Below are 60,948 nucleotides of genomic sequence, written 5' to 3' on the forward strand. Positions count from 1 at the left end.
ATTCCATCGCAGCTAAAGAGTAATGACTTCATTAATTTCTTTACTGATAAAATTAAAATAATCCAATATAAAATTGGAATTATGCAATCATCTGTCATAGCACCTCAGAAAACAGTGTCTCATAATTGTCCTAATGTGCAACTTCAATCCTTCACTGTCACAGGTCATGAAGAGCTAACAAAACTTAATGAAACATCAAAAGCCACAACATGTTTCTTAGATCCAATACCAACCCAACTCTTAAAAGATGTATTCCCTGTAATCTCAGAACCTCATCTTAATATTATTAACTCCTCGCTATCCTTAGGACATGTCCCAAGAAACTTTAAATGGCAGTTATCAAACCGCTTATTAAGAAGCCACAACTTGATCCTAGAGAACTGGCTAATTATAGAAAATTTCAAATCTCCCGTTTATGTCAAAAATACTAGAAAAGGTTGTATCCTTCCAAATATGTTAATTTCTACAAAGAAATAGTAGATATCACAGTACAGAGACTGAATTTATCAGACTTACAAATGACTTGCTCTTATCATCTGATCGCGGCTGAATTTCACTTCTAGTGCTTTTAGATCTTAGTACTGCATTTGACACAATAGTTCACAACAGTCTCTTGAATAGGCTAGAGAATTATGTTGGCATTTGTTGGCATTAAGTTGCATTATCATGGTTTAGGTCCTATTTAGTAGACCGCTACCACTTTGTCTATGTATATAAGGAACTGTCAAACCAAACAAAAGTTAAATATGGAGTGCCACAGGGATCAGTTTTAGGGCCTCTACTTTTCTCTTTTTAAATGCTTCCCGTGGGAGATATTATCAGGAATCGTGGAAAGTTTCCACTGTTATGCCGACAATGCCCAACTTTATATTTCTACAAAACCTAATGAGATTTCATAATCCTCCAAATTAGCACAGTGTAAAAATGAAATAAAAGATTGGATGGCCAGAAATTCAACTAAATTCTGACAAAACAGAGGTACTAATTATTGGACCAAAAACCTCAAAAAATAAGCAATAAATAAAATATTATTTGATGGATGTACTGTTACATCATCTTCAACAGCAAAGATTATATTTGTCCGAAAAACGAATTCATGTGTTCATGACCTCAAGACTAGATTATTATAATGCATTACTGGGAGGATGTCCAGAAAGATCAATAAATTTACTTCAATTGCTTCAAAATGCAGCAGCCAGAGTGCTGACGAGAACCAAGAAATATGATCATATTAGCCCTATTTTAACATCGTTACATTGGCTAGCTGTTAAATATCGTATTTATTTTAAAATTCTATTAACTACGTACAAAGCTTTGAATGGTCAAGATCTGCAATACTTAAGTGAACTTCTACCACACTATAGTCCATCACGTTCATTACGATCACAAAATTCTGGCCTGTTAATTGTTCAAAGAATATCAAAATCAACAAAAGGAGGTAGACCCTTTTCATATCTGGCTCCTAAACTATGGAATAGTCTCCCTAACACTGTTCGAGGTGCAGATACACTCACTCAGTTTAAGTTTTGACTAAAGACTCATCTATTTAGACAGGTATACACCTAATTTATCCTTCAACTCACAATTATGCTGCTTTAGTTAGGTCTGCCAGAACCATAAACAGTGATCATGCTGGGGAGCAGGTGGTTCATGGGGTTTTACCCGGCGAAGCCGTGTCCGCTGAGGTCCCCAAATCGCCTCCATCGCCAGCTGGGTCGACCTCATCCCGTGGGAGGAAGGCGTGACACATAGGGCGGCTGGAGTGGCGTTTCCTTTCAGAAAGGAAAGCTGCGACCACAATGTTGCCATGGTAAAGTTCTCGCAAGGAGAACAAGTACCATCCACAAACGCTGCCTCGGTGTGATCGCGACCCAGACACATGAGGCAGCACCTATGACTGTCAGAGGCGGAGAGATATCTGCCTCATCCAGGAAATGCACACAGGCACATCAAAAATATGTGTCTTTAAAAAGACGTTCAACACAAATGTGTTAAACTTTTAGAGAAAATTATACTCTTTTAGAGGATTTTATGCTCTTTTAGAAGTACTGTCAAAGTGTCCAGGGGCGTAGTCTGCATGGCTGTGCAGAGAAGAGAAAGCCGCTGGTAATGCGCTGTAAGGTCCAACAGCAAAAGCTCTGTAGAGGTTTGAGTGGAACAGTCATGAACACTAGCTTGCTAGACACACAACCGCTTGGCTCTGAAGAAAAAATCAGACTAAACAGATGCACGATTCCCTCTTTTTATACCTGTATGTCCGGGGGAGGGACATGCAAATTCTGTTCGCCAATTCTCATTGGCCTTTTCTCAAAGCACAGAGGCAACTGAGGCTCTCAAGAGAGACCCCCCTAGTTTCACTTCACCGACACAACATCGAGTGAGTGGCAGAAGGGGAACCCTTCATCAGCCAACTAACAAGGACAATTGCATCTATGTGAATATCTGCAGTTAATCTATCAAAGACATTCGTCATTAATCTTACAGGTCATACAAAATCTTTGTTTAAACTCTGACCCTTAACACTTACTTAGTTTGATCATTTTAAACCATGACTTGCACTATACATAAGTAATATTGGCATTATCTTCATGATGTTAGCAAGAGGGGAACTGGCCCCCACAGTGAGTCTGGTTTCTACCAAAGTTATTTTTCTCCAGTTTTGTGTTCCTTGCCACAGTCGCCTTCGGCTTGCTCACTGGGGTTATAAATACAATTATTATTTATTTACTTATTTTTAAACACAATTCACAATCATATTTTATCAAACTACACAATGATGACTCTAAGACATTATAGATATTACAGTTTTATCTTATGTTAATACCTGATCTTCTGTAAAGCTGCTTTGAAACGATATGTGTTGTGAAAGGCACTATACAAATAAAAATTACTTGACTTGACTAGAAAAACACTTAGAGAAGACAAACAGACAGTCAGGGGTGGCACAATGTGACAGGAATAGAGTAAATCTGAACTCATCAGACCACATTACCTTTTCCTTTGCTCCACAGTCCAATCTTTATGCACCCTAGTAAACTGAAGTGATTTTTTTCTTGATTAGCCTCACTAACAAGTGGCTTTCTTGTGGCCACACAGCCATTTATTCACAGTCCTGTAAGTGGTTGTTGCATTGTACATCTGGAAATGCTCTTACTTTCACTATTAAACATAGCCGTGACTTCAAGCATTTTAGTGATCTCCAATCAAGATCATTCAATATTTTTTCCAACCACATTTCTTCCGCAAAGCTGACAGTTCACCACTATCCTTCCAGGTTTTAATAATGTGTTGGACAGTTCTTAATCCAATTCCAGTAATTTCAGCAATCTCCTTAGTTGTTTTCTTTGCTTAATGCTGGCCAATAATTTGCCCCTTCTGAAACGCAGTAACATCTTTTCCACGACCACGGGATACATCTTCCAGAGTTAAAAGAATTGTTGCCAGCTGAAACATGTTAATCATGCAATAATAATCCAATCATAAGTATCTGCTTATTTAAATCCAAACTGCAAACTTTTTTGGCCAGGCAGTGTATATTATGAGCATAAAAATGTGTGAAAATCTGAATTAAAAAATGTACATGAATTTCTTAGTATTTTGCATGTTCCCCTTTTGTTTGAATGACAGCATACACTTGAGCTGGCATATACTCCACACGTTTGTGCAAAACCTTCTCATCTCCAGAAAGAAAATGAAAAAGTGGAAGAGGGATTTAGTGTTAGAGGTAGGGAAAGAGCAAGAGATAGAGAAAGATAGAGAGAGACTATTGCAGAGGCAGAGAGAGGAAGTTTATGTTTGTTTGGTTGTTGCTGTGCAGGTACTTATCAGATGCTGAGAGATTATTCTTATGTTGTTGGGTGTTGAGTGGGAATGAAAGCTACTTGTATGCAGTTGATTACACAAACTGGAGGGTAAGAAACGATAGGTCAAGAGAGGTCAGGGGATGTTGCTCTCTGTAACATGAGTAAGGATGGGGGTTCTTCTTCTATTACAGATTAGCTTTAGTCCTAGAAATTAATACATGTATCTGTGCTTCAAGATTTCACCTCATACCATCTCTGTGACTTACAATAGATTTCAAATATAACTTTAATTTAGATCTACTACATTAAGGTAACAAAAAAGGTTTTGTTCAATGTTGCCATAATCATTCCTATGCCCTTGTCATTCATACATATACAATACATATTGTTAGTCATATGCAGTTTGGGTGAAGAAAAGAAATAGAGACTTAGAGTAACTAAATTTTTTCCTGAATCTTCTCATGAACTTACACCTTTACAGTGTTCTAGCGCTGTTTAAGAGCCCTTTCTGAAATGATATCATTGTAATATTATTTAAATAATAATGTAATATTGCTATTTATACAACATGGTTTCAACATGACCTTATTAAATTAACTTAAAGGTAGTCTACTGGGCTATATGTGTTATTTAGGTTGTTCTAATTGCTTGCTTGTTTGTTTTGAGGGCACTGCTTGATTATGACTCTTATTTTTAATTTCTTAATTTTTTCTTCTCTGCTGCAAAATTATTTACTCATTTCATGAAGGTAGTCAGTGGTAGTCACTCTGTAGTGGTCAGGGAAGTAACCGAGTCAAACCTCTATGATTTTTCTCGACTATCTATATGACTCCTTAAGCTCTACTTCCCTTTATTCGTGGCTATAGGGTGGTGCATTTCACACAGTAACACACACACACACAGATGCACACTCTTGACACATTCTGTTTGTATGAGGAGATAGATAAACAACCAAAGTAGCCTGCAGGAAAAGTGTGCACAATTCCAAGGCACTGTCAGAATAATGATGTCCGCATTATGATGATTCCAGTAACATTATTATTTGTAGTATAGCCTGACATGGTTACAAACACATTTCAGTCTTATGACCCCTAATAATCAGAGGAAAAGTGAGGAAATTAAGGGTGCTGATAACAGAGGCTTATTTTCAGTATATGTAATGATCTTCCCAAAGGGCCCTTTTGAGAGTAATAACACATGCCTGGACCGAATTCATAAAACAATAGTCCAGAGCCAAGCAAAGGTGATGCCAGCACTCCAACTGAATTACTCATTATAAGACATCCTTACAGGTTATACGTAATAATTCAGGGAAGAAATCTTTATTCATCCAAGATACAACTCTCTAAAGGAAACTGTCTTTTCTTTTATGAATACACATTCATCTTTGTTAAAAATCTGCCGCTTATGGGTGGCTGTACCCCTTCAACATGCACTTATAAAGATGTCTTTCAAAAACAAAGAGCAGAAAAACATGTGGCCATGACAACGAGGATGTGAGCCGGTTGCTTGTGAAATGCAAAAAAGTACAAATGGCAATGGCAGGGACATATGAACCGCAGAAGGTAATGACTGTTTATGCTCTACAGGAATCTAAGAGAACAGAACGCTCCAGTCCAGACCTATATTTGAAGGCCTAAGCCTATATCAAACATATTCACATATTTTACTTTCATCAAAGTGTTGCTAGAAAAGTGACTGGAGTTTACTTTCAGATTTGCTTTGGTTTCAGAGGCTGTGGAACTTCTACAGGAGCAACAACTTCTGAAAAACAACTGCATGTTTGTGTATGCTCAGCACATGTTGTCATATAAACAAGAAGTGTGCATCGTTCATGCACATGCATATCATGATGAAATTGCTACATAATTATACTTGTTTATGTCCGAGTGAATGTGTTTAATCAGTATTATCAGGGAGAGAGAGTGAGAGAGAGAAGAATAAAGAAAACAGAAAGGAGAGGGTGAAATATGGCTGGAGGGCACAGAGAATTCTCCAACACTGCCACCAGGCTTGGCAATCTATGAAAGGCAATTGTGCAGCAGATGATTCAAAGTCTGATAGCTGTTTATTATCTGGACAGCTGGAAAAAGTCTTTGGGGGAAAAAAATATGTATTTGCTTATATTTGGAGCAAGCAGTTCAAAAGACTTGCAGTAATGTTCTAGCACGATTATGCCCAGGAGTAAGGTATTTAACCCCAGAGTACTCTTTTATGACTATCACTGCAAGTAGTTTACTGTAAGTCGCTCTGTAAAAAAAGAATCTGCCAACTGTCTAATGATAAAGAATGCTGGTAGATTATTCAATTATAGTTGAAATGCTTTGTTTTTTGTTACATTAATCACAATTCTCTAAAATCCTATTTCTGTAACGGCACTCGACCTCAGGCAGATATCTCCCATGTTGGCTTGGCTTTAACTGTCGAGCACTGATGCTTTTATTGTTCCTATTTATTAGTTTTTATAACTCGTCTTTTACACTTAAAACGCAGGGTCAGCCTAAATGGAGACTATTAAATGTCTATCAGCACTATTTACTGATTCTCCAAACATAGCTAAGCACTGGCTCTTACGGAAATCTTACATTTTGATGACACTGACTTTGACCATGTAATAAAATTCTTTAGAAGTTGTCTGTATTCTTGTTATTATGATGTATCACATGCATTGGAATACAAATGCATATTAATATGGTTTTTAGCACCCACATTGCCCCTTTAAAAACATTTTTAGTGTGTAAGAAAGAAAACCTTGTCTTTTAAATGTATTTAAGGACAATGAGGAGTATTGGAGACCAGGGCTAGTTGTCACATGTTTTACTGCAGTGAATATTTTTCAAGGTAGGTTTTTATTTTGAAAGTCAATTTCTGTACCTTGATTCTCCTATGGGATTCATAAATGAGCCCTACTTTTGATAATTCTGGTCGGAAAGAGTAAATGTGATTTTTTTGTTAGTTTTTTTGACGATGATAATGATACAATTTCTTATTCCCTGAAGTAATAACAATAACATTATAGAATTATTTTAGGATTGTATGCTATTATTATCTTATTTACACCTAAATGTATTAATTTGACCATTCGTTTGCATATGTAAATAAGCAAAATTATGAAACTTTAGTATAGTAAAAACCTACATGTCTATTAATTGAAACATGAAGAAAATATGAGAATGTGACATATAATGGAGGCAGATAGGAGGCTCCCATCTGGTTAACAAAATACAATTAACATAACTTGAAAATCATGTTGTCACAATAATAGCCAGTAGATGGCTGCATGGTCTCCTGAACAGTAAAGAGATTCATCATGGTGCTGCCACAGAATTAACTGTGAGCAAGGCTCTACAAGACCAAATTTATAACTTGGAGCTGTGGGAAAATGTCGTTGTTTCCATAAAATAAAGATGCAGTGTTTTTTCTGGAAGGTGAGGCACCTGTAAACTTTTCCACAGTGGAAAAAGTATACTTTCGTATATTGGGGTAACTCAAAATTAGTTATTTGATCTTTTTCTGTGTATGTTCAGTTCTGACCATGAAGACAAAAGGTGTCACCCTTTTTTGTTTTACGACCACTTAGACTTTTTAAATCATGCCCAAATTGTTTTGTATGTTCTGATGGCAAGTGGATGAAAAGTCACCAGGTCATGTAATGCTCAGATAAAGGAAAAAATTGTTAAATCAGTAAAAGTAATTTGGGTCAAAAATTGTCTTGAGGGTATATGAGGGTTACAGACCTTAAAGTTAAATAATTCTAATGTGATGCTTTTGTAAAATTGGACATTTTACTCAAAAAGATATAGCCTTTCCCGCTGTGAAAACGTCCTCCCCTATATAGTTGTATCGCTTAGAAAGTGCATATACATTTCCTAAAGAATTATTTTAAATCCCTTCTACTTCTCCTTGGTACTATTTAGACATGCTTCACGCTAACTGCATATTCATTATTCATGATTCTCTCTTAGCTTATGCATTCTCTGGTTCCCCTGTCAAATATAGATGATTAGCATAGATATAGTCTGCAGTGTGCATTACTCTAATATCTTATGATGTGTAGATATTATCCATGTGATGGGTCTCATCTGCAGAACACACATGGTGCAAGGCGTGATCTTTACGAAGTCTCATATCATTATTTAATGTGTCTCCACAGCATAAACTAATTATACTGAATTCAGCCACTGACTCCTACACCCTTATATGCTAATTTGCCCTGGTCACAACATCATCATGGCTCTTTTTTGCATTTTTATCTTTCTGTATAAATTTTTTGTGAATGTTCTGACATCGGCAGTGCACTCTCCGATGCAGCAATCAAGAACTCATCCTGCTTGTGAGCCCCGAAAGAGACGTTAAGCTGGCTTTGAGATTAGCTGGTCTCATCTCGGAACTCAACGGGGGCAAATGAGTGTGCTGGGGAATGGGAGGTCTGTGGGGATTTACCCAGCAACACTGCGTCCATTGAATCGCCTCCAGAGCCAGCCGGGCCGGCCTCATATCCATAGGTAGAAGGTGCAATGCAGGGGGCGGCTGGAGTGGCTTTCCACCGAAAGAAAGAAAGCCGCGACTACAACATTGCCATGATAATATTCTCGCGATGAGAACATGAACCATCCTCAAATGCTGCCTCAGTGTGATTGCTGCCCAGACACATAAGCAGGGCCTTTATAAGGGCCTTATAAAGATGCGTCTTTAAAAAGACGTTCACGTCAATGTGTTTGCACTTAAAGAGGAAATATACTCTTTTAGCAGAAATATACTCTCTTAGCAGCGCTGTCGAAGCGCCCAGTGGTGTAATCTGCGATTCAACATGGTTTGAATCTAGGATTTTCAACCTTTGCAATCCTGGAATTCTTCACCATCATAAATTAAACAGCCCAGGCATCATCATTGGTCAGAAAGGCCCCGCAGCCTGACCTCCTGATCTTCCACACAAAGTTAAAGCAGAGTTCTCCTTGAAATGTTTCCAAAAGATCATCAGATTTGCTCGACTCGAATACTAAGACATTTCATTTTAATCCAGGAACATTTAACACAAAGACACGATACTTGTACTGATTTAGCCCTCTAAAATGTACAGAATGCATTTAAATCCACAATTTAAATTGACCTGGTCTTGCTAGGTAATTCTGAAACTGTGGTAACTTGTATAACTGACAAATTAATGATTATAGCCTGATGTACCTCTTTAAAATGTGTGTAAAATTTCTTCACGTTGTATAACCCATTAATTTACCAGTATTAATTTGTAACCAGGGATTAAAATTTTTTGTTACCTACATGTATAATATCCATGAAAAAATGTCACGTTTAGTATGTAAGTGTTCGCTGGCATATACAGAGAAAGCTGATGACAACGAATATCATGTCTCTTGTACCATTCTCAAGATATTAAATGTAATGATTAAATATTCACTATTTTTAAGCCATTAAAAATGAATCATAATTAACTTATTAAAGCGAATTCCTGACAGTAGAAATTGTGAGCGGATACAATGAAACATTACATTACAATTTAAATGGTAGAGAATCTATTAACCCTCTGGGGTCTGAGGGTATTTTGGGCCCTGGAGAAGTTTTGACATGCATTGACGTGCTTTTTTCAGTTGCTTAAAAACACATTAATGGCTAAAGTCTGATAACACTTTATTCAGCACAAACTGGGCTAAAATAATATTTGAGTAACATGTATGTACAGGTTTGTATTTCTGAGAAAATAACGTTTATGCATGGTTTTTGAAAAAACAAAGATTTTACTGAAATAAGGCCATATAACACATACTAAACATTTTTCCACAAGCCTTTTGAGAACTGGATCTTATAGCCTAGAGTTTTTGCTACAAAATGATGTGAAAACCATCCTGATCACTCATTCATACAAAACAATATAGTAATTTAACTTCTGTAAGACACTTGTAGTGTTGAAAGGTAATATGCGAGGAGGCGTGAATGATCATGAATATGTATTGTAATTCACACATGAGAGACAAAGACCCCTCCCCTGGGCCTATCAATGAATGAGAATGAATGTGAGGAGAATCAAGTTTCAAGTTAAAGAAGTAATCTGACTATGTTTTCTTTACATAAAGACATTACTTAATTTTAAACCTACACTACTGTTAAAAGAAGTCTCTTCTGCTGCTCACCAAGACTGTATTTATTTAATCGAAAATACAGTAAAAACATTGTGTGAACTCTTTTTACACTTTATAAGAACAGTTTTCTATTTAAATATATTGTAAAATGCAATTTGTGATCAAAGCTGAATTTTCAGCATCATTACTTCTGTCTTCAGTGTCACACAATCCTTCAGAAATCATTATAATATGTAGATTTTTTTAATATGGGCATATTTAAAGTGCATTTTACTAATTTAACCCTAACAAATATTTGCAAGCACAAGCTTTGTTGATGATAATGAGGCAATATAAACACTAGATAAAATATAATCTAAACATTCATATTATTTTTATATCATATTACATATCATATTTATATCATACAGCATACAATTTAAATACCTGCTTTAGCCAAAACAGCATTTAAATGTAACTAAAACTTGCTTATTAGGACATTATTCAATTGTCAGTACTCTGCATCCTGGCTGGCAAGTCTGGAAACAGTCCCACTAGTAAAATATGTACATGTTTATATAAAATAGAATGTCAGCTAATGAAAACGAAATTACTTACTCAATTCATTTTTGTGACGTGTTTCTGAAATATGCTCATGAACACAGAGACTGCTGAAAACATTTTTATTTTCTTTATTTTACAAAAGCACAAGATTTTGTTGTTATTGTAATTGTACACAAATAAAAGTAGACCCTTTATAGTCTCTAAAAATGTCTTACTCTTATCTGTATACCCAAAAATGACGGAGTATTTTAAGTTGTTTCTGCTGTAATGACGAAAATATCCAGCAGGATGCGCCGGCGCATAGGGTTAAGACAAATAATCTAGTTATTTGTCATTTATCAAATTTATAATGGTTGTCGAACGTGACTAATTCCATAATATATTTCATTACCTAATAATGTAGAATAAGGACAGTTTAATTTAGTTCATAGCTCACATATTTTGAGACCCTAAATCCCCTTTTAAATATAGCATACCAAATATCCTTACATATAATGGTGTGAGAATGAGGGCAATTTAAAGTTCCCTCCTAAATGTCACATACCAAATATACTTACAATACGCTTCTTCGAGGTGAATGGAACAGCTGTAGGATTCAGCTCGCTGATACACAACCACTCGGCTCTGAAGAAAAAATCTGAATGAGAGTGGGCATTCCTTCTTTTATACTCGTATGTCTGGGGAAGTGGCATGCAAATTCCACTCGCCAATTCCCATTGACCTTTTCTCAAAGATTTGAAGGTGTTTTGGGGCTCATCCCTATTATCAATGCATTGACACAATGTTGAGTAAGTGACAGAAGTGGAACATATATTTTAGTTTTCCTATTATTTCAGTTATTTATTAGGGCCGGATTATAACTCCTTAGTGCCCTTGGGCATGAACACATATTATAGAGTACACACATACTGTACATAGTGCCCTCCACCCAAAACCATTACTAGGTTTTCTTCGTGCTGGGGGCACTTGACAGCTCAGGAAACTGAATCCTCCATTCATCCACATTTAAATATCAGAACATATTATATCTCATTGGAGACATTTTTACACTAGATAGTGATTTTAAACAAAACCGATTACAGCAATGATCCATACCTGTGAAATCCACCCCAGCAGTATCTATAAATGCATTTTTTAAATCTTTATTCAGTAATAATAAACGACTGTGATTGGCCAATCCTGGCCAGCACTGAGAAAAATAACAGTAACATGTTGCACAGTCAATTCTGGACAATAATTTACACCTGATTGATGATACTGGAAAACTTTAATAACCATTTAAATAAATCTGGTCCTAAGACAATTTAAAAAAATAGAGATGCATGATTCCCCAATGGACGTGCTGCCCCTGGGCATGTGCCAAATTTCCCATATGGTTAATCAGGCCCTGTTATATATTTTCCATTTTAGTTTTCATAATCAATATTACTACTGGCTAAAACTCAACTACAATGACATTAGCTACATATTGTAAATAGTTTAATAAACAAACTGGTGGAGCAACTTCATTTCGCATTAGCGACATGTCTGAGCTCTCTACTGTGTGCACATATACGAGCCTCAATGATTGACAATAGGCAAGAGAGTAAATCAATACAACCTCCCTCATGTCCTCATTACAGCACTGCTCTGTGTTACTCAAGGCGACAGGCTCCTGAAATTTTAAATAGCCATGAACAAGGAGCAAAGCTGGAGTGCTGCCAAATGGAGAGGATGTGTCGATGGTGAAACAACCTACTCAAACACACACACACACCTTCTCATGCTCCATTCAATGGCAAATGTATGTGAGATTGCTGGAGGAGAGCAGGAGGAACATTCATGTTAACAGTTGCGGCAGCATTTGGAATGGTTTTCTGATGTGGGGACCGAAATGAGGATCTAATGGCACTAATATTCATAATTGATTAGCGAGATGTATGTAAATGTGGATGAAAATCACCAGTTTTGTGTGAGTTAGGCTGACGCAATTCATTCCAAGACCTGTACATGCACTCAGAGCTCTCAACTTACGTTCCTTCTGTTGTTCTTGTAAATGATCTCCTTTCCAAGTGACAGCATCCCCATTTGGTAGCTTTTCTGAAAGCCACTCTTATAAATCTTCAATCCCCTCTCTTTAAGTTTCTCCCCCTTCCTCAACCATGTTATCCTCCCACCCCTGAAGATTGTGTTGCTCAGAGGTTGCTCTTCCTTAGACTTTTCAGTTTTTAAAAATCATCTCAGTTTGTAAGGTTCATGGTCAGGATGAGAGACCAGCTAATCTCCATCCGAATCCCTTAAATTCATACCTCAGGTCTTTAGTGACCCGAGATCTCATTCCACCCCCTTTACTCATCCATGTTTTGGAATTGTGCCCCATTTTCAGAAGCCATCACTCCAACACCTTATCCTTGAGTAATCATGCTAAATTGCTAATTTGTTACTAGAAAATCACTTGACATTATATCAAACACAGTTAAAAGTTATTTGGATCGTTAAATTAAGCTTAGCATTTTCTTTGTGTTTGTTTTTGAGTTGCCACAGTATGCAATAGACTGGCATGTCTTAAAGTCAATATTTGGTCAAAAATGAGTTCTAGAGTTTCTCTAGAAACTCATCAGTCAATCATTGTTTTGTGGAATTAAGTTTATGCAATGCATAAAAAGCCAAAAAGACTGAAGATTCCCTACCAAGGTGTACACTACAGTCTTCAAAGACAAAGGACAACTGGATCTAACAAGGACAGAAAAAGATGTGGAAGGTCAGATGTACAACTAAACAAGATGATAAGTACATCAGAGTCTCTAGTTTGAGAAATAGATGCCTCACATGTCCTCAGCTGACAACTTCATTGAATTCTCATGTACAACAGTAAAGAGAAGGCTCAGGGGTGCAGGCCTTATGGGAAGAATTGCAAAGAAAAAGCCACTTCTGTAACAAAAAACTAAAAGAAAAGTTTTGAGTGGGAAAAAAACACAGACATTGGACAACAGATAAAGAAAAGAGTGTTATGGATCTTAACCCCATTGAGCTTTTGTGGGATCAGCTAGACTGTAAGGTGAGTGAGAAGTGCCCGACAAAGACAGCCACATCTATGGCAAGTGTTACAGGAAGTGTGGGGTGAAATGTAACCTGAGTATCTGGACAAACTTACAAACAGCTAGAATGTCAAGGATCTACAAAGCTGTCATTGCTGCATGTGGAGGATATTTTTGATGAAAACTCTTTGAAGAAGTTTAAGAAGTGCTGAACATTTTTTTTTTTTCAAATTGTAATAGTACATTTTCTCATTATTTCCTGAATATATATTGTGATCAGTTGAATGCCACTTTGGTGAATAAAAGTACTAATTCTTTCCATAAGACCAAAATCTGTACATTATTCCAAACTTTTGGCCACCATTGTATATTTTTTCTAATTGCTTGATTACCAAAAGTAGATAGGGTTGTTAGCGATCTGAGATATAATAAGATCGCAATATATATGTACGCTTCCATAAACAATATTTTAGCATCTCTACAGAATATATGTTTTGACAACTATATAAAATAATGACTACTATATCATGTTAATTTTCTGTGATGGTGAATTATCAGTATCCTATATGTGTGTAAACATATTATACTTGCTATTTGTAACTCTAGGTGACCCTATTGTTTGAGTGATTGACATGATTTACATTTGACATCGATATTTGATAAAGAAGCAATGTGGAAGTAAGCTATAGTCAATTTAGACTCAGCAAGTGCCAGAGAAACATGCACGTGTAGCTAATGTGTTACATATTGCTCAATCATTTTTTTTTAAGTTAGTTTTGTCTCATAAAATTTCAGCACTTTAAGCTGGTTTAAAAAAAAAACATTTCACAGGGAGCCCAGATAGCTTTGACTTTTTTAATAAGAATTTTATAGGAGTTCTTACTCAAAACTCTGACTTTGATTGCAGATTTTGGTATCTTGGCAAATCTTAAATCTTGAGGAGACACGAGAGAATGCATGTTTTTCAGGAGAAAAATCAGAAGACGTATTCTTCACTAGCTCTCCAATTAATCTCATTGTCTAAGAGAATAAATTGAGATATCAATATCAAAGTATTAAGAGATTTATTTTCCACTCCCCCAAATCCCTCATTTCTAGCTAAAATTGACACTTGCCTCCTCTTTCACTGTCTCCCTCTTAATTTTTTCCTCACCTCCCAGCTCTTCTTTTCCTCAGGTGCAGATTGATGTTATCATTTCATTTCCTGTCTGCTTTCCCTTGAGGACAGCTCACTGAGAATCTGCTGGAAAATACCAGGAAAGGGCCGGTGCTCAATTATTCTTAGTAAACAGGGATGAGGAAACAGGATAACAAGTCAATGATAAAGATATGGCCTGGTCCAATAAACAAGGCTGGGACTAAGCTCTGTGCTCAAGAGTTTTGCCAAAGGCCATGAGTAAAACAGGCCAAAGTTATCAGTTTGCTGTCTTGGTGGATATGTCTCTGGCTAGTGTACTTGAGGCCTGGGTTTACTGTAGGCAAGACGAGGTCTGGCTGCACATAAAGAGCTAACGCCTGGGGATTGTCGTGAATTTCGATGCCAATATATTGTAATCATAGATTTTACTCTCCATTTGTTTAGCATGGGTTAAAGTTTCACACATAAAAGGGAAATTATTTTTAATAAGGTATATTTTTCTTCACATTATAGGTGCTATTTGATTTTTGATATAAGTAATCCATTTGTACTGTAGGTTGATTCCCTGAAAAATTGTAACACTGTGGCTCTATAGTGCTTTATATGCTTTAGAATTCTGACCAGGGGTGTGAATCCTGTACTTCTATGTAACTCACAGCTTAACCTCCTTAGTACGATACATCATTGGAAAAACAAATAGCTAGTGATGACTGTTTCCTGAAATTGTAGTAACTATATCACAATTTTATTGTTCAAACTACATTGGTTCAACAATATAAAGCTGTCATTAATGATGTTATGCAGGGGATGGAGTAATACCTTCTTGGATATCAAATCATAATAGCTCATTTACTTATACACCAGAAAGCTGTTTGTAACATTCTTTAAAGGTTCAGGTATGGAAGGAGGAGACGAGGAGCAGTGACACGCTTCAGTTGGGCATGTGTTCTCTGCCTTCAGTTTATTTGAGTGCAGCCTTCTCAGGGCTTTCTTATTTGTCAGTTTGTAAAGGGATTAATGGAAAGGAGGATGCGAGAACCGGCTTGACAATATAAATTATATTTAATATAATACTGAACCAAAAAGTCAAACACACAAAGGTGTCAGCCAGCTGTCCGTAAATCTCTCTCTCTCTCTTGCACTGCAGCTTCCAGTCGGCCCTTTCCTTCTCGAGGGCTAATTAGCCTGATTGGGGCCGGGTGTGCGGAATCACGACCCGGCCCCGCCCTCTGCCCTCTGCCCTGTCACATTCCTCCCTAGTTCTCTCTGGCCGGGGAGCCCCCGGCATGACGTACACCCCCCCCCCCCATTACTGGGGAGGGGTGTGCCTTCCACACTGTCTGCCTGCTGGTCATCCCCGTCTACCATGATGAGGGAGAGGACAAGGGGAGGGAAACAAAAAAAAAAGTGTGGCACCTACACGCCATAATGACGATCGTGCCAAATTAACAAAACATTTTAAAAAGAGAGGGACAGGCCAACACGGAGCAGCAGTGGAAAAGAGAGAGAGGAGAGAGAGAAAAAAACACTTACTCGCCGGTTCTCTGATATGCCGTAGCTTGGTCCTCGGCCACTCCTCCACCCACTAATGGACAACAGCTGCACCTCCGCAGACAGATCGGAGGCAGACCTCCGGCCCCTGGTGGACGGAACGCCCCACCACATTTTTGGTGGACGGTAGGGGTCTCCCTCTCTCCTGGCAGAGGTAACCGCTCCAGGCGGTTGGTTGAGAGCCCTTCCTCCCATTGCGGTCGGCGGCCACTCCTCCATCTTCTGGTGGATGGCCGTGGCTGCTCCGTTTGTGTTCATTCACTCTGCCCAGTTACTATCACTGCAGTCTTGAGGTCTTCCATCGCATGCATCCCATAAGGCTTCACTGAGATAATGTGCAGAACAATAAATCTCCTGTGGTTGGTCAGAATGCATAAAATACTAATCAATTTGGCATTCCAGTGCTGGTAGGGTTTGGCTGTGGGAGCAGACTGCACACAGGCAACAGGTGTTATCTGACACCTGTTTTATGTTTATGATGACGTTCCTCAGCAGGGGGGGAGGTGGGAAATAACTGTATTCTTCCCCTATCCCTTCCATTCCCTCTCTTTCTCACTTTTATCATTTCCCAGAGGGTGTCAGATGAAAGGAAGTGAGATGTGGTATCTTAACAGCTCTGTCGCCAAATCCACCTTTTTTTTCAACCATCTATTCATGCTAACATCTTTGCTTGAATATCTCAATTTGAGCATTTGTTTCTTTAGGGGTGAATTCCCATAGAATAATATGCTTGTGACAGGGTGGAGGGCGGGGCCCAGGCCCACCGTCAGGGGGGTCATAGGGTACAGATGGCCCAAGGCCCAGGGGGGCCCATGCAAAGGTCTATAGTTGACCCTTAATAGGATCAAGTACAACAATTTACGTAATGACTTATATCACCAAAAATAGAATGTATATGTATTTACATGATAATTTCTTTTTATCATTAAAACACATTTCAACTTGTCATCTGATTCTGATACCCCATCCCCCCACTGTTATTGTGAAAATGGTTCGGTTGAAACACCTGGCCAATCAGATGTGTGGACAAACACGATTTGCATTGTGCAAAGCGGGGACTGACTAGAGAGTCTAAGTGCCTCATCAAACACTAAAATCAGGGGCACAAAAAAGAAAAGCGAGCAAACAGAGAGCAAAAGTGAATGAAACAAGCAGAGAGGCGATGGCCAAATTACTTGCCAAGCATGAAGCACTAGGTATGACAGGCGAAGCTGAACGTGGCAAAAGCGAGGAGCTAGTGTAGACTAGCAAATAAACCTGCAGCTAGCTAGCTTATCCTTTCAATAATGTTAGCATGTTCACTTAACTAGATAAGATATCAATATAATAGATAGATATAAATGCCCTTATAAGTAGGGATGGGTACCAAACCCAGAATTAAATTGGCCCCAGTGCTAAATTATTAAAGACTGTAGTATTGATAAGCTCCGACACTACGGTTGTTTTTAACGTTTTGGTGTAATTTATAATCACACTGCTGCAGCCTATCTACTCTGTTTCGGAGCTGCGTGACAGACACACACACGCACATAAACACACTAGGGGTGACCACATCCCAACAAACTAAATGTGGGAGAAAGAGTGGCCATGTTAATGTGGGACACGTTACCAATGCTGAGAAGTCTATCTAAATTAAAAAATAAACATCGCAATTTTCCCCGGCACTATTCAGGCAGCAAAGACGGTGACGGGTCCACCTGCACTTGACGCACATGTGCGCAGTTTGATTGACATCAAACACAGCCCTTTGATGACAGCGTTCCCTGCTTTCTTCACAGCCATTGGATACAATTATTTTATTGACATTTTAGATTTGTTTCCAGTGAGATATTGAGTTTATATAGTGACTTTGCTGTTGTAAAACATTACTGTTGCTACTCTAGAAACAACATTCTTTTAAAAAAAAAAATTCATTTATTTATATTTGTATCAATTATTTAATAATTGATAAAAAACAAACTGATAAAGAGTATCGATCAGAGTAATAGTATTGATAAAATCCTAACGATACCCATCCCTACTTAAAAGGCAATTATTTTGCAGCCTGCTGGAATTACTAAAATTAGTACTATTACTTAAAACTAGAAGTATTACTTGCAATTAGCTAATTTTTAGGCCTGAAGTCAGCAAGAAAATAATCAGACTCTTCCTATGATATCACCCTCTATCAGAAACTGAGGGAGAGACGAGCATCCCTAAACAGTGAGTGAGTAACACAAGGATGTGTGGGTGGTGGTGGACAGTGCTGGAGTGGGTGTGGATGAGGGCAGTGCCACGGTAAGTAGGGGTTGCTGTTTTTTTTTTTTTTTTTTTAAATAAATAAAACAAAATGATGAAGAGTAAGAAAACACTCTTTATTACAATATTCGTTTTTCATATTCAGGTTGGCAATGAGCATGTACAAGCAGCGTACAAGCACTCCACACAGTCAAAATCTGAAAGTTTGTTTCCTTCCCCTTGTCCCCTCCCAGATTCAGGAAGGCGGGGATGACCTTCTGGCAGATGGGTGTACATCATGCCGGGGGCTCCCCGGCCTGAGAGAACGAGGGAGGAACATGTGACAGGGCGGGGATGGGTCATGATTTTACCATCAGGGATAAAGGCCGACTGCGGATGGTGGTGTGATAGAGAGAGAGATCGTTTACGGGCAGCTGTCTGTCATGTGTGTGGTTTATAGGAGTGGTGGTGTAGTGGTCTATACCACAGTACTGGTAAACTGGTTATCAGAAGGTTGTTGGTTCAAGCCCCAGAGCCACCACCATTGTGTCCTTGAGCAAGTCACTTAACTCCAGGTTGCTCCGGGGGTATTGTCCCTGTAAGAAGGGCTCTGTAAGTCGCTTTGGATTAAAGCATCTGCCAAATCCATAAATGTAAATGTTTATGTCTTACATTATTTTATAAAATATCTTGCTTCCTCCTGTACATTGAACTCCTTTACAATGCTATAATGTGTTTTTTTGCACATGCTGTTTGCATTGATTCCACCTGATTCACTAAAGAATTGTGAAAATCAGGTAACTCTGCAAATGCACCCTAAAATTAAGTGCTGAATGGAATTTGGAAATGGAATCTGTGAGCTAGATTGTGGAGGATGCATCAATGCCTCTGTGTAAAGAAGTCTTTGGCTTCACCATAACAATAATTATTATAAACAAGACAAAAATACAGTTTATATAAGCAAATTGTCTTTTGATAACTTTTAACAACACCTACAAGATGGTGAATTTATGAAATTGTAGGAATTGGCTTGTACGAAAATGTAGGCTACGTCTTTTTTCCCATAACAATAATCAACAAACAGAAATTAAATCCGATATAATACAGCCATTAAATTTTAGCTAGCCTCCTATTCAGCACTTTATTTTAAGAAAGGAAACATCTGAAAATAAATTTGGTTACTCATTTCATATATTTATTAATGCAATAATGACATATTAATGTATATGAATAACCTGTTACACACTTACCTTATCTTATTCCAAAACCCTGAAGTTTTTCTAAAAAATTATTGTTAGGGTTTAGATTTTAAGGTTACATTTTGGTTTGTTTTAGGAGTTAACATTTTTTTTTGTTTGTTAGTTTGTAAATGTCTTATTGGGAAAAAAAGGCGTAATATTTCGGCTTTTTTGGAATATTATTATGACTTGGCCAGGTTGAGACCAGGTTGATTATAAGCATACTTAACATAGAAATGTGCTGTTTCCTGTGTAAAGAATGACAATCACTTAATTTAAATACAGAATAAATACATGTGGCTTGTGTAATTTAAATACAGAATAAATACATGTGGCTTGTGTAATTTAAATACAGAATAAATACATGTGGCTTGTGTAATTTAAATACAGAATAAATACATGTGGCTTGTGTAATTTAAATACAGAATAAATACATGTGGCTTGTGTAATTTAAATACAGAATAAATACATGTGGCTTGTTTAATTTAAATAAAAGCAGGTTTTTGCACTGAAAAGTGATGCAAAAGAGTGGCACAACTGTTTAGTGAATCTGCCTCTTTATCTTTGTCATTTCTATTCAAGCAGTTGGTGAAAACAGCTTGTTACTCTTACACAGGGGGCTTTATGCATACAGCAGTGTTGCAGGGATAGTTGTGGTGCAGAACTAGTTGTCTGACTGTGCTGTAACTACAGTGAGGTAAAAGATGCATTCAGGTGTCTGTAGACCATTCTAGCTCTTTCCTTCAGTGCATTCTCTTGCTGGAAGAGACTTAAGCTGCGTTCACACTCTCGGCGAATGTGAGCTGGCAGCTTCTGGCAACATGAGCGACGGCCGTTGGCGACCGGATGTGGGCACGTCCAGCGACAAGACAAAGTTGAGAAATGTTTAACTTTGTGCAAATGTAGAGTGACTTTTGGGAGCGACAGCCAATACGAGAGAAGATGGTAGAGCTCACATGATCCTAATATTTTTATAATAACATAAATTGTAAAGAAACAGTGCTGTTTATACTCTCAATACACATCACTAGCAACCTAATCACCAGCCACTGGCGACATGCAGCGACAAAGTAGCTGTCAGTGTGAACGCAGCTTTAGGGGGAGATGGGGAGGGTGGGCTGAAAAATAGGGATAATTGCCCTCATGCTGTGTGGGTTCTGAATTGCAGCCATTGCTCTATGCACAATGTCTTTCTTAAAGTGGCACTCAGTGTTGACCTGTCAGTCTGCAGAACTCTTACAATGCCTTTGACTATAGAAGTTAGTATTAGTGCATATGTGTGTACTTGTGTGCATGTGTCAAATACGAGTGAGCAATAACCATGTTGACGTGTTGTGTAAGTTGTAGGATTTACAGTTTCTTCATGAAGAGTCCCCTCTTTAACCCTACCTCTCCTAAAGATGTGATATGAGTATGTCTACTAATATGACAAATGTGAGAGAAGTTTAACTTTATGTAAATGAGCAGTGGCCTGATGTAGTGACTGCCAATAGGAACGAAGACATTGGAACACTGGTTACCCGTGAGAGACTGTAGTTACATGTGGGCAATATTGAGGAAAAATGAATATTACTCTGAACGTTTTCACTGTTCTATGTAATTTACCCACAATCAGCTATATAATTATTATAAAAAATTATGGTGAAAATCGTGACAGAAATTGTCGGCCTTCATGCATTTTGATTCATGCATTGATAATCTTCATAATAGGATGCATCATGCACAGCTGCAATTTATATTTCACATAATGAATCTAATTCAACCCTAATATACAGTAATACTATATATATAATTCAATAAATAGGCCTACATATAATGTACAATTATAATAGAATATATAGAAATTATAAATATAATTTATTTAAAATGTATTTTAATTTATTTAAAAGTAATGTGTCCCTTATTAAAAAAAGTTTAACTCCTAAAAATATGAATTGTAATTTTACAATATATTTGGGAAATCATCACCACTCACATTAAAACGAAGACTCCAGTCATATCATTAACCTTATAAAAGCTGTTTTATTCTACATGGAGAGGGTCCGCACCCTCATGACCAGCTGAATACTACTCGCTTAATCTCAGTAACCGTTCTGTTATTTGACACCTTCACTCACTGATTCAAGTAATCATGACTGGCTGTGAATGCTGCATTTCTACAAAGCCATCTGAAACTGAAAACTGCTGCATCCCAGCCACTAGGTGTCAGTGTAAGTCCAAGAAGACACAAAGACAAAAGTTACTGAGTACACCATTAAATGTAAATTCTGATATTTTAATTACATTATTGTGGAAGACGGGTTAAGCATTGATTAGGCAAAAGCTGACTTAAGAAGTCAAAATATAGTTTATTTTGTTTACAAACCATAAACCTATCACTGACCTATAATCCACAATTATCTATCAATAATCTGTCTGATTTAGACTATAAAGCTGTTTTCAAAGGACGAGTTTTTAATTTCTGTCTGCGCTATTTTTGTTTGTCTATTTACACATGCGTCAGATGGACACTTTTGGAGCATTTTGCTGTGGTTGTGTCGCGATTTAATTGTTTTCAGTGTCTCGTGCATAAACGCTGGATCTTCCAGATGCAGTGTCAAGATAAATGTAGCATGAAACTTTGAAAATGTTTCCAGATCCATCCAGCTGCTCTGTCCGGCTGTATTTGACCACAAGAATGCGTACTGCTATGGTAAGACTTATTTTGCGCCTCTGCTTTCGGTAAGTGTTGTTTATTGCGTGTACAGCTGAAGCTGTGCTGACTGCTTCCTGTTGACTGAGAGTTAAAAAAATATAAAGGTGGTATTTCAAGCTTGAATTGCTCCTCGTACAGCTTGAAAGCATTATTAATTGTGGAAATTTATGAACACACTATTTTTTATATTATTAATCAAATTGAATTAACACACTAAACTGACAACCCTCATTTAAACATTTTCACCTCAATTTAGTGCATCCTCAATAGAAACAGATCTACTGATCTGGTTGGGGTTAAGGGGGAAAGGCGCTGAACATGCCATTGCACTACAGTACATCTTTGTGTGGCTGTACAGTTCTCTGCCATCTGATCAGACCTACAAACAGCTGACTACTGACATTTACACAGACCCATGTTCCTTTCGACAACCAAACGTGTTCAGCAGTGACTATCATTATACTGCCAGGCCGCCGCTTACATTAGTCATTTTCAAGTAGCCCCGATTAATGTTTACTTGAGTGAAAATGCTTTTCTTAAAACTCGGAACTCGATTTATGCCATTCAAAACATGATTCTACATTGCTTCCAGCAATCACAAAAAAACTTGTGGTCATTAAAAATACACTGCCTTCATAGAATGCAATGGAAAAAGTCTCCCAAAACTATATTTTACTGTTAATATTTGAATTTAAGTAGTCATATAAAAACAATGTAAGATTTTTACACATGGGTCATGATTACATCTTATCTGAATTTGTCAATGGATACATGGAGGTGGAATTATAGAATTGCATAAATTGTGTTTTGTGTTTTGCTGCATTCATTTTAGTTTGTTGCTTGCCCACCGGCATTGCCAAATTTGCTCCCACCAGTAAGTGTGCGTGTGTACACAGCCCAGATTGAGTGCATGGTATACACATCTTTACACCGAGTTTACATAAATACCAACGTCCATCCATCCATCCATCCATCGTCAACCGCTTATCCTGTGTACAGGGTCGCGTAAATACCAATGTGTGCGTGAAAAATATCATATACACATTTCGATATCCTTTTTGTGTGTAAGCATTGTTTATACATTAGGCTCCAGATCTGTGTGCTTTCAGTGTTTATCTGCTGTGACTCACCTCACACAGCAGTTAATCAGACAGGCAGATCCGGTAAACTCTTACTCATATGTATATTTGGACTCAGATGTAGTTTAAATACAGTTGATTTGGATGAGAGCAATTGCATGAGGACAGGATTCTCCCTTTCTGTGACCTAACAATTAGACTCTGTAAACACTCTTTTTTTTTTCAGTAACATCAGCTCAACTGAGCTAATCAAGTGCTGGAATGTTACGTGTACATGTAGCTTGTTTAATCAGCATACATCATTTTAAAGATTCCACAGAATAAGATTCCCTACTGTTGTTTTTTATCCAGTTTTCAAAATATTATTCACTTAGATCTCTGTATTTCTTCACAGCGAGTCAAGTACTGCAAGACTGATTAGAACAGCGACTAGATCATGTTCATTTGATGAAATAAAAGAATATATTAAATTCCTGAATCATATCAGAATGTGTGAACTTCTATCACTCTTACTTTCTATTACTTCCTACGCTTTTAAAAATATGCTAGTGTTTTCTGATACATCTTTAAATGACAGTATCCCCTTACTTTGCTGACACCCTGTTTGACGCACCATGCAGAGGGTAGAGTGCTTTTGGTGAAATGGCTTTAAATGCCATATATTAAGCTGTCAGCACAGCGTTCCTCTATCACAGGGTGTTGGAAAATAAATTCTTTTCATTTTCTGATGTCACTGCACAAATCGGAATCTGAGTCAGATTGAAATATCAAAAAAATAATTGATTCACCCCTTCGCTCACGAAAAAGAAATATCTTAGGAAAATTATGTGAATGTGGCGGCATTTTTCGCAGAATGATATTATGTGGTTCCTTACACGTACCACAGCAGTTCCAAGGAGAATTTAGTGGTGCTAAAAGTGATTTGACATTTTCTCCCAAACATAATTTTTTTTTAAGGTTAATGCTCCAATGCAATTTTTAAAACAAAAAACTGACCTCCCTACCCTAAACCTAAACCTAACTGATATTGTCATAAAAAGCAAATATGAAATTAAAAACGCAATTTGCTGAAGCAACCACGTAATTTTGTGGTTCTATGACTTTGGGCTCACGTGTCGACTCACGTGCTCTTCAGGACTCATGCCCCTGTCCTTTGCATCATAAGCTCAACACACTCAACAAACAAGATTGTAAATGTAGTTGGTTATGTAATGTGTACATGTGTTTTGATGTCATAAGATAGCATTGCGCTTGGAACAGGCAAAACTTAGGTTTTTGAATGTGCTGTTTTACTCGTGATTTGTGTGAAAGTGAATACAATTTGTTGTTGTTGTTGTTGTAGCACCTCTAGTGTTTATTTCCAGATTGATCTCACAGTAAAATCGAAAACCTAGGTTGACTTTTCTTTAACTGAAATCGGTCTGTGCTTACCAAAATGCAAAACACTGCCCCCAGTGGCCAACGTGGTAACTGTTTTTGGGCATATGGGCATGTGTGAGCTCCATTTTCATGGTCAAATGTCCACGGAGGTGCAAAAAAAGCGAGTTGTAAAGCGAGTTATTTTCAGCTGTATAGGATGTACAATAATACATTGAAGAGGAATGCACATTTGCACATCTTATAAAATGTACTCCTCAACCCAAACCCCAAACTTAATCCTAAGCATAAGTGAAGTAAAAATGGAATGTTGGGGCGAAATGCAACCCACGAATCATGCTCATCACTGATTATATGAATAGAGTTTCTTCCTGGTATCAAAGTGGGATCTGAACCTGGGTCTCCCACACTGCTGGTGTCTGACACAGGGGAAGGTAAACAATGGATCCAATGCAAAAATGTCTGATAGGAGATGTAGGTTGTTGGTAAGCTGGCATAATGTAGCCTATACTAGGGTACCAGAACTCTCAGAATACAAAATGCCCACTTTTCGTGTGATCATGTTATTCACATACGTACAACAAGCCAGATACATTAATGTGGTTGTATGAGACCAGATTGCAAAATAAGCTCTCAAGAATGAATGAATGCATCTAGTCTCATGACAACCACACCGTGTGCATGGCAATTGTTTGATATTGTCATTAGTGTAATCAGTGTTGATGAAGTGGAATTTAAAAAACATTGCTCCTGTATGTGAAGTGGCTGTTAAGCTAAATCCATTCGATTAGATAGTTGCTTATCATTAGAAAGTGCCACTGGTAAATTGGATCCACTGGAGCCAATTAACCGCTCCAAGACACTGAAAGCTGCACATCCTCATGTATTTATTGATCAAACACAATTGGTTTAAAGTGGGGTCATGAGCATTGTGTGGCACACTGCTCAAAAACCCTTTTCAACAATGCATGTACTAAATATGCTATTACAAATAATTAAAACATGAATCTTTCATAAAAAAATTTTTAAAAAGAGACTAAGTCTGTTTGACCATGTCTGCACATAGTATGAAGATGCAACTGCAGCGTATTATTCAGGATAGATATTTGCCATTTTAGCAGATGCTTTTTATCTAAAGTGGCTTACAGTGCACTAATTGTGTACACAATGCCCATGGGATAATCTGGGGTGAAGTGCTTTGCTCAAGGGCATCATAATGATTGAGCACGACTGTAAATTCAGAGCCTCGTCCATTCTTGCTACATCACTGTTACCTGGGATTGTACCTTTGTGTTAGTTGTTAAAATACTATGGCTACTACTACTACTAAAGAATGCATCCCGGGGGACAACCCTATCTTCACACACGAAGAGGGGGGGGGGTCCCTCCATGGTTATGGTGGGTTAAAAAAAGAAAAAAAAGTGGTAGATTTTACAAGCAGTTGTTTGATTTAGAATGCCATTGATATGCCAAAAAGTGTCATTAGTAACATATAGGGTTTTTTCTCTCCATACTCTTGTCAGTGATGTGTGCTCAATTGGGGCAATTGTACTGTAGGAATAATTCACTTCTAAATAATAATTAAATCAATTCTGTTATCATCATCCTCATTTTGTTCCAAACCTCAATTATTTTCTTTGAAATCAAAAGGAGATTGTGAATGTTCACTATTCACTTTTATTGTATGGAAAAGATACAATGAAAGTGAATGGTGACTTAAGCTAACATTCTGCCTAACATCTACTTTCGTATTCAATGGAAGTAATCAAGTCATACGGATTTTGAACCACAAGAAAGTGAATAAATGATGACCGAATTGTAATTTTTGGGTGAACAATCAATCATGTATTATTATACATTATATATTCTTCCATCACTAAAAAAAAAAAAAAAAAAAAAACATTAAAAGCATAGTGAAAATGAGAAAATGAATATCCTGTGATTTTGTATTTTTTTACTCACCTTAATGATGTTCCAAACCTGTATTACTATCTTTCTTCTTAGTTTGAGTCACCATTCACTTCCATTGCAACTTTTTTCCCATACAATAATAAGTAATGATGACAGACTAATATTGTGTGTAATATCTCCTTTTGTGTTGCATATAGGTTTGGAACATCATGAGGGTGAATACATTTTTGGGGTGAACTATGCTTTTAAAGTTAATTCTTAACCAATATGGGTGACATTTATTTAGCCATTTTATATTTTAAAAACAACAGCAAATGACAAATTATCAGACAGTGTCCCATTTTACCTGCATTCACCCCTACATGTCCAATGACAAAATGCAAAAAATAGACTGTAATGGCAGGAAGAAGCAGGTTTGCATCACTTATGTCTGTTTGCAGAGCTTCCAGATTAGACTTAGTGTCAAGTCTAGTTCATAATGATTGCAGGCATGAAACAAAATTTGACATGAGGTTCGTAATCTTCACCTAAAATAATCTTGAAGTGCTCTTATTTATTTAGAGGGGGAACATCAAGCGCATTTCAGTTTATTTTCTCCATTAATAACTTGAAACCTACCTTTGAATAATTCAACTCGATTTCTGTGCAACAATAAGAGAGAAAATGTTATTTTTATTTAAAAAAATCAACACCCCTGCAGCTTACCACTCTCGCACAAAGACGCAAACCATCAATCCAACCCAAGTGTTTTTACACTGGTCACCTATTGAGGAGAAACAGTGCCCCCCGGTGTTTCACAACCAATTTTACAAAACAAGGAACTAGGCCATAGCAGAGGCGTTTCCAGCATTGAAGGACATCCGGGGCTTAGCCCAAACCATTTTATTTTCACACTAGCAACCACTTCTCTGTAGTCCAAAGCTGGTGAGAGGGTATTCTTTGAGTTTTGCTCTTGCTGGGCCTGTTTCTACAGTTCCTAAATCTTCCACTCTAGTTCTATCCTCAACATCCTCTCTCCTCCCTGAATCATCTATGATGCAAAAGAACAGATACAGCACATAACTTATTGCAAATCAGCTTCAAACAACTAATTCATCAAGTGCTACATATGTCAAATTGTAGACCAATACCATTGAAGAAAATGTATTGGGAAGAGCAGATCAGTGGAATTGCCCTAATATCTATCATGATTCTTGAATTTTCATGTACATTAACATAAAGTCATTACAAAAGAGTGATATTATAGTGAGTAAAGTGAAGTAAAATAATAAATAATAAATTATTTATAATATTTAATATAAATAATTTATATTTTTTGACATAAATAGTCAAAATTATGTATAAGATCCTAAGTTAAAGCAATACATGAATGACTTTAGTCTAAGTTCATTGACACACCATGGCATCGAACTGTATATAATTCTCATCATCTCTATGAGAATAATTCATCTGTCAAAATCCTTTCATTAGGATCATTGGGATAAACAATGTTTCACTTTTAACTTTCTCTAAAGTAAAGTGACTGATTAATTGTTACCAGTTTCCATGCCTGATTCTGGCACATCTTTGCTACCCTCAAAGTGTATATTTACTACAAACTAATATCACAAAACAAGTCACACATGCATTTTATGCTAATGCTTATTGGTTATCCTTAGAGAAAACAACACCTGATAAAAAAGAAAATTATACTTTGAACGGGACTCGAACCACGGTCTCCAGCATGAGAGGTGAATGCGTTAACTACAAGGCTAGAGAATACAACATGATCTTTAGACTTTAAGGACAAAAACAAATGTGAATTCTTACCCACTGACTTCTTTCGGAAATTTTAGAAGCCTGATTTGCTTCATTTTTGCTGTCTTTCCTGCTAACTGCTGTTAACTCGCCATTAAGTAAAGTAAGTTGATGTCAGCTCCTCCCCTACCTGCTGCATATTCAACAGAGAGGATGAAACGGAGTCGCCCATAGGCTACCGACAGCAAAGAAACTTATTCTATAGGCTAGATTATGCCTATATCTATATTTACAGGCTGTATGCAGTATGTGCAAAGCCAAAACACAATGAAATAAGGCAACTTATGATTTCGGGGGTTTACATAGGCTTTTGTCCGGTTTCATATTTGTCAGTCAACTTTTCAAAATACATTCGGGGCTACACTCAAAACATTCGGGGCTGAAGCCCCGGCAAAATCGGTTGCCGCCGCCTCTGGGCCATAGAGTCTAAGCTTAGCAGAGCTTTCATCTTCTTCAGCATTTCTGCAAAGCTCTCATCTCATACCAGTCTCCCAAAGTTGGAATAAGTGCATCAGCATACACCGTATGACGTCTGAAGTCTGCACCAGTATACTTGAAGTTGATGTATTGCACAACTGTGATTAAGTGCTCCAAAAGCAGACTGACGCCACATTGGTTCACTCCTCTCTGCGGTCTGATGATGGCATATAACTTTAAATGGCCATCATGTATGCTTTGGTCTATAGGCTATCCAGTCTAATTGCAGAGATAGCAATATGCTGAGTGCATTTAAAGGGATAGTTCATCCCAAAAATCATTTATTAAGATTAAGATTCAACTTTATTGTTATTGTGCAGTGTACAGAGCCAATGAAATACAGTTGTTTTTGCATATCCCAACTAAGCTGGGGTCAGAGCACAGGGTCAGCCATGAAACAGTGCCCCTGGAGCAGATAGGTTCAAGGACCTTGCTCAAGGGCCCAACAGTGGTATCTTGGCAGTGCTGGGGCTTGAACCCCCAACCCGAAGGTCAGTAACCCAGAGCCTTAACCGCCAAGCAACCACTTCCCCCTCATGTCATCTTTTCCATACAATGGAAGTGGATGGGGACCAGGGCCTGTCAAGCTCAAAAAAGGACAAAAAGAATCATACAAGTAGTCCATATGACTAAAGTATTATATTTCAAGTTTTCTGAAGCCATATAATAGCCTTGAAGACAGAAAACATTTTAAAAAAAATTGTGATCACCATTCACTTTCACTGTAATTTGATTGAAAAGAGCATCTTGGACATTTTGATATAAATAACTCCTTTTGTGTTCCATGGGAGACAGGGTGAGTAAATTATCGTTTTTTGAGTGAACTATACCTTTAAAATATGGTAAAGGCATAAAATATGAGAAAAAAAAAGTAATATCATGTACCACACACTGAAATACAAGTGAACAGAAATTCACTTTGCAATTCACATTTTATATATATATATATATATATATATATATATATATATATATATATATATATATATATATATAATTTTATTTTTTTAAAGAGACACAGCAACAGTATGGATGAGAACTTTAAAGTCTGTGTAGGACTCATGAACAGTAGCAGGGAGGGAGCCTGGAAGCATGCTAACAGTGCCCCAGTTTCCCTCCATAAGTCAAGTTATTATTATTCATGTTTTCCTCAAAATAGGAAGCCTGTAAGAGGGAGAGTTAGAGTCTTCCCTGAATAACACCATCATGACACACTGCGGAACTCCATGTTTCACGATTAGAAGCAGAGGATTAAGTGATGGGCATCCATATAGGGAGAGATCTGCAGGACTTTAATTACCTGAGTCACAACACAGTCCCGTTGAAACGAGGGCATGAAAAGGAAAAGAAGAAGGACTATTAAAGCACCATGTTGAACCAAATTACTATTGAATTTATAAGCTGATAAAATCAACCATGACTTTGTAGACAGTGAAGGTAATCGTAGACCTGCTTGGTTGCTGTTAGGACACACAGAGCTTTAATGTTTGGAGTGGAGTTTTTCATGTCCCATTTATATTCAGTGGATTTTTTCTAGGTGCACATCACCGCTATCACAGGGCAGAAAAGCACGCTTAGTTGGTTAAATATTTTATAAATGCACTCATTAATGTATCCATTAATTTACTCATTCATTCTTTTATTCACTTGCTCATTAATTAATTTACCCTTTCTCTCATTTATTTATTTATTCATTAACACCCTCGCTCATTCGCATTTCTTTTCAGTGTCCTCTGTAGTGGTAATGCCAAACATAACTGAGCGTCACCAAGTTTTTTTTTAAACAATCCTTAGTTCTTTTGCGTTACTTTCACCATGATATTATCATATGGTGAACCGTCATCTTCATCATCGTCTTTTTGTTCTGGCAGCAAGGCCCTCCTGGGATGTTTAGGAACCACATAGTCATCGACAGAAGCGTTGTACGGATACTCGTGACCACTTGGATCCATTAATGTACCTAGCATCTTCCAGGCATGACCTTTGACCTCCTCTGGTTCATCATAGAATGATGGAGGGCCACTTGTGGCCACACCACAACCTTCTGGCTCATCATAGATGTGCTCCACATGTTTGTAAGAGTGTTTCTTTGGTCCTTGTGCAAAACGTGTTCTGATGGCAGTTTCATCTATACTGTCATAAAGAGGTTCTGTGCTGTCTACATTGCCTTTCTTCTCATTTTCACAGCTGGCCTTAACTAAAGTGGGTGGTGGGTTGGAAGCCGTAACATTCTTGGCAATGGTGTCAAATGGCAGAGAGTAGTCTGAGTCCTCAGGGTTGGAGCAGGTGGAACGTCTATCTTTTTGGCCTTTCTTCTCACCTGGACTCCCACGGTCTGGACATGGTGCCATAGCCCGGGAATACATATCATCTTCACTGCTGGCCAAGGGACAACTTTTAAAGTTCTTCACCTGGCTTTTACGTGGTGGAGGCCTGGTGTCCAGGGTCAGAATCTTAACCCCAGTGAGAAGCTTCTCTATTGGGGCTTCAAGTCTGGAGTGCTGGGGGTTTTGTTGTGATTTGGGACTCTCCCTGATTGCTCCTTCAGAGACCATATTGCAGACACTGGTATCATCTTCTGGAGCTATCACTCGAGGTGTAGATGGCCCAGGTTCTCGCTCCCCACTTGATAACTGCTTTTGAGGCAAACTGGCTCTGTGGAGATTGATGGCAGTCTCTATAGATTGGAAGATGGTATTTCCTTGCTTGGTGTCAAACTCAAAGTTACCTTCCCCAGAGTCGCATCTTCGCCCAGCCTCAAAGGAGAATGTGGCCTGTTTATTAATGAGAAAAGATAAAAAAAATCTGCATTAAAAGGTGCTCTGATTTTTTCTGCAATGATAAATCAACATTACTTGCTCAAGCATTGCATCAAGCTTTAAATCAATCAATCAGTAAAGATCAATATCTAAGCCATACCTTGTCGCGTCCGAACCTGCGGAGGAAGCGGTAGGGCCAGGAGTAGAGAACCTCTCCCATTTTAGGTTCTTTCAGAAGGAGGCTATCAAAATTGGTCTGTAACAACAGCAATCCTTTCAGGCCACATCTCTCAGAGGCATCTGTGCGCCTCACTGACACCTTAAAGTCTTTCATTGCTAAAGGCAACAGGGAAGAGAAGCTTTATATTAACAAAATTACAAAGATCACAGCAAAAAATGTGCAGATATAATACAACAGTCAGTTATGGATTATTACCACACTACAGCTGAGGAATAGAAATAAACTAACAGGCACAGGTAATCACACATCTCTCTCTCTCTCTCTCTCTCTCTCTCTCTCTCTCTCGCTCTCTCTCTCACACACACACACACACACACACACACACGTCTTTGATACTAAAAATAACTTGCAAGAAACAGCCTAAGCCAGCGTTACTCATTCTAAAGTGTGGTTTTGAATTAGTAACGTAGGCTTGGAGGCATCTTTTGAGCTAGTAACATCAAATCCTGATCTGTGGTCTTAGAAATTATTCCACACCCAAGTGCAGTTTCTGGGACAGTCTGTAGTTTTTCCTTATTTATTTATTTGTTTGTTGAACTGTTATATAAATGTAATATCACCCTTTCAATCATGCTGTTTTTTCTGCATATCAGCACAGCTGTAATTACCTCACAGCCTTGCCGATTTGTGGCCATAACAACACTCTCTCTTGCTCATATGATTTTGCTTTAATATCAGCCACATCTAAGGTAAAGTAAAAAGGGGACTTTAAAAGCAGTCAAATGTATTAAAATGATATTATTCTGCAAGAGGGAGAATGAAAGAAAAATACTTTTTCATAATAATTAGAATAATAATATATTTCTTTCAATCTCTCTTTTGAAGCAGACAATATGTATCAGAGGTTACAGTCTCACATATGTAGAATTATTCACACAAGATTTATTTTTGTATGACCTGTGTGCATTATAATTGTTTTTTCCATAAGTGTACAGATTTGCACTAGCATAGCTGAGAAAAAAAGCATCTCATTAGATGTTCTCAGTGAGGAGAGGTCAACAACCCCATTTGTTATTTCTGAACTACAGTGTGAACACTGTGGCCTATGAGACTGTGCTGTTTCTCCAGAGAGAATGTGTATTCGCCATGCAGATGTTTTCCTACATGGGAGCAGACATGATCAAATGTAATTCATTTCCTGAGGTGAAGTGTCAAAAGGAGATTTGTGTGTGTGGGGATGGGGGCGTGGCCATGTGTCTGTCTGCGGGAGAGGGAGAGCGGTAAGACTCGTCACCTGAGCTGTCATTATCATTAACACCAGTCTCTCGTTATGGTGATGGTGGAGGGAGACATGAAAAGGCCGACAAGGGCATCAGTCGGCAGAAAGGGGAAGCATAGAGAGAGTCGGCTGTGTATGTGACTATGAATATTGATGTGAACTCTCATTTGACTTGCCTGTGTGTTTATTTGGCCACAAAGAGCCCTTTTTGTTTAAGTTTTGCCTGACGCTAAAGGAGTAATAAAAATACTCAGGTTGACTGTTCCGCTGCCTCCTGACACTCCCATTTGCCCTGAAATTACAAACTCTGTTACACTGGGGCCGAAACCCAGGATTACGAGGATAACATCATCATGGATCCTTCACCACTGGGCGAAGTAATCAAGTCCCTCGCCAGCATCCAGCAGGACCAACATTAAGCCCTCATGGAAAAATATGGTTCGTAAGTTCCTACACGAGGATGATAGGCATTGGGATAAGTGGCTCGAACCCCTGTTATTTGCAGTGCGAGAGGTCCCACAAGCCTCCACAGGGTTTTCCCCATTCAAGCTGTTGTATGGGCATCAGCCGTGTGGTGCGCTCGATGTCATTTGGGATGAGCTTGGGAGGAGGGATCTTCAAACTGTAGAAATTTAATAAATACGTTCTTGATCTTAGAGCAAAACTCCACACTTTGGGTCAATTAACACAGAAGAATTCGATCCAGGCTCATTAATAACTTGACTATGGGAATTCTCACCGGGACATAAAGTTCTCCAAGCCCTAAATCCCTCGCCAAGTAGCAAGGGCCCTTTGAGGTCACACAGCGAATCGGAGATCTCAATTATGAGGTTAAGCGAACGACTAGGGGAGGGGCACATCAAATTTACTAACTCAACTTCCTGAAATCATGGTCCCTGTGGCTTTGGTGATGGCTGGAAAGTGTGGAGCTCAGGCCGAAGGTTACTCTCAAACCAAATTCATTCCCCCTGGTTCCGCGTGGAGACCATCTCTCATCATCGCAGCTCACAGACCTGGCCAAGTTGCAATTGGAATTTGAGGATGTGTTTTCCCGGTCGCACAAACCTCATAGATCACCATATCGAGACCACCCTGTGGGTGGGATATTAATTCAGATTTTGCATATATGTAATAGAAACATAAATGCTTCTCAAGAAACACAAAGAGGTTTAAAACTTTGCTCCAAATTAATACATAGATATTGGTCAAGTGCGTAGTTACAAACAAACAGATTGCAGTTCTGTTTTGTACCACAAAATTTTGCACATTTTATCTTTAATTTTACTGCATTTAATTTCTATATTGAAAATGACTCTTCAAATGATCTATACTATCTTCATAAAAAAAACATTATTTGTATATGTACATTTAAGGGGACAAAAAGTTTTTTTATTCATTCATTAATTCATGGAATTCATTCTAGGTCAGTTGTCACAATTATGAACCTGAAGTCCAGAACAGGGCAAGACAGAATGTTTGTATTCTACTTTAAGAGGTGCACATTTTTCCTCATTAAAAAAGTTTAACTCCTAATGACATGAATTGTAATTTTGCAATGTAGGAAATATGTAGGAGATCATGCCCACTCAAATTAAAATGAAGACTCTTCAATGATTTCTACAATGGTATCTGAAACTGAAAACGATTTATTCTAAATTATCCTACATCCAAGCCGATAGGTGTCAGTGTAAGTTCAAGATGATAAAAAGACAAAGTTACTAAGTGCATCTTTAAGTAAGTCCATTACAGTAAAGATACTACTTTTTTAATTGTAATCAAACACCACAACTATGTTCCATAGCAATGTGGTCTGGAGATATCTTTTACATTTAAAACATATGGCTACTCCAGCCACAGAATATTTCATTGAGAGGAAGTGTGCCTTTGCAAAGACAATGCTAACTTATGTTTGCAGCTGTTAAAACAGAAGCAAACAGAAATGAATGACACTGTTCCTTCCTGCAAAAAACAGAAAAAATGCAATATATATACAATACACACTACTGGTCAGAAGTTTTAGAAACACTTGACTGAAATGTTTCTCATGATCTTAAAAATCTTTTGATCTGAAGGCATATGCTTAAATGTATGAAATTAGTTTTGAAGACAAAAATATAATTGTGCCACCATAAACATTTATTTCATTATAAAACAAAAAATGTATAACAAAATAAATACAACTTTTTTAAATTGATGACATTACCAAATAATAAAGTAAAGCAGCCAATAAGTGCCCAACATAGATGGGAACTCCTTCAATACTGTTTAAAAATCATCCCAGGGTGATACCTCAAGAAGTTGGTTGAGAAAATGTGTACGTGTCTGCAAATTCCAGGCAAAGGGTGACTACTTTGAAGATGATAAAATATAACACAGTTTTGATTTATTTTGGATTTTTTTAGTCACAACATAATTCCCATATTTCCATTTCTTTTATTTCATAGTTTTGATGACTACTATTATTCTAAAATGTGAAAAAAAATATATAATAAAGAATGAAAAAGTGTTTCAAAATGTTTGACCAGTAGTGTGTGCAGCTGTACGACCATACGCACTATGCAAACCATGAGTGCTCTGACTGACCTGAGAAACATTTACTCTCAGAATATTTCAGCAATGGTGAAATGTGTCCCGTATTTCTGAATGAATAATTCTTTTGAGTCTGTTCTTTTGAGTGAATTGGCCAAACGGGCTTGCAAAATGGTCTGAATCCATTCGTGATTCAGTACAATTTGTTCAGAGCGCTCTCACAGAATTATTTGGAGTGGTTTCTCACACAGCAAAACAGCATCGGGATATTTACGAATACAGAGATTAAACAGCGCTGGAGACAGTGGAAACGTACCTAAAATCAACTGAAACAAAAGTCTGTTGTAACTTTGAGAAACTTCAACTAGTGCTGTGTCATGTGAACAAGAGGCTGTTCGACCTGAATGTGTTTTTGCGCTCGCTCGTTTTTCAATCGTTTTCCATATAAACATTCACTGGATGGATGTCTTTTGACATCTGCATCACGTTTCACTGTGTTTTTAGCACCTCTCACAGGAGCGCAGCATTTTAAGATGCTGTGTCAAGTTAAAAAGAACTTCTTCAACTGATAAAAATGCCTCTCGAGACGCTTGCGTTCTGCTCTATTCATTGTGGTGCGTTTTGCTTTTTTAGCTCGTAAACGCATCTGTCTGAATGGTTACTGGAAGAAATGCTTTTGCCAATAGTTACATGAATGCTACTCATACTCAAGAAAATAAAACAAATGCTTATCTTAAAGTCATCAAAAGTGAATGCTTTGGTGTTGTTTTTTGCACATAAAAAAAAAAAAAAAAACACTCAGGGGAGCATGCCACCGGACCCCCCTAGATATAAGGTTTATTATGCAGATTTCTGTGCGCACCCTCAGACTAAATCCTGCAGCGCCCCTGTGTATATATATATATATATATATATATATATATATATACAGTATATATATACAGTATATATATATGTACTGTGCAAAAGATTTAGCATTTGTGAAAAATGTTGCATAGTGAGGATGTCTTCAAAACTAATGCCATAAATAGTTTTCATTTATCACTTAATGTCATACAAAGTCCTGTTAACATAAAAAAGCTAAATCAATATTTGGTGTGACCACCCTTTCCTTCAAAACAGCACCAATTATCCTAGGAACACCTGGACACAGTTCTTCTTGGTTGTTGGCAGATAAGATGTTTCAAGATTCTTGAAGAATTTGCCACAGTTCTTCTGTCTATTTTGGCTGTCTCAATTGCTTCTGTCTCTTCATGTAATCCCAGACTGACATGATGTTCAGAGGGGGGGCTTTGTGGGGGCTATGAATTCTGTTGTAGGGCTCCCTGTTCTTCTATTCTAATATTTTCTATTTGCAAAAATTATGTTTGTGTAGTGAGACAGACTAATGTCTTGTAGCAGTTTCCCCCTTTGTAATTTGTGTGTAACCGTGATTTTCCCGGTTATGCATAATATTAACTTTTTAATGCGATTTTGTATTATGCGGCGTGTATAAGAACAGCGCATCTGTCTGTTTTTATTATATCCCGCCCCTTAGTATTCGGTGGTTTTGATTATAGCCTATCAGCGTGCATTCGTGGGGTATATTAGGGCGGCTATGTGCCGCCTAGATGCGCATCATGGTCTATTGGCCTCCCCCTTTTCTCCGGTATTAGGCGTTTCCGCTCAATAGCGTTGTTTGCGTGAGGCTCGTATCGAGCTCCGCTGGCCAATTGCTGCCTCCCTTCAGTCAGCTGTTCCATACAGCCGTGTGTGTGCGGCTGTAATTATGGCTGTAGCTTCAACACGTTTGATGATTTAATCTGCTCACCAGAAGGTGTCTGTCTGGATTGAAGCTGCAGGGCTGAACTACGCTGCTGTTTTGTTATACATTTTGTTTTTGTATATTTACATTTATAAACTCTGTCTCTGGCTTCAGAAGTGCTTTTTCCTCTCTCACAGAGAAGTGAGATTCGTCCTCTGTGTGTATCCTGAGCCACAGAGATTATCAGAGTTTGGAAATGGTGTTTTGTATTCATTGAAACCATTTTAATTTGTTATTGTTTGTGTGAAGTTGGTTCTGTTATGGTGATTTGTCATTATCTCTGCCCTTCACTGACATATGTGTTGTATGTTGAAAATCAGTTTGTCTTTTTGTTTTTAGGTGTATTTAGTTAATTTCCTCTTCTGTGTTTTCAGGCGCTGAAGGCCTAGTGCAGGGGGCTAGCTGTTCCCTGCGCTAAATGGTGGTAGTGCCCCTTTTCACCTGTGGAGTGCTGTGTGTCTACAACTGACTCACCTGTGTTTGTGTGTGTATGTGCGTGTGAGAGAGTGTACACTTGGGGGTGACGTGTCTTTATCGGGGAATTGCTGCCCCCGGCTAGCCTTCCTGCTCCTGGTAAGCCTCAGCCTTTGGTGTTAGTGTATAAGTTTATGGGTGTGTGAAGCCTACTACAAACTATGCAGCTGATTGTGGTACTCATAATTTTAATACACTTTTAAAGCACGAAATGAGCATTCAGTGCCCATTATGATTAATCTGTATAGATGAATAAAATATTTTGTACCTTGGTATTCACGTCTCTTGCCCTCTTGTCTTGAAACAACGAACCTGTGTGCCCTTTTTCGATTTGGGTTATTATTTCCCTGTTAAATACAGGGTGGCGTAGTCTGCTCATTTTATTGTCGCTTTCGTGGCGGCATCGGCAGCGAGTGTCTCCCTATCTATCCTCGACCGGCCGTACCCCGCTATATTTGCAATTATATATGTTTATATTTCCTATTGACCCACTAAAGATGAAGATATAAATAACCATCTTAAGACAGATACTATTGTGAAACATCTGATGTGACCAAGAATTTTGCACAGTACTGTGTATACACACATACAGTATATAAATAAATGTGTAAAACTGCAACTAGAGTCTCTGAGCATTTCCACATTTGCATCCTGTTTCCACTGAACAAGAACTGGTATTCTAGTTGACCTCAAATTGTCTTTCTCTCTCTCTTTCTCTGTCCCTACTTTTGGCATCACGTTGGCACTACACCAAATTTACAACAACTATTTTGTGGTTTTAACCCCCCATTTCTAGTTCTCTAAACCACCTTAATTTCCACATGACCTAATTTGCATAAAACTGTATTGCTCTCTATCTCTCATTCTCCCTCCAGGTGTGTTTTCAGGAAGTAGTTAAGAAGTCTTCTCTTTCCTCAAAACTTAAAGGTGCGTTTGTAGCAAATAACTAATTTATCTTGTGCAGTACTACATTGTTTATAGCCCTCATCAAAAACCTTAGAATATGCTTTTTTTTTTACATTCACAGCAGCATGTACGCATATATTTGAGTGTGAAACATGCGTGCAAATGTTTTTACACAGAAATGTAAGGGCAGCATAGTTCTAGCAGGAAGACTAGCAGCTGTACATCATCGCACCATTATCTGGGTAATTCCTAAAGCCAATCACCTGAAAGCCATTTCTTTATAAGTCTGCTCACAATCTATCACATTGCTGTTTCAGTGTGCTAACACAGCAACAAAAATGAAAAAGCTCAACCTTTGTGTTTAATGTGTTTTAACTGGTTTTAAGAAGGACACTTGGCTTTACTCGAAGAGAGTGAGAGCACTACAGTTAAAGTTCTGTGGAAACTTAGATGGAGATCAATTAGGCGTTTTTATGTAAATTACAAACTGAAAGTGCTTTTTTATTAATGGTGCTTTCAAGTCACGTGGAATGATCTTGAGTTGAGCGCACATGAACAAAGTTGTAATTACAAGTGTGAAACTCTAGATTTTATTTTAACCCTGACTTTCCAAGATGGGGGCATGTCAATTTCAGAATCATGGCAGAGGCAAATTGTTATTGGTAATAATTCTGTTTTACTGTTCAGTCTGTATGCAATTTTTGCACTTGTAATGAAGAAAAACAACAAAGCTTACCAGAAAATAAGACTAATTTTCACTGGTTTATGCAGCGACAGGCTTGTGCAATATAATTACATTTCTCATCATTATATGTAGCTATTGTAGGATATTGTATTTAATCAGGAATTTTCATAATTTCTCCAGTAGTTTTTAAATGTATATAGCGTGGTACAGTATATCGTTATCGAACACATTTTTCAAGAATATTGTGATATAACTATTTTCTTATCTTAAGCAACCCTAAAAGAGCACATTTGGAAAACACTGCATTAGAATTGCAATGTGTACAAACAACTGATAAACATCTTAAAAATAGCAGATTCAAATACATTTTAAATCATTAATGTTGTGAAAACATTTGCAGATTGCCATTTTTGGAGGGTAATTGCATTTTGGTGGTTTATGGTTTTAGTTTGAAACCTTTACATTGCACCTGAATTGACAGTGAATTATCGTCTGGACCAATGCACAATATCACAATATATTTGTTGATCTTTTGCTCTCTTCCAAGTCATAGACCTGTAGACTGATTTACAAACCTCTTTCTTAAGACATATGAAATGGCAATAATGACCCATGAGTTGTGAAATCTTGTGCTATGAAGACAGAGAATCTGCAGACTCTGTTCTTCTCTGAGCTGCTAAAGCTAATTTATGTAATATTAAATAGTCTGTGAAACCACATATGTCTATATGAACCAGGTTGATGGGTCCCGGTTACCTTCTCTCCACCTCTGTGCAAAACAGCTGAATGTCAAACCATACTCTCCTTACAAGCACTTTGAGTGAGTAATAGGACAGCGGAGTAAATGTATTAATATAGAACAGTGATTAATACTGACTGTAACTACCTGTGAATTAAACATTTTTAACGCAGACATGCCATCAAAACGGAATCAAGTATTCGAATAGACCATGGTACAAAACAAGTTATACCATTTTCTAACTATACCAGTGGTTTTGCTCAATTGATTCATTTAAATATTTTGTGCTGGTGGTAAAACTGTAGAGCCTTGAAGTCACCCATCAGCACATAAATATGTTCATGTATTGTAATTACAGATGCAGTTTTACATTTCCCATCAGAATTATGATACACCCTGCTGTTGCTTGACAGAACAAGGCCTTCTTATATTTAAATTAAAACAGATGGATTTGATAAACTGTTTAAATATGAAACTTCCCTTAGCCCAACACTTTCCAGAGAAGACCAAATAAAAATAGAATGATGGAGCTCAGGGATAGCTCACACAGACATACAGTGCATTCAAAATGTATTCAGACCCCTTCATTTTTTTTTCACATTTTGTTATGTTGTAGCCTTATGCTAAAATGCTTTTAAAAAAAATGTCACATCAATCTACACCCATAATGACAAAGCAAAAAAATGATTTTTGATAACTTGATGAAATATTACATTGACATAAGTATCCCGACCCTTAACTTTGTACTAAGTTGAAGCACTTTTGGCAGCGATTACAAATCTTTTGGGGTATGATGCAACAAGCATTGCACACCTGGATTTGGGGATTTTCTGCCATTCTTCTCTGCAGATCCTCTCAAGCTCTGTCAGGTTGGATGGGGACTGTCAGTGGACAACCATTTTTAGGTCTCTCCAGAAATTTTCGATTGGGTTCAAGTCCGGGTTCTGGCTGGGCCACTCAAGGACATTCACAGAGATGTACCTAAGCCACTCTTGCGTTGTCAGGGCTGTGTGCTTAGGGTCATTGTCCTGTTGGAAGGTGACCCTTCGGCCCATTCTGAGGTCCTGAGCACTCTGAGCCATGTGTTCATTAAGGATATCTCTGCATTTTGCTGCATTAAACTTTCCTTCAACCCTGATCAGTCCCCTAGTCCCTGCCGCTGAAAAACAACCCCAAAGCATGACGTTACCACCACCATGTTTCATCAATGGGATGGTATTGCTCAGGTGATGATCGTGCCTGGTTTCCTCCAGATATGATGCTTGTGTAGCAGTATGAGTTAAAGTATAATGAGCTGGCGTACATTTGACCAATGCCCGTGCGAGGCTCCGTCCTATAAATATAGCGAGTAGTCCTTCTAACGCCCTCTCTTGCTCGTTGGTGACGGAAGAGGTGTTGTGCTTCCGGGTCGCTCTCTCCGTGTGTTCTGCTGCACTAACAGGTAGGGTAGCGGCTTCGCTGTCTCTACGCGAATATCAGTTATTATCTGCTGTTATGGTTACTATGTGTTGAACGCTCATAGATCTCCGGTTGAAGGGCCAATCTTGCTGTTCAGCACATTCAGCGAACTGATTTGCTGCATTATCGGTGCCGTTGGCCCGAGTCAAGCTGTTTCCCTTGGGTATAAATGAATGCTGCTTGATCGGTATGTATGCCAAATGGCGTGTGATTCATTTATTTTTCTTTTATTAATTGGGTTTAATAGTAAATATTTTTTGTGTAAATAACAGAAATGAGGCCGGTTTAGCTGGAGATCGGCGGCAGCCACACAGTATTGATTCGCTAACTGCTGTTTTGCCTGCACTGCTGTATGCCTGCATCGCTGTGTTGCCCGCACTGCTGCTGTTTGCTTTACGCCTGCACCGCTGTTTGCTTCATGCGCATGCATTGAACATTGTACCAGCAACTGGAGCAGATTGCTGTGTGCTGGTCTTGCCATTATAACCACTGGGCAATTACGGCTGCATGGCTAAAAATATGTGCCATTTGTTTCATGTGGGTCAGTGTTTTTATGATGTTTGAATATAGCTCAAGGGGTTGGGGCTTTATATTATAATTTTGCTGATTAAGAAGTTTGTTTTTTTCTTTTTGTTTTGATTTCAAATTAGATTAAAGTTGTAATTTTCCCTTGTTTGATTTCTTTTGTTGCTGATTATTGAATTTATATATATATATATATATATATATATATATATATATATATATATCCTTTTTTATACTGCCTCTTTAAAACCATTGCTGGTTCTGGCAGTTTATTTTGTGTTTATCTCGTGATAAGTTTGTTAGTTCTTTTCATTTAAAGATTATATATTGATTTCCCTTATTCCTTTTTTTTGTGAATCTTTGTTAACTGAGTGTGTGTTTTCGTTACAGAGAGCCGATGGTGGTGCTGGTGTCTGGGTGGTAGCGTCCCCTTCTGGTGTGCTGTGTTGCCTTTCTTGTTTTCCTTTGTGTTCACTGTGGTGTGGTTGTGTGTTTACTAGGGGGACTTTCCTTGGGAATTTTCTACTGCCTTTGACTCCTTTCTCCTCCATCGGTAAGCCTCAGCAATTATAAATTATATATATATATATATATATATATATATATATATATATATATATATATATATATATATATATATATCTTTTTTTTGTTTATTTCCTTTTTGTGCTCTCTTCCTCAAGAGATGAATGTGTTTTAAAATTGTTTTAAATGATTGAAATAAAAGGTGTTTCTTCTTCAAAATTGAACGTTGTCTTTGGCTGAATTGTACATGTACCTGTTTGTCCTTAATTGTATCAATACCATTGCAATTAGGTAGTAAAATCATTCCCTGGGTGAAATTCCCAGGGTGGCGTAGTCTGCGTATTGTCTGTCCTCGTTCTGATCGCCACAATTGGAGCTGAGGACAAACAGTTCAATCTTCATTTCATCAGACTAGAGAATCAATCTGAGAGTCCTTTTAGGGCTTTCATATGTCTTGCAATGAGGAGAGGCTTCCATCTGGCTACTCTGCCATAAAGAGTGTTGCAGAGATGGTTGTCCATCTGCAAGTTTCTCCAATCTCCACACATGATCTCTGAAGCTCAACCAGAGTGACCATTGGGTTCTTGGTCACCTCTCTTACCCAAAAGTTTGGCCAGGCGGCAAGTTCTAGCAAGAGTCCTGGTTGTTCCAAACTTCTTCCATTTAAGAATAATGGAGGCTACTGTGCTCTTAGGAACCTTCATTGCAACCTAAATGTTTTTGAAGCCTGCAGGCAGTTCCTTTGACCTCATGGCTTGGTTTTTGCTCTGATATGCATTTTCAGCTGTGAGACCTTATATAGACAGGTGTGTGCCCTTCCAAATCAAGTCCAATCAATTGAATTTGCCACAGGTGGTCTCCAATCAAAGTTTAGAAACATTTCAAAGATGATCCAGAGAAATGGGATGCACCTGAGCTAAATTTCAAGTGTCATAGCAAAGGGTTTGAATACTTATGTCAATGTGATTTCAGTTTTTTCTTTTTAATAAATTAGCAAAGTTTAAAAAAATTAAACAGTTTTTGCTTTGTCATTGTGAGGTATTTAGTGTACATTCATGTGAAAACAATAAATAATTTAAGGCATTTTAGCATAAGGTTGCAACATAACAAAATGTTAAAAAATGAGTCTGAATACTTTATGAATGCACTGCATGGCTCAACTTTTTGCAGAAGTCAATTAGTGTAATGAGATCATTTTAACTCTATTACTGACTGAGGCCTTATATAGCAACATAATCACCCACGATCAAACAGACAGGGTTTTTTTGAAATGCACAATGAAATCTGATTAGTTGAGACAGATTTCATGACACCAGTGCATCATCAGTGTTACAGTATTTTTTTAAATTTAGCATTCTCACTTCTTTGGCATTCATCTGTGCTTTGAACCAGTGCAAAAGGTCTGCTGAGAACTTATCTTTGTCTTTCCCAACTTTACGGATGCTTTTTTGCTTTTGGTGGTTCTCTTGTTTGTTGGAATGTCTATTGGCCTGTTTTTCAAATTGCTCAGTGTATTTGAATAGATTGAAGAAGAAAGGAAATGTAGAAACACTGAATTAATAACATATTTAAATATCACTTTAACACATTCACAGCAGCTGCATAGTAAACCAACAGTAACCCTACCGCAAAATATGCTAACAGGAAACTTAGTACCAATAATGGACACGTATGACGGCAAGACGTCTTTTAAGGAGCACATAATCTGGAAAGCATTGCTTTCTCATTATTGTGTACAAACAACTGATAAACAACATAAAACAAGTGGGTTCACACCCATTCTAAATATTAATGTTGTGAATCATAAACATCTGCGGATTGTCATTCCAACATCTAACTGAATGTTTTAGAGATGTATTGCAAGCAGGATAAAACTCAAACAAATTAGTTGATAAGATGGAAAAACAAATGACAAATTGAAACACTGAAAAGCAGAGCATTTGGTAGATTCATCCCACTGTCATGCAACAAGCATTTTATCTTAGTAAGATCCTGATTTTCCCCTTTAAAGCATGTATTAAAGGAATAGTTCACCCAAAAATGAAAATTGTGCTAGTGCAATGCAAATGAATGGTGACCAGACCTTTGAAGGTTCCAAAATCCCATGAAGGCCACCTAAAAGTAATCCATAAGACTCCAGAGGTTAAATCCATGTCTTCAAAAGCGATATGAGAAGTGTGGGTGAGATAAAAATTTAAGTCAACCACACCTATCATATTGCTTTTGAAGATATAGATTTAACCACTGGAGTTATATGGATTACTTTTATGTGACCTTTGTGTGATTTTTGGAGCTTCAAAGTTCTGGTCACTTTTCACTTACATTATATGGACCTACAGATCTGAGCTATTCCTCTAAACATCTTTGTTTGTGTTCTGCAGAAGAAAGAAAGTCTGACATCTGGGATGGCATGAGGCATGAGGTAAGGGTGATCCTTTTTGGGTGAACTATCCCTGTAACATTCAAACGTCGCAACATTATAAATAAATGTCACATTAAATTGTTCTTGATTGATATTTAAGAATGGCTGAATGACAGAATATGTGTGTAATCATTTAAAAAAGTCAACACATACAGTTTCTGCTTTGAAGCAATACTAAAACTTTTGCATAACTGCATGCAAAAATAAGCTAAACCACACTCCCAAATTGTGCATACTTTCTGTGCCACTAGTGCAAAATGAAACTTTTTTTTTTTTTTAAATCAGCTTTCTGAATATCCCTGTCTGCTGTTTATCTAACAAACAGATAGTCCCTCCAACTCCCGGCATTATTGGTTGAGTCAGTGTTATTGTGTTGGTATGGACGAGTTGCTCAAAATAAATTTGTATAGTGCTACAGAGACACCTACAAAGTTAACCTCTAAATGGCCTAGTTACAGTTGTATCATCTTGGGTTACGTATGTAACCCTTGTTCCCTGAAAAAAGCGTAACGAGATGCTGCGCTGAGCAAAGCGCTATGGGAACAATCCTGCATTGTGACCTAGCTGTGAATATGTGTGTAACACGTCAATGAACACTGACTGGAATTTATAGCCTCGGCTGATGTAATCATTAGATGCACCTGTGGCCAGGCTATAAATGGATGCGTCACCAGAGTGTCGTCAGATACTTCTTTTTGAAGAGCAGTCCTGGGGCATCCCAGTGCGGCAAAGAAGCGCAGCATCTCGTTCCGCTTTTTTCAGGGAACAAGGGTTACATACATAACCTGAGACGTTCCCTTTACAAAAAGCTTCACTAGGACGCTGCGCTGAGCAAATCGCTATGGGAACGAGAATACCCACGCCGCCGCACTGTGGCTGTCCGGTTACCATGTGCAGAAGGTCCTGAGGGATGACTGAGGACGCAGTCGCCCAGAGACCTAGTACAACCTTGACCTAGCCTGATTCTGCTCAGGGTATTCTGAATGGACTCGATTCTAGCTGGAGAGAGTTGTGCCCGCATTGCGATCGGAATCCATACCCGACAGACAGCGTTCTGAGTGGGAGAGAGGATGCTTTTCTTGGCGTTGAGCCTCAACCCCAGAGAAACTAGAGGAGCTAAGACAGTATCCCTGTGCTGAGCTGCCAGTCGCTGGAACTGCGCTTTGATCAGACAGTCGTCTATATAATTCAAAATACAGATGCCTCGGAGTCGCAAAGGAGCCGGCGCTGTATCATGCATTTGTGAATGTGCGGATTAAGAGGGCTAGGCCGAATGGAAGAACCCGATACTGGAAGGCTTCACCCCCAAATGCAAACCTCAGGAACTTCCTGTGTTGCGGCAGAACTTCTAAATAAAGAAGTGCGTTATAAGATCGATGGTGACCAGCCAAACGAGACGTTGGGCTTGTGACACGATAGTCTTGATAGGCAGCATCTAGGAATTGAACACCCCGACTGGGCAGTTCAAGCTTTAAGATCTGAGCCAGACGCAACCCCTCACCCTCCATGGGAACCAGGAAGTACTCGGGGTAATAACTTAACTCTCTCTCTGGAAGGGGAACACATTCTATGGCCACTTTAACCAGGAGATTCGCGTTTTTAAATTTTTTTGCTTTTAACAGTAGACATGATCCGTCAAAACAAACAGGTCCGGTTTATAGTAGTGGGAACCACGCCGCTGAAACAAGGAAGGCGGCGAGTGAATTAAATTTGCCCGAAAGCAGATCGCAGTGCTTGCACCTGCCCCGCTCCAACGCGAGAGCAGCGTTATCCTCCCCCAAACAAACAGAGCAAAACTGATACGTGTCCCCTTCGGCTATAGAGCATAAACAAGGGAACATGCATCGTTTGCCCTGGCTTTCAGTCATTCTCTCTCTTTTTTTATAAATATATATGTATATATTTTCGAGAAAGGACAAAAGGTTCACTGTGCACTGCCTAACCAAGTTCTAACTCCTAGCAGAGGAAAGAAAGTTTTGACAGGCTTGCGATACACACACAAAATAGCTCTGCAAAAAGAGGATCTGACGACACTCTGGTGACGCATCCATTTATAGCCTGGCCACAGGTGCATCTAATGATTACATCAGCCGAGGCTATAAATTCCGGTCAATATTCATTGACGTGTTACACACATATTCACAGCTAGGTCACAATGCAGGATTGTTCCCATAGCGCTTTGCTCAGCGCAGCATCCTAGTGAAGCTTTTTGTAAAGGGAACTGTATATTGAGCTAGGATTAGAGAAAGTATTTTAATACAGAAAAAGTTACACACTTCACTTCTAACATTTTAACAGTCTATAAATATACTGTTTTAAAGCAAAATTCACTATATTAGTTATAAGACCATTAAGCCTCCATTAATCCATTAATCTAATTCAGGCAATTGTTTTAAAGTTAGTAAATGTGCTATATTATTATTGAGTGAAAGAGCTTTATTCTTTATTACTTTATTCTTTATTATTATTGCTCAGTTATACCCAATACAAAATAGGAAACAATAAAGTAAATTAATTTATTTTATTTATTTTTTTACTAACAAGCAAATTTGGGGGCAAAGGAAAATATAAATCAATAATAAATGCATATATCTTTCTAATGTTACTTAATTTCATTCATTGTAACAATACTTCAAAATCTTAAATTTTATAATGGGACTCAATCAGTTCCTTATTTAAAAATGAGGCTCTGTGTTTTCCTACACAACTGTGACCACTTGCATGTTTACTTCTGTCAGCATAATTTATATGAGCTAGAGCTATTTTATAAATAAATTCAATGTGCCAAATATGGTAGTTGTATGTGTATTATGACAGGTTACTAGCTTCCTTTTATGGAGCTTTGACACAGACATCAACTTTCAGGGGTAAAGAGGAATTAAATTGCTCTGGTCATGTGACTATTTGTACTACCCATACAATGACAACTCAGTGTAAAATGCTTCAAAACTCTTTTAAAACCCTTCAAGTGTCAAACTAAATTTTGGTCACAAATATGACCGGTGGGATTAAATTGGTTAATGAGAAAGAAAATAAACATTTTGTTTGTAAAGGGGGGCAAAGAGCAGTAGGATATTGCGCATGTACACAGCTGGTGGTCAGTCCGCATGTGGTCAATGCGGACACTTGTGATATTTCTGTTTCATCACAAGAGAACAAAAATGAGCCACAACTTTCCACTACGTAATCACAAAATGAAGAAGTTTGGTTCTGGTTTAGAAAATTGACAGAATAAAATGTACTCGTGTTGTCTGATGCTGTATTTCTAGTGCATACATTTACTAGAAGTAAACAAGCCAATTTCATAGTGTAACTGTGTCAGCTGTGGAAAATGTATAAATAAACGGCTGAGCTCTATTTCTACTTTCTGAGTGTGTTTCTCACAGAAACTGGCAGATGAGCGGTATTTGACCTTTTTAAGTTACTTACCCAGATCACTGAGACCAACTTATCCAACAAAGCAGTTCCACATGCAACTCATTTTGTAAATTGATGTCCTGAGTATTCACATTTGTTGTTTTGTAATTTTGTTTGTTTTTGTACAACCAGTTTGATCTTACCAGTTTCTCTACTGCAGTAGAGGGTGTTGTCCGACATTGTGACATCAGCAAGATCAGAATGTAAACTTTTTCCTCTTGCTGCTCCTCTCTCTGTCCAACTCATCTACAACATACACAGACATACAGCTGTTTATAAAACACACACACGCAACAAACCCAAAAGCCCACACAATTACAGTTACAACAATTACAATTCATCAAACACTCAGTTAAGTTATTTTGAATATTCACAAAACATGTAAATATAATTTCCACAATTCAAGCACAAAACATTTTTTATGTGGGGTGTGTATTTTTTTCTTTGGTGAAACACTTTTTACTTTCCCAGATTAATATGCATAAACATCTATAAGTAAGCCATTTGTAGCTTGATTTCCTGTTTTGAGAATTCCACCCAGTTTTACACAACAATGTTGGCTCAACCAATGCTGTGAATTTGGGGCAGGACAACCTGTTTGTTTTGACCAATAGCAAACCAGTTTGAAAATGGTAATTAGTGATGCTTGCAGAGCAAAGCATCACTATTACATTCTCACATACTTGTTATTATTAAGTACAAAACTTCGGCATCTAACTCGTCCCGCACCGTTTGTAGTAGACCCACCTGTGCTATGACTTTTCTAAGGGTTTGGGGGTACAGTGCATCCCTGGGGACACAAAACTTCCTGAAAATGTCCCATACGCATACTATGGCAAGGGTCTCGCCCATGAAAACAATTGCTTGTTATTGAGGAATTATATCTCCCAATCGGAATGCCGTAGGGACATGGGGCAGTCTCATTTCACACGGGCTACCAATCAGTCTTTAAGGATCATCTTGGAAATGGTGTAGCCACACCCTAGCAACCATTTATGGCACCCTTAGCAACTGCCCCCATAGACTTCCATTCAAAATGGCCAAGAAGGATATTTTCAAAACAGAATGTTGTAGACACTTGGGGATTTGCTCTTTTGAGTTAGGTTAGTAAGCAGCCAATAAGAATCACTCTGTTCACTGGCTAGCCATGCCCTGGCAACCATTTATAGCACCCTTGCAAACAGCTCTATTGAATTCATTTAGAGTGTGATATCTTCGCATAAGAAAAAATTTGACTTCCATTCAAAATCACTAAGATGGTTATCTCAGGATCAGAATGTCGACTTCAATGTTGGCTTGTATGACTCCGGACAGAAAGCAGCCTTCTTAGTATCACCCTAGCAACTGCCTAGCAACCACATGGGCTTACCCTAGCAACCAAGTAGCAAAACATAGCTCTGCACCAAAACATTATATAAACCTCTCATGCTACCAAAAACTATTGAAGTGCTAAATCATGCTATCAGCATGCTAGCATCATATTAACACATGCTTTCAATGCCTAGAGAAGTGCTACAACATGCTAAAATCATGCTAGTAGCATGCTAACACATGTTAGCAAGGCCTAGCGTATTGTTAAAACATGCTAAAACATGCTAGCGCCAAGATAACACATGCTATCAACAGCTTGTGAAGTGTTAAAATGTGCTACAACATGCTAGCATCATGCTAACACATGTTAGCAACACCTAGTGAAGTGTTAAAACATGCTAACAATGCCTAGCAATTTGCTAAAATAGGCTAGCAATATGTTAGCAGCATGAAAACATGCAAACAACATGTTAGGATCCTAATAGCAGTGCTTAGCAACATGCTAGAACATGCAATGTGACAAGTTTCACCACGGCAACCACCACTCACATTTTCTTCAGGAAATTTACCTCTCTAGTTCTTTTTGCAATTCCGTTTGGTGATGCTAGTGGTGCAGAAATGACACGTCACCTTTAACAATACAATTCCATAGTGAAGTAAGCTTAACCACAGTAAGGTTTGTACAAATGGCCTTTGTTGAAGAAGCAGTTACAAAGTGACCATATTATATTGCACAGCAAAAACCTTAACAGAACAAAGCCTTATTAATTTCCCCTGCAGAACTTGTCCATTCCATAAAGCATTCCTCAGTCAAAAGGAACAGCACAGCTTCTACTGTTTGTTTTTTTATTTGTAGTACCTTTTTTGATACTAACTCTTAAAAATATCCAAAGGCTCTTGCTCAATAAAATCGCACTTATAGCAAGCTGTAATCTAGATTGATCAGTTGACCATAAAAGTTTAGCATATAGCTACATTATGGTGATTCATTATTGCATAATCAAGGAGAGCAAAGAGCTGTAGCTATGTCTCAAATTATGCACTATACACTGTGCAATTACACTATACACTCAGCCATCTAGTGCAGTGTTTTCCAACATTTCTTTCAGCAAATACACCCACAGCACCAAATGTCCAGAGAAAAATTGTGGTATTGAATTGATTTTGCCAAACTTTTAATTACAGCATGTCCACTAATTTTATACCATGTATACACATACTTTATCAGAGTATATGTATATTTTTATACAGTTAAAAATGTGTCCAATTAACTCTATCCACACACAAAAAAATACATATTTAAATAAATAAAATAAATTTCTTGCAAGTTCTTTGAGACAAAGTATTAAGTATTTATGTTTATACTATTTATTGTTATATTTTAATGTTCATTTTAATATTATTATCAATAATGCTATTATTAATTGCTATTAATCAAAGAAAACTGTGCGATTAATTAGTTTAACAATTTTAATCAATTCACAGCCCTAATATAATATTTTATATATATGTATATATATATATATATATATATATATATATATATATATATATATATATATATATATATATATAATTTCTCACAGTGATTTGGTCACAGTGAAGGTCGGGGAGTTGAGAGATGGATTTGATTCAGATAAAATGAACCATGGTTTTACTGTAGTAATAATGTAGTAACTATGTGTTTTGGTGGAAATGATATAGTTCTGATGTACTAGCCATGGTGTTACTACAGTAACATGTTGTTAATAGTAGTTAATAGTAATCATGTTTAATTTTGTGGTTACTATAATTTTACTAGAAAATACCATGGTGATGGTTACTGTAGTAAAACCATGGTTAATTTTTGTAAGGTATGATTAGGAGTAGATGTAGGTTGTCTCTGGGACTCCAAATAAACACAAAAAAATGCTGCAGTGATGCCACTATACTGTATGTTAGTATTTAAACAAGGGTGTAAGAGTATCTGACACTATTTGCACTAGAGTCTAATACTATTTGTACTTAGTGCAAAGAAGATGCTTTTTGTTGCTTTTTACACTTAGTGAAAATAGCATCTGTCACTATTTGCACATAGTGCAAATAGCCTCTGCCTAATTTTATGTTTCCATCACAATGTGTACTATGCACAAGTATTTACATTGATACAAAAAGTAGAACAAGTGCTTAAACTGTCTCTTTAGGAGAAGTGGCAGTTCGGTTTTTGGTTTTGGCTGAGCACATAAAAACGATATTGCAGTCACACGTTTTCTTTATTTCAGAAATTATTTTTGTTTTTTTAATCAACAACTGACTGTAAAGAACAGAAAGGGTGTTATCAATGCCAGATGGATTGTGTTGATCTCATCTTTGAACACGCATTACTGTAAACGGAACAAGTCACACTTTGAAAATTAAAAGACTGGTCTTGGGATTTTAATAATCAGTATTGAGAGCATTCAAATAGCAAACATGATTAATGGGAAAATCTATCTAACATCGAACACAATTTTACCCAGCCCTGATCCCTCTTATTTTTAATTTAAATAATACATTTTGATTTATAGGTTAAACAAAGCAAAATCCAGTTATTTTTCACATAGCCCCTTGAACCTGCTTACAATACATACCCCCTGGGGTATGCACCCCTGGTTGGGAATCACTGATTAAATGTATGAATTCTCAAAGTGTAGTATCATCTCAAAAGGAACACCAAGTTGTTTACTACTCAAAAGCATTCACAGTTTTTCAGCTGTTGGAACTATAAAGTGCTATATAGTGCTGACGTATGCAACAGTGTTGATTTGGCTTGAACATTGCCAATTCCCAATTCCTCCTGAATCTACACCCCTATATCTGGCATTAAGGACAACCAATGGCATTGCACCCACTTATTTCAGTTCACTTCTACAAATCTATGCTTCAACTTGCTCTCTGCGGTCTATGAACGAGTGGCGCCTAGTGGTCCCATCACAAAGAGGCTCAAAGTCTATATCAAGATCGTTCACTTTCTCTGTTCCGCTGTGGTGGAATGAGCTTCCAACCTTCCCACGGTACCACCTCATTATTCAAAAACCAGCTAAAAAGACATCTGTTCCACGAGCACTTAACCAATCCTCACAAATTGCACTTACTATTTAACTTGCACTTACTGTCCAAAAAAAAAATACAACTATTTCTTTGCCTCTTACTTCCACGCTAGCTTCTATACTACTCCAGCCACCTTAAAAACCTGGCAGCACAACACTGCAAATGTTGTTGAACTTTTTATGACAAATTGCTTGCTAAGTTACTCATTTGTAAGTCACTTTGGATAAAAGCATTCTAAATGACTAAATGTAAATGCAAATTTCATCTCTCACCATTTGTTCTATGGACAAGAATAATTTGAATAATTGAACCTCAAATTGTGTGGCTTATTAAGGAGAGGTGTACTGTTTATGCTAGATGAGAATGAAAGTACGATTGCCAGAGCAATATCTATGATCCAGAATATGATAGAGATGTTATTTTGCCTGTAAGTAAACACCTAGCAACCGCCTAGGACATAGCAATGCAACCTCCTGGCCCTTATCACTGAGTATACTTCTTCCTCATGTAATGTTGCAATGCATTAACTTTGACTTATGGTTAGAAATTCAGCAAGTTGCAACTGCCCAAAGAGATGTTGTATACTTCTAGCATTTATTTAGTCCAGGTTGCTTGTTGTTTACTTCCTTTATTTTAATTATTACAGACACCTACAACAAAAATAAATGCATGGTACCATCAGATAAAAATATAAAAACAACTTCCCCACATGAATGTTTCTTTATAAGATAAAATAAACGTGTCCACCAAAATTCATAGGAAATAGAAGCTTTTCTCTGCACTAGCATTAACTAGATCAGTATAAGGAAGCTAAGAGTGAGTCACACTAGCAAGGTTTGCTGATCAGCCTCAAAGGGTATTTACCTTCTGCTGATGTGACAAGAAACCCTGTCAAGCCATGACAATTTGAATCTTATACCACATGTCTGCCGAAATTTCAGCATAAGCTGTCAACACAGACAATTTCTATAGTCTTGGCTGAGGACAGAGATAAACATGTAGGCTCATGATCACCAACTGGCATGCAATATGAGTACACAAACTCAACCGTGCCGTAATTATGAAAAAGACTGGAAACTTTGACGCGGCCTCTCAACACTGTTGCAGTCAAGTGTCTGATGAGTTGTTAGGCCACAATGTTCCATAAAAGGACAGATTCAGGCTTTCATATTTATAGTAAAAAGAACAGGGACCTTTGTTTTGTAGTAATGTGAATGTTGTGAGGAGATGAGCACAATTAGTATTAAAGGTGAAATGTGTAATTTCCAGACCACAAGCATTACCAAACTAAATCGCAAACAGCTTTCCCTGTCAATAATTTGTTTGTCAACAAACAGATAGTCCATGGTTGCGTCAATGTTGGCTTGTCAAGCTGGTCAGGATGCTCAAACAAACAGAGCAATGTTTTGAAAGTGTCACACAAATGTCAGAACTTTAATTTGGTTATTAAGGAGTAATATTTGCCACCTAGGAATGATTTTCAGGGGCAAATTTGTCAAATACTTCAGGTGAACCAATTAAATAAATTCACAATATGAGCAATTATGGCTGCTACCCAAAAAAATCAAAAACCACTTCACATTGGCAACCCTTTCAACAATACTCTCTGAGACAGCACCTATATATACAGTATTTGATCTCTACAGTGTCTGCAGAGGCAGTAAACTCATTAAAAGAATATTATTAAATATATTGCCCCAAAATATTTGTCATTTGCGTTGCCATTTTTGCCAAGAGCCCTAGGTGATTTCTGACCTTGGTAGAACATAGACACATTGTTTACACATTGATTACTTACATTGGTCTCTGCATGCTATATTATGATAGTAGAAATTATTTTAACAAAGAAAAATTACACACTTCACCTTTAAAAAATACATTTAAAGTCACTGTTAAATACCGGAAAAGCGATTTCACAGAGTTTTTGCATCCAGTCCTCTAGTTCAGCTGTCTCAACAGCAAAGACAAATGTCTTTTCAGTCGTCTCCACCAAAAATGGTCCGCAGTCCCGTGGACAGCCTTCGACATCAGCCTCTGACACACGAATGCAATCACTCAACTTTATCACCTGTAACAACAACAACAAAAACTAAATAATTATGTTTTATTAGTATTATTATTTGTATATTTTATGTATATTGAAATCTTTGTGAACAAATGGCCAACAAATGCTTCAAAGGAAGTAGTTCAATCCAAAATTTTAATTCTGTCATTCTAATAACTTTGTGTGAGGAACAGACAAAATGTAAGTTGTTATTCACTGATGATCTTGCCCTCTGCGGCAGCTCTAAAATCAATAATGGCACCTTTAGACATGTTGCATCAGGTTTGACATTTGGCCAATGACATTTGGTCATGAGACACGTGAGAACCAATTACATTTAATTGTTATAGGCACCACATATGATTTAAGAGCTATATCAGAGGGGAAGATTTTCAGTGAATAAAGGCTACATTTCAATCCGTTGCTCTTTTTTTTTAAGCTTGACAGACATGATCATTATGAAGTGTTGTTTTATGGAAAAGAGCATGAAAATGTAAAAAAAAAAAAAAGAATGATAAATGATTAAATAAAATAATTCCTAAAATTCTAACTTTTTGGACAACCTACATACTCAATGACTGCATTTAAATGCACGTTCCTACAACAGTTATGCTTATTAAGCCGACAATGTGTGTGGTCATTTAAATGGTCATTAACTGCTTAAGAATAAATGAATACATTTTTGCTCATTAACCCGATATCACATTTACCAGCGTTCTTATCGGCTAATTCAATGTGCTCAAGTGTTGTGCAAATGCCTCTTCATGGTTTGATGTCAAAATGCAGAGAATAACACAATTATTTCAAATCTCATGTAAAAGCGGTTTTCTTGTTTTGTCTGTTTTTAAAATAAGCAGATTTTTGGGAGTAATCAGCATTTTGGTGTGCATGTAAACAGGCTCAATGTGTCTGTAATAAACTGCTTAAATATTTTATCTGGTAGATCTGTTTCGTACAAATGCACCAAGCTGATCCAGATTTGCAGTTTGATTGAGTGGTTTGATGCATGACGTGCAACGTGTTTTCCCAGAACTGATCCTTATCCACACGCATAAATTATTGAAGGTGGCATTTTGTGTGACAATGTTTTCTCATTCTTTTCTATTTTTTCTTCTTTTTTTCTGTTAGTTGTTTGCTTGTCTTCTTTTTCTGGGTTGTTTTCTTCTTGCATACATTCAAACAAGTCGTAATTCATAGCTCTACTGGGAACAGATTAAATGGCACTTCCTACATATTGTTTGTGCATGTCTGCCTACGCATGAATCGTGTGTATGACCCCCCACGGAGTTTAATTGTTGGCACACCATGAGTGACAAATCAAAGAATAACATCATACTAAAGATACGATATAGTGTTACGTTGTTCTGTTTGCTGTAAAGAGAAACTCTGAACACCCATATTTATTATGTTATTTTTCACCTTTTTGTTGTCTTGTTTACGGTTGGGTTTCTCCAGTGTGTTGCCAGTTCCATCTTTAAACTCAAAGAACTCAAGACGAGAGATAGAACAGGAGTTTTCTCGGTACAGCACGGACCAGACCTTGCGCCATTTCTGAAGCAAAAACCAAAAAGGATTAATATCTGAAAGCATTTGCAGAACTAAGTGGAGTCCAAAAGTCTCAGACCACATTGAAAATCTAGAATTAAAAATGTAATTTATACTTGAAAAACAAGGTTAAAAACAATTAATAAAGAAACATCATGATATGTCATATTTAAGATTATGCTCTATGTTTAGGCCACTAACCAAATAAACACATTTGTGACATTGACCATGACAACTTTTTTCTTTTTCTTTTTCTTTTGCTTCCATTGAAGTGCACAAGATGCTCTTTGGAACATTCTCAAATCATGCTGGGATAAAATTATCATCATGTCTTGCACGAACTTCGGGAGCCCACGCCAGTTTGAGTGCATGCCTTCATTTAAATAAAAGGGGAACATACCAAATACAAAATAATTCATGTTAATTTGTTCAACATTTCAATCATATTGTTTTGTAAAAGAATTTTCACTTTGAAACCCACATTATGTTACAAAGGTTGAAAATGAAAAAGATATGAAATGTGAATTGCCAATAAATGTATATTGATGCTATAGTGTAAATGCTGTATAGTTCAAACTGAAAACAATTTTCATTGTGTCAGTGATTAAAAGAATGCAACTAGTTTGGAAGTATATTTAGCATTGTCTTTTACCCTAAAATGGGAAGTGATGAAAGGCAAAAATACCCTCAGTGTCTCTTTCCCACAGTACTGAAGACAATGGCAAGTCATGTGGTACAAATCTTTTAAAGACTTTCTAAGATTTTTAAATTGAAAGATGGTAAACAGCTCAAATTTCTCCCTTCAAGCCCTATGGTAAAATGTGCACACATACCAGTAAAAAACAGATGTAGATAATTTAACAAGATAATTAAATCTTACTGCAGCTTTAACATTGGTTCAATTGCCAAGCACTGGGACAGAGACATTAGCTAACATTTCAGTGAAATTCATAGCCTCAAACAGAAAATAATCAATTACAAATGCGACACACTCCTTGTTGTTTGCTAAAGAGACAGACCTAATCCTATTGCTAACATTAGCTCATTTAAATGGACTCCAGCAGCCCATAACTCCTTTGAATTATGCCAATGGTCTAATTCTTCCTGCATACCCATATGGCCGAACCAACAACATTATCAGTGGCATCATTCAAAAATAAGGTGGAAATGGTTTTAGATGAGAATATGAATGCATAAAACAAAATCATATAGTTGAGGATGTTTTTTATGACACTGCCAATGAGCCTAATATGATGCATGAATTTATCTCATTTGTAATTGCTTGAGTATGTGCCAACAAACGTGGTTCAAATTAAGCCAAGTGAATGCTGCTAATTGAAATTTAGAGATCGAACTCAACAAGCTATGCACAAGTGTATAAAGAAGATATCATCTTTCAATGACATTCACCGATCAGCCACAACATTAAAACCACAGTTATACAAAGCGTGGTTATCTGAGTTACTGAAGACTTTGTCAGTTCAAACCAGTCTTGCCATTCTCTGTTGACCTCTCTCATCAACAAGACATTTCCATCCACAGAACTGCCCTCATTGGATGTTTTTGGCACCATTCGTTCTAAATTCTAGAGACTGTTTGCATGAAAATCCCAGGTGCTGCTACACGATTGGTTGATTAGATAATCGCACACACAGCAGTCTCTAGAATTTACTCCGAAAGGTGGCAAAAACAAAAAACATCCAGTGAGGGGCAGTTCTGTAGAAAGAAATGCCTTGTTGATGAGAGAGATCAACATAGAATGACCAGACTGGTTCGAACTAACAAAGTCTACAGTAACTCAGATAATCACTCTGTACAATTGTGGTGAGAACAATAGCATCTCAGAATGCTATTCTGAAATGTGGGTTGGCGCAGTGTTGGAGGCACGAACCTACACTATATTAGGCAGGTGGTTTTAATGTTGTGGCTGATCTGTGTTTATTTTCTTAATTTTATTGGGAAGTGAGTTGCCATAGAATAAAGCACATTGAACAGCCATGCATGTATGAACACACCCTTGTAAAGTGATCTCAATTCTCCCCCACTGATAATTCACAGAATTGGTCCAATAATCAATCTGATATGTAGTTATAGAGAATCCCAGAGGTCACATAATGAGAAACGAGTGAAAAATCCCTCATAAACTCTGTGTTTGCTTTGCAGAACTGCTCAATATAGGATGTTTTATATATATTCTTTCATCTATCTGTCTGCTTATTTTTTTTTCAGAATATCGCACATGGTATTGTGGTTGTTATACAGGAAGCACAACATGGGCAATGGTCTTGTAGTATTTTGGTACAGAAGATTTTACGACATTAAAATCAAAGAGACTAAACAAGTATAAACAAAACAAATGTTCTTTTACAACAAGCATGAATTTTAATTTTATAGCAATGTAGTCACACCATTTGAACATTATTTCATCCCTTCTGTGTTCTGACAATATTAAGTGTCAATCCTTTATTGGTACAGAGAGGGCATGATTGTTTTTTTTAGACGGTTTCTTGAATTATCACTGATTCAAAAGCCTCCTGGTAAAGCATGTTCAGTCTTACCTTCCCAAACCTTTGTTGCTGTTGGTACAGCATCCCCCTTTTTCTAATGTCCTCCTCCATTTTTTGTCCTCCTTGTCTTTTCTCTGTCCAACCCAGCCCCTAGAGACTGTTGCATCTATTGTATCATGGTTTTTATGCTGTACTTACTAGTGACACAATCAGCATCTACAAGTTCCGCCATATCTACTTCCTGTATAGCCCAAAAGAGTTTACACTTCCCTGCAAAGCACTCGTGTGTGTGTTTGTATGTGTGTGTGTGTGTGTGTGTGCGTGCGTGCATGCATTGACAAAAACCACAATGATTACTCAATATCATGAATTTCCTCATGTCGTTTTATCCAAATGACCAAAAGAAATAAGTAAAAAACCTCACAGATAGCCCTCAAATGTAATTAGATATTTTGACCACAATTAAAAAAGTACGAATGCCTCTGCATATCAACCATGAATCTAAGTGTCATTTATAACACTAGATATATCAGTAACACTTTACAAAAAGGTTTCATTTGCTAACATTAGTTAACAACATTAGTTAACATGAACTAATTTTGAACAATACTTTTAAAGCATTTAATAATGTTGGTTAATGTTCATTTTAACATATAGTAATAAATTTTTTTAAATGAAAAGTTGTATTTTTATTTTAACTAACATTAACAAAGGTTAATAAATGCTGTAAAAATATATTGCTATTTGTTAGTTCATGATTCCTATTGCATTAATTTTAACAAATGGAACTTTATTGTACAGCTTTACCAATATATATTTTAATTAGGACAAAATGTATTTAGACATTTTTTAGTTGTCAAACATGTGGGACATGTCCATGACCTATATCTGTATCTGGTTACGCTTTGTGATCTTGATGGAAACTGGCTTCATACATCTACTAAGAATGATGCAAATATATATATATTATTTCATATAGGGGATGAGGAAGATTCTCTTCATATCTCATGTTATTTTTGTAAACAATTGTTAATTCTTCCTAACCATTCATCATTCATTTAATGTAAATATGACCATCTCTGAGCTATTTTAAGACCTGCAGTCTTATTTTACTTTCTGACTCTGTGGTCAACTGCAAACTTCCTGGTCTATAGTGTGCCAAGTTTCCATCACACACACACATTAGTCTACCTATCATTATGAGGACTTTCCATAGACATAATGATTTTTATACTGTACAAACTATAGATTCTATCCCCTAAACCTAACACAACCCCTAAACCTCACAAAAAACTATCTGCATTTTTATATGTTTAATAAAACATTGTTTAATATGTTTTTAAGCTATTTAAAACATGGACACTAGAAATTTCCTCATAAACCATATTTATAGCATAATACCCTTGTAATTACCAGTTTATAACCTAAAAAATTGTCCTCGTGAACCACATTAACATGCCCACACACACACACTGTAACATCACTGTTATCATTACAAACCAGCTTCTTTTAGCTCAAAAAAACATTAGTAAAGGCTTCTGTAATGAGGTTTAAAATGGGAGGAGGAGGCAGGAACCGGATGTACCATCAACACAATGTTTGAAGAAAACTTAAAAAGACACAAATATAAACACACATGGCAGCTGTGTGTGGCTCTCTCTCTCTCCCGAACTACCGCATCCAGCTCGGCCTTATCCCTCTCCTCTGCTGATTAGCCCGATTGGGGGCCGGCCGTGCGGACTCACGGCCCAGCCCCACCCTCCTCCTCGTCACAGCTACTCAATTAGTTAAGGCCTTTCATAAAAAATGTGTTATCATTTAATGACTGTAT

General features: G+C 37.4%; 1 protein-coding gene across 1 annotated transcript; it reads right to left on the reverse strand.

The window, feature by feature from the left end:
• Positions 1–29,963: 29,963 nt before the first annotated feature.
• LOC127621192 (docking protein 2-like) lies at positions 29,964–59,287 on the reverse strand. The gene is made up of 6 exons (XM_052094702.1): positions 59,169–59,287; positions 56,485–56,616; positions 54,922–55,089; positions 48,785–48,887; positions 31,858–32,033; positions 29,964–31,712 (listed from the first exon to the last, which is right to left on the reverse strand). Exons 1-6 carry the CDS (start codon positions 59,226–59,228, stop codon positions 30,729–30,731), a joined length of 1,623 nt encoding a protein of 540 aa, XP_051950662.1. The 5' UTR covers positions 59,229–59,287; the 3' UTR covers positions 29,964–30,728.
• Positions 59,288–60,948: the final 1,661 nt, after the last annotated feature.

Source organism: Xyrauchen texanus, chromosome 27 (assembly GCF_025860055.1).
Source record: "Xyrauchen texanus isolate HMW12.3.18 chromosome 27, RBS_HiC_50CHRs, whole genome shotgun sequence".
Lineage (NCBI taxonomy): Eukaryota > Metazoa > Chordata > Actinopteri > Cypriniformes > Catostomidae > Xyrauchen > Xyrauchen texanus.

Excerpts from the sequence above, each read along its gene's own strand:
- LOC127621192 (XM_052094702.1), bottom strand. The coding sequence starts at position 59,228 with ATGGAGGAGGACATTAGAAAAAGGGGGATGCTGTACCAACAGCAACAA. Across the intron at positions 32,034-48,784 it reads CTACTGCAGTAGAGAAACTG|CAATGAAAGACTTTAAGGTG; the intron begins GTAAGATCAAAC and ends TGTTGCCTTTAG. Across the intron at positions 31,713-31,857 it reads GCAGGTTCGGACGCGACAAG|GCCACATTCTCCTTTGAGGC; the intron begins GTATGGCTTAGA and ends ATTAATAAACAG.